The following is a 72,089-nucleotide window of genomic DNA, read 5'->3' as shown; positions in this document are numbered from 1 at the left end:
TGCTCGTCTTCGTCCATGGCTCCAAGGTAGTTGATATGTGCTGATGGCTTCTTTGAATGACAATTTGCTGCGAGATGCCCTGGCTGGTGACACTTGTAGCATACTATTGGCTTGGCTTTGGTTACATTATTTGCAATGGCTGGAAGTCTGGGTACATTTGGATTTGCTTGTGGAATAGGCTTAGGATTTGGATTGACAGTGGATGGTAATGCAGGTGGTTTAGGCCAATTCTTGCGGAAAGATGGTGATGAGAAACGACCTGGATTAAACCTTCTAAAATTGGAATTGAATTGTTTAGATCCATAATTACCATTGGCTTGGAATGGCTGTGGTCGTCGATCTCTTCCGCGTAACTTATCTTCAGTGTCGTGAGCTAAGGAGATGGCGTCTTCAAGGGTAGCAGGCTTGAACATGTTTACTTCAGCGTAGTAATGTCCAAGAAGTCCAGACATATACTTCCGCTTATGTGTCGTCTATGGTACGTCTTCAAGCATACGTAGCTGTAGGAGTGCATTCCAAAAACGCTCTGTATACTGTGGAATAGGTTCACGATCTCGCTGTTGAAGTAAATCCCATTGCTTGATAGCCTTCTCATGAAATTGCAGTGGAAGGAAATTTTGCATGAACTTCTTCTTGAAATCTTCCCAAGTAGCAGGACATTCTATGCTCTTGCGGACTACAGTCCACCAAAGTGATGCTCTGTCTATCAGATGATTAGTAACACACTTGATTTTACCTTTTTCGGGATAAGTTTCCTCATGGAAATAGTCATCAAACTGGCTAATGAAAGATAAAACAGTCTTTCCTTCTCTTATGCCATTGAAAGTGCGAAACTTGAAACTTCGTTTACTTATCTTGGATTCCTTGCGAATGGTTTGTGCTTCAAGAGTGGCGTCGATGGTACGTTGAATCAAATCTTCAGCTTGAGGTTCTTCTTTATTGGTGGACGCTCTTTGTAGCTTTGTCAATTGCGCTTGCAAGGCTTGCCTAGTTCTTCGCTCTTCTTCCAATTGTAGCATGATTAGATCCAGCTTTTGTTCCATGGTAGGCTTAGGTAAGTCGTCTTCAGCCATAGGATCATCCATATGTGGGGTAGTCATCCTGTAAAACTCAATAAACCTTTCTCACTCAAAATCAGGTTAGCGGGATGAGCGTAGCTCAACTTTGGGGTTACAAGGCTATGTATTTTTGGGTATTTCTTTGTATATTTTCAGAAATTCAGCAATATTTCTGTATCCGTTTGCTGAAAGTACTTCAACGAACTTGCGGATAGGTAGAACAGCTTGCTGCGAACAACTTTCCAATTCAGAGTTTTTGCATACGAACAAGTCTTCTAGGAGTTTTAAGCACTAGTCAGTTCTGATTTAGTTTGACTTGCAGAGTTGCAGACTTAGCAGACTTGCAAAGTTGTTGACTTGCTGAACTTAGGCTGACTTGCAGAACTTGCAGAACTTGATTACAATTGACTTGCTGAACTTGACTTTGACAGCGCAAGACCTGGAGTTTGTGGACTTCCTTGTCCTGTGTGATTTGCAGAACTTGGCTTAACTTGACTTGGGTAATTAAGCTTAATAGCTTAATAGTTGATCAGGCGGCGTGAATTTTCGTGGGGGGGGCCGTTTTTTGGCCGCGCGACAATTTCGGGGGGGTCTTCTGATACTTCGAGGTGATTTTTGAGAAGCTTAAGCTTCCTTTAAGCTTTTAAAGCTTTGTAATTAAGCTTTTAGTTGAGAAGATTAAGAATTTTCTCACTGGTTTTCAACGACTTGTTGATGGAAGTGGATGCGTGGTCCTCCGCCTGCAGAGCCTGGTCCTTCGCGATCTGACAGTGGAAACAAGGGTTCTTGATCGCCAGAAGTCTGCCTGTATCGACGGTTCGCGACGAGATTGACTGTAGAGCCCGTTTGTTCCTGGAGCTCCGCCTTCGCCCGAGATTGGTAGCGATTGGAAGCTCTTGATCTCTGCTCCGCTCTGATACCACTGGTGCGCAGATCGGTCGCAGATAGCTCACGTGGTGAATCCCGGAAGGTCCCCAAGAACAAAGTACTCTACCTTTTTGCACAAAAAACCATGTAAAAGCATGCACGACAAGAGGCAAGAGACAAATTGGGTTCAATCTCCCCCATGCCTTGTGTGAGCGCTTCACAAAGCATGTATTTTATGTATATTTCCAATCTTCATGCTCAATAATAGCCCAATTACAAAAATATGACAAGCTTTTAGCTTTTGAGTTTGCTTTCTACAAAAATAGGAAAATAAAGCTAATGGACGGTGCCCATAGAGTCTGGCACGCCCAATCTCAATGTCCAAATAGAAATAACATATCCGGCGCATAGGCGCATACAAAATAATAATAAATAATCGATGTCTCAATCGACATAACAAAATATAGGCGTGGCGCCTATCAAAATATAGTCCAAATGTCGAATACCCGCTAGACTCCAATGCTTTCCTCCGCCACTGCTGCTATCTCTACACATCAACTGAAGCATTCACAATCGTTAGTAAAATAATATAATTAAAACCGACAAAAGTGAATACCTAGCAGTCTTCAGCTACATAAATAAATCAACTGGTTAGAAATAAATCCTAACCTTAATTTATTACGAGTGCGCACTCTAAACTCATAAACGTTTATTAATTTAATATGCATTTTGCGGAATCACCCGCTATGGAATCACCCATGTACACACTAAATTAATGAAACGCCCAAAAAGGACAGGCGTCCCCATCAACTTCTCGCACAAAGAATCCTCTTTGTGTATGAGCCCCGGTCATCTAAGTTTACGGAATCCACCGTAAAACCTCACGGAATCCACCGTGGCACGGAATCCACCGTGGAATATGCCTCCTGGCATCATTTATTGTGTATCTTCAGTACATGGAAAATTCTTCTCCAGATATAGACCAACAGAGAAAGCTAGAGGATATTGCAAGTATGGATAAGGAGGTCGAAGAGAAGGAGGAGATGTTCCAAGAAGATGTTGAGAATCAACTTGTCCAAGGTTTTGATGTAGGTTTATTCAAGAGTGACAATATCACAATGGTGGAAGAAAAGGAGATCGAGCCAAGTGCACAGGTTGATGAAGAAGGTCCTCTTGCCTGTGTTCCAACATTTCCCACTTATCTTATCAACAAGAAGAGATATGTGTTGCTAAATGATATTCAACATCTTTTTGATCTTAGAGAAGATTATTGCTTAGCAATCCTTGCAGGTTGGGGCAAAAATGATATGAATTTTATAGGTTATGAACAAGAACCACTAGCAAGTCTTGATGTTGAGGGAGAGAATTTCCAGGATAGCTCTATAGCCTTACATACATGTATTAATCAGATCATAGAATACGAAAAGTGGGGGCTACCTATAGAAGAAGACTTCTTGAAGGTCCAGAAGAAACTTCATATTGATGATGTAGGGTATGAAGAGAGATTGAAGTCTCCATCAGATGAGAAGCCCAAGAGTTCAATAAATCTTTATGATGATAATCTTCTTGAAGAAGACGAACACCCTAAGGTAAGAAATATAATTTGAAGTTACCCATTGAGTTTATGTTAGACTTTATTATGCATTATAGATAAATATCTTATATCTTGTATTGTTGTGGTTTGTTCTATAGATTGAGATTGAAAATCTGGACAACTTTCTTGGAAGGGCCAAGGGCTCTAGGCCAATGAAGCTTGGAAAAAATCAAAGCCTTGGCCATTATATTGGAAACTTAAACAATCAAATAATTGTAATATATCATAGTAGATTGTCAAGCTCTCCAAGTCTACCAATGATGGCTTTGAGAGCTATCTCAAAGGTAATTGGATCTCAAGTTATTTTGTTCTTGCTTGATAATGTGATTTTTCCATACCTTGGGTTGACCAGATACATAGAGATCCATATTGTTTAATAAAGTATGGAGCATGGTTGTATAGAATATACTGCATAGTCAACAAATAAAGAAAATTATTAAAAAATATTATATGAGTTCGACAATGAAGAAACAAACATATACAAACTTCTTACCATATAGTGAGTAAAGTGTTGATCACCCCAAGTTTCTGTCATCACCTTTTTGAAAAGGTTCAATTGGTTTTTAAAGTCTTTGAGATCATCATCATTCCATTCAGTCTTATCACAATAAAAAAACACTTTGTCTAGTGTTTCCCAAACTTTAGCTTTTCTATTTCGAGCTTCTCCATTATCAGTGTGATCCTTAACTGCATTATGTAGGGATTTCCACTGATTAAATTTAATGGTTGAGCCACCATTTCTCGAGTTTATCTTGCCAAGTCTCCCATGAAAGCCTAGAAACCTTCTAGCCTTCACTCCACCAATAGATGGTTTTTTTGGGACACAATTACCATCCTTAGACTTTTGAAGATCTGGTTCAATAACAACATTGCCACCATGCAAACCAATTACAGAGAGAACTTTTTCAACCTTTGTTATAGCATCTGTTCTAGTTGATAATGGCTTCAACTTCCATGCAAATCCTATATAGAGATGAACAAGCTTTTCAATTATCCTGCAAAGTGCATGAAGTGTACAAATATGGGCATTCGCTAAAGGAATGTCCAAGATTGGTTTAAACTGTGGATCCTTATTGTGCCTAGAGGGAGCTCTATTCCAATTGCTTGAGTTTAACTCTGCAGCTGGTGACATGCAGTATAAGCAAGGAGATCTCGAGTTAGCTTCCTTTGATACATTATACATACATTTGAGTGTCTTTAGGTCACCAGCTATGTGCCACTCAATCCTATAGTTCCCAAATCCTTCAACAAATAGCTCTTCTCCTGCTTGTTGCCTTTGAATAACATTAGGTATTGATGTTTGATAAAAAAAACCCAATATAATAAATAAAAATTCTCAGTATCTACCTCAAATGCTCCTAGCCACCAGATGTTATATTCAGATTGAACACTAAATGATGTTGAGTGATTGCAACGACCTGACGAAAGTGCTCTATTCATCAAGTGATAGAGATTCTCTCCAATTTTTTACATTTCAGAATCTCACTTTCATCAAGTTTAATCACAAATCTAGCCACTCCCTGTGCCTCTGCTACTGACAAGTCATAAAATTTGATCATTAAGCATTGTAGGGTGGGAAAGTCAAGGAAAATATTTTTAAATTCATTGAATATAACCTCCTTTTTCTTGCCCTTGAAGCTAGCCTTGATATGAAAAGGCTCACCTAGAATCTCCATCACTTTGTTATTAACTCTCTGTCTGATAGTCCTAACCACAAATGGTTTCGGAAGTATGCAATTGTGTACCTGTCCTTGCTTCATATTTGATTGTAAAAGATGGAAAAGTTGCATATAAGCATCTCGGCTGATACCAATACTATCCAGTGTCGTCTGTACTAACTCAAAATCCAAAGAATGATCCTTTACAAATGACTCCAAGCATTGTTTCTTTGCCTTTTTAAATTTCTTCTTCTCCAAAATATCCTTTGAAACTACTGAAGGAAGAAGATGATAATAAAACTGAGCTGCTCTTAAAGAATCTCTTTCACTTGCATTTGGTTGTAGAAGAGATCTAAGCAAAATTAACATCACAAATCAATGGAAGTAGTTTAAATAAAGCCATATTTAAGATTTTTCAAGTGAGAAAAAATATACCTTGCTGCTTGGATTCTTTTACCACAGCCTCCTCCTCCTCGTTTGAGATTCTCAATATTTTTAAGAGCTCTTTGCCAATTTCGAAGGCCTAATAAAGTTTGCTTTTGTTGGTAAGCTTTGATACGCTTTTCCAATGAATGAATTTTTTGTTGACAATCCTCTAGCTTCTGCAACAACTCCATATTGTGTTTCATCAAAAGATGATTCTCTAGTCCAAGGATATCCTTTTTTGCAACAAGATTAAGTGTATAACCTAAAAATCCATTGTAGCCATCACCAATAAACCTCATTAATGACGAGCTATTATAGAAAGGAGGAGTGCTATTTCTGCTAGGATCTTTGGGATATAGCTTTCCATCTAACCAAAGATCAATATTCTTCTTTCCTTCAAACCTCAGTATATGTTTCATAGACTCTGTAACCGTGATAGATTTTGTTCTCTTTCTTATTGGTTCATACTCACTGTCCAACTCAATATGAAGATGATAGAGAGGTATTTTATGAGAGCTACAGAGATCATTAGATGATTGATCCATAGCTGAGTTACAGAGATCATTGGGTGATTGATTAGAAGAGACTAATAAGGAGAAAAAAAGAACGAAAACAAAGAAGAGACTAATAAGGAGGAGAAAAAAAGAAGAGAGAAACGATGGAGAAACGATGGAGGGAGGCAATCGAGTATCCACCAAAATTCAAATTGAATATTACTTTTCACTTTAATGAGGAGAGGTAAGATCTTCATTATGACAACCTTGCTAACTTTATGGCGACCTAGATTTCCAGGTTTGATGTGACCACGACAATATCACGACAATGACTTATTAACTAATTTTGATATTTTAACTTACCAAAATATAAACCTTTTAAAAATTCTATAAAATGATTTTATTTCGTAAATTGTTTTCTCTCTCTAGGATCTCTTACAGGGCATTTTCGAGACCTCAAAACTCCCCTAATGGTAGCTTAATACTCCCTAGCCAAGTTCATCATTTTTCCATAGACTATCTCACCAACAAGTGGGTGGAAGCTTGAGTAACTCACAAGAATGATGCTAGGACCATCACGAAGTTCCTTTGGGAGCAAGTAATCTCACAGTTTGCTTGCCCCATAGAGCTGGTTAGTGACCAAGGCACACACTTCATCAATGAAGTGATTGCTTACTTATTATCTACCTTCTTAATAATCCATAGAAAGTTCTCTCCATATTATCCTTTAACCGATGGTCAAGAAAAATCCATGAGCAAGATCTTGGTGGGTATTCTAACAAATTTGATCTCTACCTCACATAGTGACTAGGACAAAAAGCTCAAGGTAGCTTTATTATGGGCATATAAGACAGCCTACAAAACAGCCATAGGAGAGACTCCATTCGCATTGACCTATGGAATGAAATCTGTTTTGCCAATGGAATTCTTTGTTCCAATCTTGAGAATAGTAGCGCAAGAGAGATGGGAGGGCTAAGAAGCATGGATAAATTTGTTAGTAGAGTTAGAACACCTATCTGAGATTCTTGTCATCGCAAATCATGCTCTAATTTACAAAAAGGCACGCCACAAGAGTTGATTTGAAAAATACGTCAAATAACGAGACTTTGGGCAAGGAGACTTGGTCTTGCTATCCTCTATCAAGGGACATAAGCTAAAAATGAAGTTTAGGGGATTGGGACCCTTCAAGGTTTGTAATGTTAGTAGAACAAGGAATGTGAAACCTTGTGTGAAACTTGAAACCCTAGAAGGAGAGAGCATAGGCCTCTTCAACAAAAGCTACATTAAAAAATATTACCCTTTACTACATCCACTTCATGAACCTTTGATGATAGAACCACCGTCAAACATGAGTGTTGCAATCATCATAGAACGCAAGGAGGTGGATGAGGAAGTGGTAGCACCAACCTACCTGCAAATCACTATAACCTCCCAAAAACTATATACTCTTGATCTGCTAATTAATGAGGGGGTCAAAGCAAATGTCTTAACATATAAGCATTGAACCACCATGTGTCAACCCCAATTGCAACCTATCAATAGGAAACTTAGCCTGTTTGGGGGGTAGTCCTATCCACTCTTGGAAAAATTCAAACTAATGGTTTCTATTGAGATTGAGAGCATATCCATCATCTTTTACATGCTACTTAACAAGAAAAGTGTTGGTAAGGAATCACTGCTAGGGTGCATGCTAAAAAAACAAGTTCATTGTAATATTGATTATGACTCATACCACATCCACATTGCCATCAATCATGTTAGAATAGTAACGGCTTCCAACAAGGGCACCATAGTTTTCGGAAAGCTTGTAGTGCCAATGGTAGCTAAACGTAATGTCCACCCTAGCACATCACAATGTGCTCCCATAGTACCTTCACACCCGCATTAGGGAACCACAATGCACTCAATTGGGTCCTTAAGCATAGATAACAAAGTCAAAAACATCAATAAATGGGAATTCATAATTTCCATGCCTCAAACTCTAGGCCTAAATGATCCAGTTGGTGCTCTTATAGTTCACATGTGATTGAGCAGCACTTGGTTCCAAAAGTCATGTTGCATGCCCAAGGCTACCATGAGTATACCACCTTGCAAATAATAAGGGAGAGAAAAGAATATGAGTTTTTTTTGGTTGTTTAAAAGGGTTTAAGGGTTCCCATCAGTGAAACAAGTATGCGGCTTAAGCGACTGTGAAACATGTCACATAAGCCACCATTTGATTTAGAATTGGTTCCGTCCAAGTATGAATCAAGGGATTTTGTCTTGTAAAAAAGGGATTTTTGCTGAAAGGCTCACAAGATGGAGGTTTTGTCCCTGAGCTCCATATCATTGACTACGTTTGTAATTCTCATGTGCACTTTAAGAGGTTGGCTCGTGATTTTTAGTGAGTAAAGAGAGAGTAGATTCACAGCTACACTATCTAAAATACTACAATAACCGTGGGTGTCTAGATAGGCTTTTTAGCACTCTTTGTATGATCCTCAATCTCATGCCCTAAAAACCAAGCTTCCAAAACATCAACGGAAATAGGGGAGGAGAAGAACTAAAAGAAAGGGTGCTCAATCGTTGAGTGCTCGAATGGCCTATCGACCCAAAGCTCAACCAAAAGTCTACAAGAGACTGCTCATGAGTGAGCTCCCATCTAATGACTCCAAGATGATCACCACTAAAAAATCCAACAATAAAGTGTCAATCGGACTTCAAACCTCGCAAACCAATCCTATCACACCCTCTAAGAATCTTCAAGTGGAAGTACCTTGCATCAACTTGTTTTGATTAATTAAACCCAAACCATCAGCAAACCTTAGCCCACTACCATCATGACGAACCATTCTTGAAGTGGCTTCCAATATGGCCATGGACAAAGGGGATGACTTGGAAACATGCATCCAATGACTGGATTCTACTTTCACATTGTTTTCTTGAAGTTACAAATGTTAAGACCTAGGCTTACTTGACGAATCCATAGCAAACAAGGTATGTTCCTTGTTGTGCTCCTAGGAAGAGTACAAATTCATTTTTCTTAATACTTTCAGTATTGCAAATGAGATGATCGGCAATGAGATTTCACAAGAAAAGGCCATAAGCCAAGACTTGATCACATTCTATAGGAAAAGTAAAATTTACGTGCCACCATAGGAACTTTCTGAACTCCAATGACTAGTAGAATTTGAGTCCAATGCCTTACACAAGTGGTATAATTTAAACCTTTCATGGGCTCAAGAGGGTTACCAAATCATGATCAATGTCGAGCAATAATGTACCATCAAGACTTCTCAGTACAACCCAATCTATGTGGTCCCCACCTTATTAAGAGTGTTGGCTATAACTAGGAATCGACCATTAGAAAACAATATAATGCTTCACCCATACTTGGATAGAATTATAACAGAGGAGGAACTCCACATTGTAAGTGGACTCAAATCCGGTGACCTCTTGGCTAATGTATTAACTGATATCAAGCAAGTAGGCATTCGCCCACAAGATATGGATTGTTATGCAACCTGAGAGTGTAATTCCAAGTTTTATGAATGGCTCTTGAGCAATTGAGGCACATCATGGAAGCATTGAGTGCCCATACACCTTGATTTCCACAACCTTAAGGAGGATTATTCATCTTTTCCAAGAAAAAGAGAAGTAATGAATGAAAACTCAAAATAGGAATTGAATTTTAAAGGGGAAGAATGAATGTGTAAAAATCAATGGATTGAATTGTAAGAGAATTCTCATTTTGTGGGTTATATTCCTGATTATTGAAAACTAATCTTTCTAGTCATTTTACTTTCTGTGCAAGAAATGTCCTTTAAGAAAACTAATTGTGGGATATTGTGTGACAATGATAGGAACCAAAATGGTAGGATAATAGGATAAAGGCAATACACTCGGCATACAAGACATGGATTAGCCATGGAGATCCAAGCATTCAATGAATTAAAATACCACATCATCGACAATCTCGAAGGAGTGGTGACATCCAAAGAGGTAGTGGCATAGATGATAGAACAATGCAACCTTGCTAAGTACCTACAAAAGGTGGGACAAGACATCGAACATAACAAATGTATAGAATTCTTGCGAAATTTTGATGCCCAAATGAATAGTGACACGATGACCATCATGTAAGGCAAAATCTCTAGAAGTTGCCCTTAATCCAGAGATTATGGAAAATGCACTAGGATTGGTAGATAAGATGGACAAAATTCTAAAGAGGGATATGTATGGGATATTGGGGATGGATAAAAAGAAGGTATACAAAAATGGTGGACTCAACCTAGTTCACATTCCAGACCCCACCATTCCATTGTAGGCTAAAATGGTCCACACCCTTTTCTCAAGCTAGAGATATAATGCTCTCATGAATAGAATATGTGTACCATTGGTGGAGAGTCTTGCAACCAATGCCCTGGATGAGGTGAATTAGAATGCCTACATCTAGAAGACAATGCAAGCATCAACAAAGGTACTAGCCATAACACTAAGGGTGGCAAGAGAGGAGTCTCTAGCTACCACAATGGAGTCCGAGAGGAAAGGACTGCCTCCAAGGCTTCGACTATCGACTTTGGAGGAGTCTTAATGACCATCATTTAGGAAGCTCTAGGGGAGGTAAAAAGAGAAGTAGTAGAGGCTTGGAAAAGTTACTACATGTATATCCTCTATATCAGGTGTGTTCAAAGCCTATTTATAAATATCCTTATATATAATTTTTTCTAAATAAAACATAACCCTTTTCTATTCAATTTATAAATAACCCTTTTATATTACATCCTTCTACATGTAAAAAATGTATAAAAATGGTATTTTAAAAATACCCTATTTTGAACCCATGTGATGCACACATATATTCATGAGTAACTTAGCCGAGAGTAGAGGAGACCCTAGAGCCATCACCAATTCAAGAGGAGCGTCGCTCAACTACCCCAATAAGCTCAACCATCTCCCTTTCAGTAGGATAATAAGGGGAAGATGAAGTCCACAAGGAACAACATGACAACACAAAGAGAGTTCCTAATGAAAAGAAGAAGGATCAACCATCTCAACAGCAGGAAGCCTCAAGTGAGAGGACAATTAGTGAGTGAGCAACAAGAAAGGGAGAAGGAAAAAGATCACAGAGAGTGGAGTTTTGAGCCCGAGATGTGCCTAAAATTTGTTGAAAAATCTGGCATTTAGGGGAAAAATATTTAACATCGAAGGCGACGGCTACAGCTAGGAGGATTTTAAGCACCAAGTGAAAGACGACTTTTAAAAGGCGCCCGAGCGACACTTGTGGATTTTGGATAAATTTTTAGTCTATCGTACGGGATGCCAGGAGTTGCCAGTCAGTGTGGGATGTCAAGTCGGACGCCCAAGATTTTTCAAAGCTCGAATCGGAACGAGGAAGTGGCCACAAATTGGTCAAGATACGAAGAGGTGGACAACTTTGAGGACCAAAGGGGGGGGGTGCCCTTTGGAGCCTTGGACCGCCCCCCCTAATTTTTTTCATGCAAATTGTGACGAAGAAGATGAAGAAAATGTGGAGAAGCATGGCGTGCAGATGGCGCCGTTTTTTTCACCTCCTTCCATCATGATGAAGCATGGAGATTGCAAGTAACCCATCTGACAGACATTACCCCTCAAATTCTCTCTCTTGGCTGATGCTATCGCCGGTCTTTGCACGAGGAATGGCTGTCCGGATGAAGAGAACAGATTCTAGTCTTTCTCTCTCCTCCCTCTGTCTCTTCTCTATGGGCTGTTCATGTGTACCACCTTGATGAAGGAACCGGGGAAGGAGAATGAAGAAAATGGTGATGGAAATTGATGGAGATGCTGAAGATTGAAGTGCAGCATTGGATTGAGAGCAATGGAGGCTCCATCTGCTAGTTATGCAGTCATTCAAGGCATCTCGGGTTACGTAAAAACACGGTATGACCATTTTTATGAAGAAAATGAAGGATTTTTGCTAGTTTATGATGATAATTATGTTCTTATTGGATGAAAATTTTTGTGTGTGCTGTTTGCATCATGAGTAATTACTGTTTATCAAAACATTTTGGTTTTGCAATGATCTAATGCTCTCTTTAATCCTCATAAACCCGAAATGCGGTTTTTAAGTGGTAAAATGGTAGTTTTTCCGTTTCGGGTGGGTAAAAGGTGTTCCCATGGGGGAAATATGAAAGATAAATTGAATGTTAGTATACTAAAGTGATTGGAACAATAAAAACCAAAAAATAGCATATTTTATTGCAAAATAAATCAAGAAAATGGGAAAAATAAGGGGAAAAACAGAAATACGTTCTTGAAAAAATAAGAAAAAAATATAATGATTGTTTGTGGATGAATGGTAGTGGCAAAGCATGAGGTTTGGACTCAATTTGCTCTATCTCTTTGTCAAAGTTTGTGATGTATTGCTTTTTATACATCAAAACATGGCAAAATGAACCTCTACACCTATGTAACGAAAGCAATACCTAAACGTAGGGAGTTGGGATGTTTGGATGGTGTGATTTGCATGCTGATTGTTTCTGATTTTCTAATGCATATCATATTATAGAGTTGGTGGTATGTTAATTAAGAGGATAGTAGCACGAGTGGTCTCAGTGCTATCCTTGCATCGCTCCAATGGGTTAGTGAAATGAATGGAAAGCCTAGTTGTGCAGCACGTGTTTCTTATTTAAAATGATGTTTGAGCACTTTAGAATCATTCACCTTTGCATGTGCATGAAGATCATGGTATCGAAAAGAAACCTAGATGCATAACACCTATTTTCAATGACAATGACCTACGTTTGAGTGTGGAAAGGCATCCTAAGCTATAGGATAGATGTTCGTTTCTTGGGGGATTATTTGGTAAGGACACATGGTGTATGTCCTGGAGACGTTTAAAATGAAAGAGTGGAGTTTGTTCGTTTGTTTTATATATTGAGCAACGCATCATGGGGCCAATCCCTGCAATGTAGGAGAGCTGCAGTGGGGCCGCGGTGTTTCTACTGAGAGGTTGCCTCCATGTATGTGATCATCGTGGCATTACCAATGTGTATGGGTTCTCCCTTTGAGGAGTTTATAGAAAGGGAAACGTTGGACTACAAAACTATAAAACTATAAACGCATAGATTAGGCTTTAGTCCTTTAGCAGCAGATTGATGCTCCTGGTCCGTGAGGCCATGAGGGTGTGTTTGTCTGTTATGAGTATGAGGTCTGGCTAGTGCCATAGCCAGTGCCGGCCCATTTAAGGTCCCATCAATCACTCTCAAAATCCCTATAACAAGACCTCGATCCACCTTTGAGGAAAGTAAAGAACTGCAAAGGATGGAGGAGGAATTAAAGAGACTAGAAGAACAACACATGAAGAGGCAATAATATGAGAAAGAAGGATTAAGACAACATGAGGAGGAGGAGGAGATTTCCCTAGCCATTCAAAGGTCTGTAGAGCAACCCTCTTGATCTCAAAAATTGGCGATAATGAGCCCAACATGAAGTGATACGCCAAGTACGAGCACAACAACTCAAGAGCTAGCGGTGGAGGAAGAAAAGGGTAAAGTCCCTCTAGACACAATCCCACTAGTCATAGTCACACCAACAATCATTCCACATAAGGAATTCCAAAAGGGGTAGTCAATGAAAGCAACATCATGGCTTGGGTATAGTAGTTAGTTAGCTAAGTCCAAGAAATTGCACCTACACCTAGCAAAGGTGCCCCTGAAATAAGAAAAAATATGCCAGCAATAGAGCCAATGCAAAATCGTACTAAGGGCTAAAGGTACCCCTCTTCAAAGTGTCAGCCACTTTGGTGCCTTCAAGCATGTGTAACAATGAAGATTAGGAAAAATTGTTAAAGGAACTTTAAAGCCAATTAAACAACGCAATAGAAGAGAAAAAGGCCGTACTTTTGCAAAGCTTGAAGAACAAAAGATTGCATTAGCAAATTACAGGGTGGAACAAGAAAGAGTGATGACCATCGTAAACAGAGATGTAATCACACTAAAAGAGGCCTTGAAGGCAAGGGAGGGAGAAGAGAGTCTAAAAGAGTTGTATGATGAAGAAAGAGAGAATTGCAACTCCTTAGAGAATATGTGTGCCTTCAACTCCCAAGAAAACAAATGTGTAGAGCTAGAAAGAAAGAAGTTGAAGAGGCAAAGAGAAGAGGCAAGGGCAGAGCCAAAATTGGTAAGGAGCCAAAGAGATAAGGAGACCATGAAGAAGTTGATAGAGTTGTGCAATCAACTTTAATCAACAAAGAAAGGCACTCCACCTAGCCGCATGTATCCCCAATATAAGTCCAGCGACCTCTCCCTCCTATGGAATGCAGGGTCTCTCTAGGCATCTCGTGCTCCTACTTCCAGTAGAAATACCTCCAATGCCTCTTGCTCCTCTCGAGCCATGCCCTAGTAGTTTTCTGCTCGGCCCTACTCGTCCTCCAAAGCCTCCAGGTTGTTTAAGTCTCCTCCAACAATCCACGAGTCCACCTCTTGGAGTCCATCCGTGATCTCCACCTAGAACCTGTGGCATGCCCTAACCTTTGTATGGGCATAGACATTGAGGAATCCAAGGCACAAGTCCCCAATATCTAGTCTGATCCATAGCACCCTCCCTACCACTATCCTCCCAGGATCTTGAACACAGGCCGTGAGACTCGGGCCGATAGAGGTGCATACACCTCCACTCCTACCGTGGGCACCTAAAGCGTGCTCCCACTAAGTGCAGGAGCTACCCGCGAGTACCTTTCCAACCCGCTGGGCCTGGGTGGGTGTGAGCTTGTGCTCTTGTAGAAGTAGGATGTTGATCTTGTCAAGAATCGCGTGGTGGGGGGAGTTGCTCAAGATGCTGCGTCGAACACACACAAAATGCACAAGGAGAAGCTCACTCAAGAGACAAGAAGAGAGATGGAGGCAAAAATGTTTTCTTGTTGGTTTCTTCTTCTTCTTCCACACACTTTTACAATGTACACAAAGTATAGATAAGATATAACATAAAGGAAAGTGGCCTACTAAGTCAAACAATGCATAATTGACTACACTAGTCGACTGGTGCTATAACTATGCCAGCTATAAATAGGTGTAACAACCTGAATATCAGTGGCCATGTGTAAGTCATAATGACCACTGACGTGCTAAGTGTAGACGTGTGGACCCATCTAACCACGCAGTCCATCATCAATGTCCGTATGTGTTGAGCTTGTCATCTCAACACTCCCCCTCAAGCTCAACTGCATCTCTGCAACTCCAAGTAAGCTTCGAAACTTTTGAAGCTTCTCTGTACCCAATGCCTTTGTGAAGATGTCAGCGATCTGATCCTGTGGGCTGACATACACCAAGTCAATCTCACCTGCTAGTACCTTCTCTCTCACAAAGTGATACTGTACCTCAATATGTTTTGTCCTGGCATGGAACACAGGGTTCCTAGCCAACTGTATACTGCTCATGTTGTCACAATAAATGACAACTGGACCTTCCACCTGCACATCCAAATCAACCAATAACTTTTGCAGCCATACTACCTCACATGCTATAACAACAGCACCTCTATACTCATCCTCTGTACTCGACAAAGCAACTGTAGATTTCTTTTTGCTGCTCCATGCAACTGCTGCACTACCAAGAGAGAACACGTATCCGCTGGTAGATCTTCTATCAGACATACTACCAGCCCAATCTGCATCTCTGTATCCAAACACCTGTATATCTGTACCTGCCTCATAGAAAAGTCCATAATGTAATGTGAACTTCACATAACTCAATATGCGTCTGACTGCATCCAAATGTGGCTTTCTAGGTACTTGCATAAACTGACTCACAAGACCAACATCGTAGCTCAAGTCTTGCCTTGTAATGGTCATGTAGATCAAACTCCCCACTATCCTCCTGAACATAGTAGGATCTTCTATCTCATCCCCAACATTAGCACTCAACTTTACATTCTGCTCTAACGGGACTGAAAGTGGTTTGCATGCTGTCATACCATACTTGGACAACATATCCAACCCATACTGTCTTTGGGACAACTATATACCATCATCACATCTGATCACCTCAATGCCAAGGAAGTACCTTAGCTCACCTAAATCCTTCATCTCAAACTTCTTCTTCAAAAAATTCTTGACTTCAGCAATCCCACTATCACTATCACCTGTAATAATCAAGTCATCCACATAGATGACTATGATGACCAAACCTGCATCTCCCTTTCTCACATAAAGTGAGTGATCAACATCAGAAACATAGAAGCCAATATTGACAAGATACTCTTTGATCTTGTCAGACCATGCTCTAGGTGCTTGCTTGAGCCCATAGAGCGCCTTCTTCAACCTGCACACATATGTGGGATGCTCTAAATCTTCATAACCTGCTGGCTGATCCATATACACTTCTTCCTGCAAATCACCATGCAAGAAGGCATTCTTCACATCCATTTGCTGCAACCTCCAACCTTTGGCTGCTGCCAAAGCAATCACACATCTCACAGTTGCCATCCTAGCAACTAGACTGAAGGTTTCATCATAATCTATGCCATATGTCTCGGCATAGCCTTTTGCAACCAGCCTAGCTTTGTACCTACTAATAGAACCATCTGCATTGTGCTTAATCTTATAAACCCACTTACATCTAATAGCTTTCTTGCCCTTTGGAAATGATACTAGATCCCAAGTCTTATTGGCCTCTAATGCAGCCGTCTCCTCATCCATTGCTGCATCCCAATGAGCATGACCAACAGCCTCCTCAAAACATGTGGGCTCAACATCCTCAACTAGTTTCACCATATAAGCATAATGGTGAGCTGCATAACCTTCAAAACCAAATCTTTTAACAGGGTATCTCACCCTGCTAGACCTGCGTACCACTGGATCACTGAATGGAGCCTTTACATTATTATGAGCTCTTTGTACACCTAGTGTCTTGACAGAAGGAATACCAAGCTCATCATCTAAGCTCTCTGAGCCACTGGAGTCTCCATCAAAAACTGCATCAATGCCATCTGACACTTTATTCTTTCCTTTGTCTTTACCTATAGTGCTAGTAGATGTACCTGGAGATGTAGAGGTACTCCTTAGTCTCCCAGACCAAGGACTACCAGATGATGTCTCTGGTCCACTAAGAGTTCGTGATTCTTGATTTTGAGCCTGCACATGAGTGCCATGATCATCATCATCATCCAATGCATCACCACTAGATGCATACCAACTGCTCATTTCATCAAAGATGACACCCCTGCTCACTCTGAACTTACATGTGACAGGGTTGTAACATCGATACCCTTTATGCTCTAAAGAGTATCCAATAAAGACACACTTTTCAGCCTTTGGATCCAGTTTCTTCCGCAACTCATCTGGCACATGAACATAAGCAATGCAGCCAAACACTTTCAAGTGTGAAAGATCAGGCTTCTTACCTGTAAAACATTCTTCAGGGGTCATACCATGAACTGCAGCTGTGGGAGTTCTGTTCATAATATAAACAACAGTATAAAAAGCCTCAAACAAAAAATGCTTAGGCATATTCTTTTCAGCCATCAAGCATGTGCAACTTCTGCAATATGCCTGTTTTTCCTTTCTGCAACCCCATTTTGCTGTGGGGTATACCTGCATGTGAACTATCTCTTTATCCCATGAGACCTCAGAAAATCACTGAACTCATTTGAGAGGTACTCTCCCCCTCCATCTGACCTCAAGCACTTTACTTTCAAGCCTGTTTCTCTTTCAACTACAGCCTTGAAAGTTCTAAAGTGCTCAAACACTTCACTCTTTTCCTTCATAAAATATACCCACAACTTTCTAGAACAATCATCAATGAATGTGACAAAGTATGAACTGTCTCCAAGAGATACATTTTGTGTAGGCCCCTAAATGTCTGTATGCACAACATCAAGGATATTTCTGCTTATATCTCTATCATGTGAAAAGGGTTGTCTTCCCTGCTTACCAAACTGACATGCTTCGCATACCTTTTGAAATTCTGCAACTCTAAATGTAGGTAAACCTGTAACCAACCCTTTGAACTGCATTAATTTCAGCCTTTGTACATTTGCATGTCCAATGCGTTTGTGCCAAATTTCAATATCTGCTACAACACCTTTTCCTTTAGCATATATACAGCATTTATAGTAGGAATTCCAGCATCCAGAGTAAACAAACGTCCAACTCTAGTTCCCTTTGCAACTAACCTACACTTGTCATTGAAGTCTTCTACAAAGTAGCCCTTTGCATTAAATTTGACTTGCAGTCCTTGCTCTACCATTTGACCCACTGACACCAACTTCTTTGTAATAGATGGCACATGTAATATATCTGAAAGACTCTTTGTCTTACCATCATGCAAGGACAATGGAACTTTTCCAATGTGTGAAATTGGGTGGCATGAATCATCACCCATCTGCACATAACCTGCATTTTGCAAATTCTGCATCTCTCCAAACCATTCTGCATGGCTGGTCATATGATTGGATGCACCTGAATCAACATACCAAACATCTTCATGTGTTCCCTTTCCTGTAACAACATTCTCTTGAGATATCGAGCTCCATGAATAATAGCTACATGATAGCTATCCTTATCTACTCTAGTTCGTGGCTCAGTTAGTATGCCACCTTAGTTAGTTGAGTTTGGTTTGAGACCCATATATAGGGTTCTTCTATTTCTTTGTACGTGAGTTCTTTTTGGCTTACACAACTAAGAAGAGAAAAACTGTTTTCAGCCTCCACCTCTATGTGTATTCCCCCATTGTGCAAGCAAGAAAGCTACAAGTGAGACTCCTTCCTTCTCTCCCACAATCTTGACATGGTATCAGAGCCTTGTTCGTGGTAAGGAGCTCAAGAAAGCAAGCCAAGCTCGCGGTGTTCTGGTAAGAGGAGCAGTGTTGCTTTCATTTTCTGTTTTGGGAGCAGATCTCTGCAGGTAGCACAGCCGGAAAGTGCAGGAGTGCATTGTCTTAGGTTGAGACATTGTTTTTTTTATTTGAGGCCATTTCGGGGCCTGTTTTGGAGGCCGAAGTTTTCTGCACGCACTCAGGAAAAGGCCCAGTTTTATGCTGTGCAGCTACTGTTCTACAGATCGGTGAAAAGTTACTGTAGAAATTGCATCGTATGCTTGTGCGCAGAGACATTGGGAGTTACAGAATCATCCCTGTTGCCTGTTGATGCAAAATCGTCACTGGGAAGTGACTGTGTGGTCAAATACCACTTTCGTGAGTTTTGCAGATTTGCCTTTGTGAGGCTGAAGCTGTGTTCTTTGCAGTGATAGAATTTTTTGCAGTGTTCTGTAATGGCGTCTGATTCTCTCTCACAGATTGTCACTGAAAAGCTTGACAAGAACAACTTCCAAGCATGGAAGTTTAGAATGACGAATTTCCTTATGGGAAAAGGATATTGGGAATTTATTGCAGGAAATGAAGAAGAACCAGTTCTTCCTGATGTTCCCAATCAACAGCAAATGCAGGCATTTAAAGCATGGCATGAGAGAGCTAGGAAAGTTATGTACTGGCTGTCTATCAGCATTTCAGACTGTATGATTGTGCATATTCAAGATGCAAGTACGTCAAAGGAGGCATGGGATACTTTGTCAAAAATGTATGGCACAAATACGCAAGCCAGGAAAATGCAGCTCAAGCAAGAGTTGCACAATGTGCAAAGAGAAAGTATGAGCATCAATGACTACCACATGAAGGTGAAGAAGATTGCAGATGCACTTGCTTCCATTGGGTCGCCAGTGGAAGATGATGATTTAGTCTCAGTGACCTTGAATGGTCTAGGAAAGGATTATGCACAGTTCTGAACATCCATTTCCATCCGTGAAAGATTTCCTGATTTTGAGGAGTTGATTGCTCTTCTAATTTCTGAGGAGCAGAGAAATGGTGGTGCATCTTCTTCAGGAGGAACTTCAAAAGAAGTTGTCTTCTACTCAAATGCTGGAAGAGGTAGAGGCAGAGGTAGAGGAGGCCGATATGGAGGCCGTGGTAGAAATCAGAATATGCAGCAAACTCAAGAAAACCAGTCCTATGGAGGAGGACGTGGTAACTCTAGAGGCAGGGGGAGCCAAAGAGGTCGTGGTGGATGGCAAAGAGGCCAAAATGCAAACAATAATGTTGAATGCTACTACTGTGGTAAAATGGGTCATATGGCTAAAGACTGCTATAAAAAGCAGAATGACATCATGAATGGAAAACTGCAACAAGGGAATTATGCATCTTCTAGTAGACAGGGTGATGACAGAAATGAGCATTTGTTTATGGTGCAGCACATGAACAATTCTGTGACAAGTACAGAAGAAAGCAATGATATATTGTATGTTGACTCAGGTGCATCAAACCACATGACAGGTCATGCAAAATGGATGGAGGATGCAAGGAAAATGGAAAAACCAGGATTTGTGGAGACTGGTGATGATACTGCACATCCTATTGTGCAGATTGGAAAAATTCCTTTGTCTATGCAGGATGGAAAAAAGAAATACCTGTCCGATGTATTTCATGTCCCGAATATCACCAAGAATCTGGTTTCTGTTGGTCAAATGGTTGAGCAGGGCTTGCAGGTCAGATTTAATCCTCATGGATGCTTTGTTGAGGATATGAAAAATAAAGGTCGTTTGATAGCAAAAGGAAAGAAGAAGGGCAGAATGTTTACATTAGATGCAGACATGTCTGAATTGAGTGCAGCAATGTTTGCACATGGGACCGGTGTAGTTGCAGATATTGATATCTGGCATAAACGCATTGGTCATGTTAATGTACAGTGACTTAAATCAATGCAGGCCCAAAATATTGTTGCAGGATTGCCCAAATTCAAGGTTGCAGAAATGCATAAGGTATGTGAAGCCTGTCAGTTTGGAAAACAGGCAAGGAAACCATTTCTTAGACATGTTCAAGAGAGTGAGAAGCCATTGGAATTAATCCACTCTGATGTGTGGACTACTAAAGCTACATCTCTTGGAGGCTGTCATTATTTTGTCACTTTTATTGATGACTATAGCAGAAAAGTTTGGGTGTATTTTATGAAAAAGAAAAGTGAAGTTTTTGGGCATTTCAAAACTCTTCAAGCTATGGTTGAAAAAGAAACAGGCCTGCAGATAAAATGCCTAAGATCAGATGGAGGGGGAGAGTACCTCTCAAATGAGTTTGCAAGGTTCCTGCAGGAGCATGGCATAAAGCAGCAATATTCATGCAGTCATACCCCACAACAAAATGGAATTGCAGAAAGGAAAAACAGGCATATTGGAGAGGTATCTCGTGCCATGCTCAATGAAAAAGACTTGCCAGATTTTTATTGGGCTAAAGCAGTTGCTACAACAGTCTACATAATGAACAGGACTCCCACTGCAGCAATACATGGAATGACTCCAGAGGAGAGGTATACTGGTAGGAAACCAGATATTTCTCATTTGAAAATTTTTGGTTGCATTGCCTATGTACATGTGCCAGATGAGTTGAGATCCAAGTTGGATCCAAAAGCTGAGAAGTGCATCTTTATTGGTTACTCTCTGCAGAAGCAAAAAGGGTATAGATGCTATAACCCTTCTACTCGTAAGTTTATAGTGAGCAGAGATGTTGTTTTTGATGAGATGAGTAGCTGGTATAAACCAGTAAATGTGATTGATGATGTAGATGCACAAAATGGTAATGCTGCACAGAATTCACAGCAGCAGTCACAAAATATTAGTGGACCTGGAGCGTCCTCTAGCAGTGGTTCACATTCTTCGCCATGGACAGGCATATTGAGATCAAGAGAATCTTCTCAAAGCAATGCAGATAGTGGTATGCAGGTATCACGAAAAGGAAAAGAGAAGGTTGATCAGCCCATGTTTGATGTGAATGCAGGTCACTCTTATGTGGATGGTGAATCCAGTGGCTCAGAACAGAGCATTGATGATGAGTTGGGTATTCCTTCTATTGTTACACCTAGAGTAAGAAAGACCAGGGATGTTTTGAGAGCACCTGGGAGTGAACCTACTTTGCGCAGGTCTACGAGAGCTAGGTATCCTGTGGATAGGCTGAAATATGATGGATTTACAGCCATTCACTATGCATATATGGTTAAAGTGATACAGGAACCAGAACCCACTTCTTTTGAGGAAGCCATGGGAAAAGAAAAATGGAAGAAAGCCATGGATGAAGAAATGGATGCCTTGGAAGCAAATGCTACATGGGAATTGGTACCTTTGCCTAAAGCTAAAAATGCAATTGGCTGTCAGTGGGTTTATAAGGTGAAGCACAATGCAGATGGTTCTATGAACAGATACAAGGCAAGATTAGTAGTCAAGGGGTATGCACAAACATATGGCATTGACTATGAAGAAACATTCAGTCCGGTTCCAAGGATGGCAACCGTAAGAGCAGTCATTGCTATGGCTGCATCAAAGGGATGGTCTTTACATCAGATGGATGTAAAGAATGCCTTCTTGCATGGTGATTTGCAAGAAGAGGTCTATATGGAGCAGCCACCAGGTTATGTGCATGCTGCTCATCCTGAGTTTGTTTGCAGGTTGAAGAAATCCTTGTATGGATTGAAGCAAGCACCTAGAGCATGGTCTGACAAGATAGGATAGTATCTTGTCACTATTGGCTTTCAGATTTCCAAGGCAGATTTCTCACTTTATGTGAGAAAAACAGAGAAAGGTATTATGCTACTTGTCATTTATGTTGATGATTTGATTATGACAGGTGACAGTGATGAAGATATCCTTCATGTGAAAATGCTATTGAAGCAGAAGTTTGAGATGAAGGATTTGGGAGAGTTGCGTTATTTCTTGGGCATTGAGGTGATTAGATCACCAAGTGGGATACAGCTCTTGCAGAGGCAGTATGGATTGGACATGCTGTCCAAATATGGGATGACAGGCTGTAAGCCTATTTCAGTTCCTTTGGAGCAGAATGTGAAGTTGAGCACAGATACATGTGAGCTTCTAGAAGACTCTACTATGTACAGACGCATAGTAGGAAGTTTGATTTATATGACTATTACCAGGCCAGATTTGAGCTATGCTGTTGGATTGGTAAGTCAGTTTATGCAGGCTCCAAGGAAACCACATTTGGATGCGGCTAGACGCATACTCAGGTATGTGAAGTCCACGTTGCAGTATGGACTATTTTATGAGACTGGGGTTCAGATATGGTTGCATGGATACACTAATGCTGATTGGGCTGGTAGTATTTCTGATAGACGATCTACCAGTGGATATGTGTTCTCTTTTGGGAGTGCTGCAGTCACTTGGAGCAGCAAGAAACAGCCTATAGTTGCCTTGTCGAGCATAGAGGCTGAGTACAGGGGTGCAGCAATGGCTGCATGTGAGGTAGCTTGGTTGCATAAGCTACTTTATGATATGCATCAGTCTACAGATGGGCCAGTTGTCATTTATTGTGACAACATGAGTAGTATACACTTGGCAAATAACCCCGTCTATCATGCTAGAACAAAGCACATTGAGGTGCATTATCACTATATGCGAGAGAGGGTTTTACTAGGTCTTATTGATCTAGTTTATGTCAGCACAGAGGATTAGGTAGCTGACACATTCACGAAGGCATTGGGCGCAGAGAAGCTGCGCAAGTTCAGAGACCTGCTTAGTGTGCAGGAATTGGGATTGAGCTCGAGGGGGAGTGTTGAGATATCGAGCTCCACTTGTGATACGCCAGGGTGACCGTTGTGTATTTATGTCACCGACTTGTCAGTTGCAGACGCGGTTGGTACACCGCCCATGAATAATAGCTACATGATAGTTATCCTTATCTACTCTAGTTCGTGGCTCTGTTAGTATGCCACCTTAGTTAGTTGAGTTTGGTTTGAGACCCATATATAGGGTTCTTCTATTTCTTTGTACGTGAGTTCTTTTTGGCTTACACAACTAAGAAGAGGAAAACTGTTTTCAGCCTCCACCTCTGTGTGTATTCCCCCATTGTGCAAGCAAGAAAGCTACAAGTGAGACTCCTTCCTTCTCTCCCACAATCTTGACACATTCAGCATATGCTGCATAACAAACAAACGTTCATTTTTGTCTTCATTCTGTCGTGAAGACGATGCATAGTTTCCTTGCTGCAACTTACCATTGCGAATATCATCTTTCTTAGCATAACATTGGGCTGCAATATGACCTGTTTTGCCACAGTAATGACACACAATACCAGAATTGTTAGAGCCTCTGTTCTACCATCCACCTCTTCCTCTAAAGCTCCCCTTGCCTCTAAAGTTACCATGACCTCTTGAAACCTGCATATCGTCAAATTGCTGATTCAATCTGTTTTGCTGGCTGTCACTACCACCTCCTGTACCATGGCCTCTTGAAGAGAACCTGCCACGTCCCCTTCTTGAACTGGACTAGAAAGCCAGGACCTGTTCACCACTTCTTTCAGATGTCTCACTCTGCATATTGATCTCTTCAGTGATCATAAGGGAGACCAACTCATCGAAATCTAGAAATGGCTTTCTAACATATATTGAAGTTACAAAAGACTTCCAAGCCTTTTCATTGTTAAGTCCACCCAAGGTAGACGACACCAAATCATCATCATCGGGCATTGCATCAATCGCTGCCAAGGCATCTGCAATGTTCCTTACCTTCAGTGCATACTCATTGATAGACATCTTCCCTTTCTTCAATGAATTCAACTCTTGCTTGAGTTGAATCTTTTGTGCCTTTGTATTTACAGAAAATATACTTTCAAGTATGGTCCAAGCTGCATATGAATTCTCTGCATTTCTAATATGTCCCAGCATATTATTATCAATTACTGCAGACAACCAATACGTGACCTTTTTATCTTTTGCATTCCATTCCTTCCGTGCCTTTGTCTCTTCTGCAGTTGGAGGATCACTCACCTCCGGCTCCTTTTCTTCACCTGAAACAAACTCGTAGAGGCCTTTTCTAATAAGGAAGTTCATGACACTGAACTTCCATGAAGGGTAGTTGTTCTTGTCGAGCTTCTCAATGATGGGGCTTCCACTGTTCTCTGCCATTATCACAAAACTAATACCAAACAGCAAGCAAATCTTCTGCAACCCTCGACCTGTAGTGCACAGCAATACACCAAACAGCCTTTTTCACTGTCTGCTTAACAATACATGCAATCTATAACCAGTTTGCAGATAAACCTTGTGTTTACTTGTTAGTAAACACCTTTGAACTTACAGATCTGAAATCTGTAACTTGCACACCCACTTTCAATCAATATAGTCGAAGTCACAATGTACCCTGAAACTGCTGTCCGCAACCTTGCGGCTCCAAAACGGGCCCTGAAACAGCCTCAGATGCCCAAAAAAACTGCGGGAAAGCCTTAAAGGGCCACTCTGTAGAATAGACAGCGCTCTTCGCACACACCAGATCTCACTGCAATCTGAGATTTTTTGCTCTGCCCTACTTCCGGTGCCTCCACAGGCACTATCCAAGAGAAAGAGTGGAAGGATGGGAGAGCTTCTTACCCGTGGCTTGCTTACTCGAACCTTGCTTCTTCTCCTTCGCTTCAACCTTCGAAATCAGCCTCTCTCAGTGGCGCAGCTCTGATACCATGTCAAGAATCGCGTGGTGGGGGGAGTTGCTCAAGATGCTGCACCGACACACACATAATGCACAAGGAGAAGCTCAGAGAGATGGAGGCCAAAACGTTTTCTTGCTGGTCTCTTCTTCTTCTTCCACACACTTTTACAATGTACACAAAGTATAGATAAGATATAACATAAAGGAAAGTGGCCTACTAAGTCAAACAATGCATAACCGACTACACTAGTCGACTGGCGCTATAACTATGCCAACTGTAAATAGGTGTAACAACCTAAATATAATAAGTAATGAGTCAATGGCCATGTGTGAGTCATAATGACCACCAACGTGCTAAGTGTAGACGTGTGGACCCATCTAACCAGGCGGTCCATCATCAATGTCCGCATGTGATGAGCTTGTCATCTCAACAGATCTGTCTAGCAAGGGTAGGCTACAACTCTTGCCGAAAAATCAACTTTCTAGAACCGCATGCTCCACTGTAGTGGAGACTCTTCACATTCCAAGATGCAAGGTGTAAGCTCAAGGGGAAACCTATGACTCGCTGAATAGGAATCTATTCGGTGTGGAAGTTGTTGAAGAGGAAGAGAAACTATGGAGCATGCAAGTGTGCTTTGTCGCAAATCGGAATGGTGAACTCCACTCAAGGGTCGTCATCCAAACCCTTGAGTGGGAGGATTGAAAGAAAAAAACGTAGTTTGGTCCATTTGGCGGTGCTAGTAGATGGACCTTGCCCCTCCTTGACTTACAAACCATGAAGATCCCCACCTCTAGAGATAGTGGGAACTCTCCGCGCTCTGCAACTCTCAGATAGAACCATGGACCACTATGAAAAAAATCTTATAGAAATACCTGTGCATGTCTCAAAAAAGTGTGACTGATGACAAGGGCAGATGAGCTGGTGGTAGTGTGGGAGGGGGAGAATTGCTAGTGTGAGGAGGGGGGTGTGTTAAAAGGAATATGGGGGTGAAATACGGGCTCACAAGAAGGGACTTATAACTTTAAGTACGGGGAAGGGATTTTTGGGTTATGAGGCCAAGGGGTGTGGGGGGTTTAACGGCCCCTCGGGAAGGGTTAAGGCCTTAAGACCGGGGCGGGGTGAAAGGATTTCTAAGGGGTAGAACGGGGAGGGGGGAAAAGGGTAAGGAAAGGGTAGAGGAAGGGGGACTTGAGGGTTTTAAAAACCTAGGGGGGGGATGAAAGAGTAGAAGGGATATGAGGGGGTGAAAGGGGGCTTAATTAGCCCCCCCTTAGGAAGCTTCTTCAAGGAAGCTTCCCTCTCCCACGTGGCAGGAGGGGGGAAAAATCTGGCGATGATGGGGGTTGAAAAGTCTGTAGGTGGCAGACGATGGTACGTGGGGAGAGAGGATAGAGGTGACAGGCGGTAGCGGCAGCTCGATAGCACCAGGCGCCTTCTCCTCGTCTTCGTCCTCCCTCGATAGCAGCACCAGCAGCGTCAAGGCTTCGTCCTCTCCTCCCTTGTAGCCTCCCCTGTCTCTGCTGCCCACCCTCGACTTTATAGGGGAGGGGAGGGAATCCCCTCCCCTCGACGTGTCCAACAACATGCTATAGGGAGCCGAGCAAGCTCCAGCGAGGAGCTTGCTGGCTCCTCTATCCACCCTCTACACTTCCAGCACGATGCGCCGCCGCCTGAGGAAGAGAAATTCAGAATATATATATTTGATATATTACATTCTCTCCCCCTTAGAGGAATCGGGATGTCCTCATCTCGAGATAAACTGGGGATATTGATGGTTGAGAGTGCTTTTTTCTATCCAAGTGGCATCCTCCTCAAGATAATCTTTCCACTGGACGAGGCATTCTCTCAAGATTCTGGATCTTAATTGTCTCTCCCTAACATCTAAGATCCTATCAGGCCTTAGTTCAAGGACTCCTTGACTAGGCATTACAATTTGTTGGTCATCAAGTACATGGTTAGGGTTGGGTACATATTTTTTCAATAGGCTGATATGGAATACATTGTGAACCTTTAGGTTCTCAGGGAGTTGCAATCTCTAAGCATTAGGTCCTAGGCATTTGAGGATCTTATACGGCCCACAATACCTTGGACTTAGCTTCCTGCAATTTCCTAAGACTAGAGAACTCTTTTTAGGGTGTACACGAATGAAGACCATGTCTCCTTCTTCGAAGACCCTTTCTTGACGCTTCAAATCTGCGTATGCCTTCTATTTATCCTTGGCCGCTTGTATGTCCTGTCTTATTGACTTTATTTGATCATCCATGTCTTCCAACATCTGTCTTGAAGCTTCAAACCTTAAGGTTGGATCTGAGAAGTTTAGGGGACTTCTGCAATCATGACCATATAATGCTTGAAAAGGGGTCATTTGAATGCTCTGGTGGTAAGAAGCGTTGTAGGCAAATTCAACCAAAGGCAAGTATTGAATCCACCTCTTCGATTCTCGAGAGCAGTATGCCCTAAGCATATCCTCGATAACTTGATTTACTCGCTCTGTTTGGCCATCCGTTTGGGGATGGTAGGCGATGCTAAAACAGAGTTGAGTCCCAATAGGTCAGCATTGCCTGTTGTTCATTTCCTTTGAGAAAAGTTCCTTGTTGTCCATTTCGCTTGAGAAAAGTTCCCGGACAAACGGGACCACCCATCCGTAGGACAGACCCATGGCCACATCCACCACACTTTCCTCAGGGTTGTTTTAGTTGTCTAATTACCTACCACATTTAGTTAGATATGCATAAAACAACTTCCTTAATTAGCCAGTTGGACACTGGTTCCTTCACGTAATCTTAGCACTTGACATAGAAAAATAGTACCAACAAGTTCCTTTACATCAATTGATCTTATTTATCTTTGGAAAACATCCATATAATCCATAATCCGCCCAAAGGAAATCTAGTGATCCACAAGGATTACTAATCCAAGATTTCACCCGTAGACTAGTATGCGGACCTCAAGATCCAATCCTAAGTCACGTTGGCCTCTTGTGCAAGGCTCGAAAGGCAAGGGATTTACGACTAGAACCCCCCTGGCACCCAAGCATCCTCCTGCTCCAAGTAGTTCCCAATGGAGAGACCTCTCACGGGGGGTTCGCTCCACGTTCCTGGTGCGGCTAACAATACCCTTGGTTAGGGTCAAGCAGACAGTCGGCGGTAACTGATGTTGCCTCTCCCTTTAGGCCTTCAAACTGAAGCATTAGTTATCTTTCCATCCTTTGGTTCCTTGAGCAAACAATGCAAACAGTGCTCCTAAACTATTACAAGCTCAATCAATCTAGTGGTCGTTTATTTGGCCAACTACTAAGGAGTGAATCCTTATCTCCGAATGCATCCAACATTCGATCTGGGATCAGTTTCGACCTCGCAAGATCCCCAAGGGTTTGTTTGTTTACCCTTTTGTCCTTGGGTTAGGGTCATACCCTGTTAACCCAACTTAACCAACACCTTAGGTTTCATAAATTAATAGTAAATCTTGGTGACCATGTCACTCTAACTTGATTGATCCTTTTCTTACCAAGCAAATACATATCCTCCCTTAACTTGGCAAATCATCCCAAGAAAGGTGATGTAGCAGGATGACTACTCATCCTCTTGCAACTTAGACTTGCGCTAGAACCTGCCAACCTCATTCCAAGGAATGGAAAATCCATCTTGTGATTAAACCATAAAGCCATGCAATGGTGCAACTTGTTACACAAGTTCACACCTAACTCATGGGATCATTTCACCATTGATCAGCGTTTCTAGGTCAAGGAATTTTGTTTAGAAAATAAGCAGGGTTTAGAGTGTCTTCTTATCCAACCCAACCCTAATTGTACTAGGCTGACAAGGTTTGGTACTAGGATTTCCAAACTCAATCCAAGTTTTAGCATTAGGTTGAATGATCCTTAGGGTAGAAACCCTAGATCTTCGTTTGCATGAGCATCCAATTGACCCAAACATTCCGTGAATGTGGGTAGGACATTTGGGTTTGAGATTTTCGACTTGGCATCCAAGTAACTTACATAGGACCTACTAGGTTTTACATCGAAGAATCATGCCTACAACCCTTTTGTCTAAGCTTTAGAACTTCATGCTTTGATAAGACATGCAATCTTTTCTAAATGCAACTTTATGAAATGAAATTTACGAATATGTAACATGCGACCCTTTTCTAAATACAACATTGTTAATGAAGTTCATGTGACATGAAACCCTTAATCCGTTTGACAAACATCTTTGCAAGCAACGTGCAATGTCCATTGTTTCATTTTCATGTCGTGCAACGGAAATTAACGATTTCCTCATGCTAGTCATAAGGAAGGAAGTTATTGACTAAATGCAAGACTCTCTTTTCCTTAACGGCCAATGCACTTAACAATTCCCTCTTTAAGCCTAGGCAATATGAGTTTTAGACTTCCACTTTGAAAATGCATGACAAGGCAATTTGTGACTAAGTTCATAGGGTGGGTAAGTGATTTACATTTATAACTTTGGAGATGCAAACGATCTAATTGCATGATATGCACCAATCCTTATTCATCGTTTACAGAGATACTTTCACAAATGTACTTTTATCACTACTACATGAATTAATGATAAGCATAAATGCATTCTCCCTATGGAATTAAATGTGCTTAAAACATTTCTTTATGTGGAAATAAATTCGTGGAACCTGGGCTTGTGGATCCGCGGTGATGTCCACATGTAAGTTCGGGGAGGAACCTCTCGAGGGTGCGCCTTGCATCTTCTTGGGATCCATCGTAGAAGTGATTATGGACTCTGTTTTTGTCTTCGCCCTTACGCGGTCTACGAATTCCTTGCAAACCCCAAAATCTGGTCTGCTTATTCCTTATGCGGGAATACCCTCTATAATTGTGGGTTATAAGCCCCCGGGTAAGAACCGTGTGCACAAGGCTTAAGGGAGATTTTGTCTCACTTGGAAGAAAAGGCAATGATTGAAAAGATTATGGCGATGGAGGAAAGGGGGACTATGGTGTTAATGGCAAGGACGGTCATGGCAGCCTGGAAAACTGGCGCAGCAAGGTGGCATTTTTTAGAGGCAGCACGGTGGTAGTGTTTCCTCAATATGGCAGCTTCTCTCCTCCTGTTTGATCCTCTTGAGAAAGCCCCGTGGATAAGCTCCGCTAGGCGCCGAAGCCCAACGAAGGCATTGAGATTCTTTGTGAGAAGCAACAGGGCTTCACGGCAATATGCCAATTGCTCCTGCGACAAGGTGATGTTGCCTCCTTCGTCCTCAATATGGCAGCGTACCCTTCTTCTCTCTAATCTCCCCTCCTTTTTCCACGCTAAGGAGTGTTCTTAAAGTGCAAGGGGGGAAAGTGGTAGCCACCACGTGGCCATGCATGGCTCCCCCCCTCATGCAACCCACACCACTCTACCTAGGCCATTCCTCCCCACACTCCCTCTTCTCTAGCCATGCATTGGCTGGGGGAAGGGATAATTATAAAAAATTTTGACTTAAATTCCATCATTATCCCAATTTCCCCTTCAAAAGGGGTGTTCTTCCGCGGCTATGCGGTCTTGAATCCCTGGCCTCAATTACTCAATGCGGAGGCCTCATTTTTGTGTGTGCGGGGTACGGACTAAGCTGTCGATAATTACGATGTGGGAGATAACCTTGCACAGGTTTTACGCGGTCTTCGAGGAGTCAAGTTCAACAATATTTTTGAGCGGAAATGTTACATTCTCCCCCTCTTGGAGGAATCGAGATGTCCTCATCCCGAGAAGAACTGGGGGTATTGTTGCTTGAGAGTACTTTCATCTATCCAAGTGGCATCCTCCTCGCGATAATCTTTCCACTGGACAAGACATTCTCTCAAGGTTCTTGATCTCAATTGTCTCTCCTCAACATCTAAGATCCTGTCAGGCCGTAGCTCAAGGACTCCTTGGCTAGGCATTACAACTTGTTGATCATTAAGTACATGGCTAGGATTAGATACATACTTCTTCAGAAGGCTGATGTGGAATACATTATGAACCTTTAGGTTCTCAGGGAGTTGAAGTCTATAAGCATTGGGTCCTAGACACTTGAGGATCTTGTAGGGTCCACAATACCTTGGACTTGGCTTCTTGCATGGCTTCTTGCAATCTCCTAAGGATAGGGAACTCTTCTTTGGGCGTACGCAAATGAAGACCATGTCTCCTTCCTCGAAGGTTCTATCTTGACATTTCAAATCCGTGTATGCCTTCTGTCTATCCTTGGCAGATTGGATGTCCTGTCTTATTGACTTCATTTGGTGATCCATATCTTCTAGCATTTGCCTTGAAGCTTCAACTCTTAGGGTAGGATTTGAGAAGTTTAAAGGACTTCGATAGTCATGCCCATACAATGCTTTAAAAGGGGTCATCTGAATGCTTTGTTGATAAGAAGCATTGTAGACAAACTCAACCAGTGGCAAGTATTGAATCCTCCTTTTTGGTTTGCGGCAGCAATGTGCCCTTAGCATATCCTCGATGACTTAGTTGACTTGCTCCATTTGACCATCGGTTTGGGGATGGTAAGCGGTACTAAAATAGACTTGAGTCCCAATGGCTTCGAAGATAGCTCTCCAGAAGTGTGATGTAAAGAGAGAATCATGATCACTAATGATTCTTCTGGGCAACCCATGCAGTTTGAATATCTCCTTGATGAACAACCTTGCAATGTCAGAGGCTTTATAGTCTGTCTTAATAGGAATAAGATGTCAACCTTGGTGAGCATATCCACCACGACCATGATGGAGTTGTATCCTCCTTGAACTTGGGTAGGCCAACAACAAATTCCATACTGATGAATTCCCATTTCATTTGGGGAATGTCAAGTGGTTGCAACTTTCCTGGAATTTTGACATGTTCGGCCTTAATATGTTGGCAAGACAAACACTCAGTGACATATTTGAGAGCATCACCTTTAAACCTCTCCCAATAATAGCGCCTTCTGACTGCATTGAAGATCTTGGCATAGCTAGGATGTCTTGAGAAAGGGGAATCATGAGCTTCCCAAAGTATCTTTTGCTTGAGTGACTGGCTTGCCAGTATACATAATCTCGTTCTATAGTAGACAAGTCCACTATTGATAGAGAATTCTTGATACTTAGCATGTAGTTTCAGGTCCTGATCCTTGATAGGGATCTCCATTAGCATCTTTTGATAGGTTGGATCATGGCATGCTTCTTCTCTAGCTAGCTCAAGTATTGGGTTGTTTGGTATGGATACCTTGGTGGCTGGAGATCTAGCTGTTGATGGATCTTGCAAGATTAGAGAATTAAGGAATGCCTTGCAACTGAGTGCATCGGCAACTACATTCTCTTTTCCAGGTCGGTATTTGATTTCAAAATCATACTCCTCTAGCATTTCAATCCACTGACTTTGCCTCATGTTGAGCTCATTCTCGATAAAGATCCACTTGATACTTTTATGATCCGTCACTAGGGTAAACTTGTTACCTAGCAAGTAGTGTCTCCAAAGCTTGAGAGTATGGATGAGAGCTAACAGCTCTAGATCATGGGTAGCATAATTCTTCTCATGGCTCTTCAGTTTCCTTGAAGAGTATGCTATAGGATGACCTTCTTGCATAAGCACACATCCTAAGGCAAGGGTGCTAGCATCAGTTACTACTTCGAACTCCTTACTCAGGTCCGGAAGTTTTAGGATAGATGCTAATACCGAACTTTGCTTTAGTCTATCAAAGCTAGATTGTTCAGCAGTTGACCATATAGTTGATGTTTGCTTCTTCAGTAGATCTGTCAGAGGTGTTGCAATTAAGGCATAGTTTTCGATAAAGACCCTATACCATCCTGTCAAACCAAGAAAACTGCATATTTCCTTGATAGTTGTTGGTATTGGCCATTCCACAACATCTCTAACTTTGGCCAGATCCTCTGAGATTCCTTCCACTGACATGATGAATCCCAGATATTCAATCTGACGTTTGAAGAATGCACACTTCTTCATCTTGGCATAAAGCTTGTGTGTCCTCATTCTCTCAAGGACAATGTGAAGCTGGGGTTCATGATCTTCTTCCTGTTTGGAGTAGACTAAGGTATCATCGAAGAAGACAAGTATAAAGTCGTCAAGATATGACCTAAAGATATCCTGCATTAACTTGTTGAAGGTGGCAGGTGCATTTGTCAGACTGAATGACATGACTAGGAACTCAAAGTGTCCATATCTTGTGTTGAGTGCCGTCTTTGGGATATCTTCTTCCTTGATCCTTATCTGATAGTATCCAGACCTGAGATCAATCTTGGAGAAGATCTCTACACCTTGAAGACGGTCAAGAAGTTCATTTATTCTTGGAATAGGGTACTTATTCTCAATATTGGAGAAGATCTTCGCACCTGGAAGAAGGTCAAGAAGTTCATCTATTCTTGGAATAGGGTACTTGTTCTTAATGGTTGATTGATTCAACCCTCTGTAATCAATACATAGCCGAAGCATTTCATCTTTCTTCTTCTGGAATAGCACTGGAGCTCCCCATGGTGAACTATTAGGATGGATGTAGCGCTAATCTAAAGTTGCTTGAGTTGCTCCTTCAACTCAATTGCTTCTGGGATGGACATTCTATAAGGCCTCTTTGCAATTGGCGCATCTCTAGGAACTAGCTTGATCTCATGATCAACTTCCCTTTGAGGCGGAAGTTCTGTCAGCTCTTCAGGAAATACATCTGCGTACTCCTTTATCCATGAAGGTCCTTCACTAGATTCCTGATTCTGATCTAGCTTGTTAAGCTTAATCAAGTAGACAGGTAGTCCCTTTCTAACTCTCTTTATAATCTAAGATGCTTTGGCCAATTGAATTTTCGGCTTTCCAGCCTCTCCTTGAGTTGTGACCAATTCCCCTTGAGAGTTTCAAAAGAAAACTTGGCCCTTTCCACAATGAATGTGGGCATCATTAGGTTTAAGCCAGTCCATTCTGAGCAAGCACTCATGGATGCCTAGGTTAATGACCCTGAATCTGACCGAAGTAGACTTTTCTCCCAGAAAGAAAACCACCTTAGTAGTTTTCCTGGTACAAGTGACCTCATGACCATTTGCTAATTCCACAAGCAAGGTAGGTGCTTCTATTGTGGCTATTCCTTATCTTCTTGCACAAGCTGGTGAGATAAAGGAATACGTATTGCCACAATCAATCAAGGTTTTGAAGCCTTTACATTGATAATTCGATGGTGTCTGAATCACCTAGAATTGGCGAGTCGGGCCTTTCTTGTGAAGGGCAGCATGGACTGTTGCCCTCTCAAAGTCTACTTCCATGGTCGGGTCTTCTTCATCGCACACTTCCCTGTTGGCAACACATGCGGTTCTTCCTCTGCCTCGGGTGGTGGCTCCTTGGCCATGGGCGGTTCCTTGGACTAGTCCTTGATGTTGTCCTTCACCAAGTTTGGAACATTGCCTTTTGAAATGACCGGGGTCGTTGCAATGGAAGCAACAGAGGTTGCGGCCATTACTTTGGGTAGGAACAAAGTTATTGACATTTTTGGTCCTCCCTTTCTTCCTTTGTCCCCAGTTTTGACCTTGAACTCTCTTTGCTTGGGACCTATACACTCCTTTGTTCTGATCATTATAAGACCAAGTCTTGTTATTTCTTGGTTTGGTCTGCACCTCTTGAATTATGGGCACAGCTCAAATGAGTACGTCCTAAAGGTCTGTTGGGCGTATTGATTCGAGGCGGGTATTTACAGGTGGGTTTCATCCGACACAAAACTTCGACACCTGTTGTGTCATATCCATTTGTGGCTCATACTTTAAAAGAGAGATGAACTTTGAGTAGTATGCGTCAAGAGTCAGACCAAGCTGTTTTAGCTCATAGAACTCATTCATCTTCTGTGTGCGATATGCAGGTGGTAAGTATCTTCCTTGCATAGCTTTTTTCAACTTTTCCTAGGTAATGGACCCTTTCGAGATCCCTTGGTCTTGTACCATTGCATCCACCAAAGTCTGGCTTCGCCAGTGACCTTCAGCTTGGCGAGCATTACCTGGTTGGTGGGTGCAGTACCGGCCGCTTCAAAGTAATCTTCCATGGACTCGATCCAAATCTCAGCATCAGCTTGGACAATCCTTCATTTCCCATCAAATTTTGGCAGCTTGATCTGCTTGAGAAGAAACTTCTTCTCCTGAATCATGGCGGTACTTGGTGTAGGGGTCGGACTAGGAATCTGTACCTGAGGTTGTACTTGGGTATGAGATTCTTAATGTTAACAACTCGCTAAACGTTACTTACATTACATTTCATGCCCAACTCAGCTTTCAACCAAGAAATCTAATCACTTAACTTTTTATCAATACTCATAGACAAGATAATCATTGATAAAAAGAAGTCTTATTTCATTCATATGGGCATATCCCTTTCGGAGTACAATATTTCTTGGGATGGTAGAGCAAACTAATACATTAATTTGGGGAGAATAAGGTTGTGTTACATTCAGCTGCGGGAATTGGGTAATAGTATGGATTTGGGTCATGGATCTTCAAGAATTGATAAGTCATTGGAAGATTAGGGTATCCTTTCCTTTGGTACCCATTCTTCTCGTAGCATCCCAACACCTTGATCTTGCAGCAGGGATTATGCGGGTCACTTCCTCATACATGTTAGCTATATATAGTTTGTCTATATATAGCGCCCCAGGTCCCCTCTATATATTCCTATCATGTGAGCTCAGTTGACACACTTCTAGGGTTCCACTTTCGGTGTCTCATATCTCTCTTCTCTCCTCTCTTCCTTTCGTCTCTCGTCTTCCTCGTAGTTTTCAACATGGTATTAGAGCGAGGTTCTACAACATCAAAAAGCTTTCAAGCATTAGTGTTTACGCTAGATACATGTTGTTGGCATCATCTTCCAATCCAACAGCAGCTGTAGTGGCAGTGTGGGGCACGGCACTGGTACTTCCTTCTCCGGTCATCGCGGAAGTGCGGCGAGGCATGACAGCCGCGGAGTCTAGTGATGCATGCGTGCTGGATGAGGAGGCGGCCTGGAGCTGCACTAGAGAGGCCTGTGTCGACAATGATGTCTGCATCAAGGCATCCAACGGCATCGCCATTGCTCCAGCCATGGCGCTGGGAAGGCTTGTGCAGAGTGTGGACGGAGAGTGGGGCGCGGCATGTCGTGGTGATAGAAGTAGGCCTGGCACGAGACAGAAGCAATGTCGGAACAAACAAAAAATGTTGCAAAAGAAAGATGCATGCAAGATACACACAGTCAAGAAGAGGCGATTCCTATCAGCTCTTGATTGAATTGAAGCTGCAGATGTCGTCCATCTCCAACCCTCACGTTCTTGTTGCATTGCGTCGTAGGCGTCTCCTTGTGTAGTCCTTCGTCTATGAAGGTTCGTACTATCTCAAGCTTGTGAGAATCTTGCATGCCTTTTCTACCATGGATTAGTTTGCCTGCCTGTCGAAATAATTTGCCAAGAGCAATTGTTAGTGGGGCTAAAATATGCAGGAAGACTACTTTGATGGATTAGAGTCTGAAAATGGCTTGCATGTGACCATCTTTACACAGTCATAGCGATTGTATTTGGATAGATCAGATGACTATCTTTGGCGTTCATTGTAAAACAGTAATAATGGTTATATTTGGACACATCAGATGACTGTCTCTGGCGTTCATTGTAAAACGGTGCCCTTGCTGATTTGTTACCTGCTTCACTTGACGCACTCAACGTATGGGATTGTTGGACTGGTCCAAATTGGACGTATATGGCCTTTGATAATCAAGCCATCTCTTACTTGACATGTGCTGACTTCTAGAGGATAGATTTTCTTATGAATATTAAGATATGTGCTTAGATCACATCCCATATAAATAGTTGAGAAGAAGCTTCGAGAATTGAAAAATCAAGGTGTAATTTGGCATAAATTGAGATAGAGATTCTGAAGAGGCATCTATAGTCTGTGTTAGCTATATATAGTCTGTCTATATATAGCGCCCCAGGTCCCCTCTATATATTCCTATCATGTGTGCTCAGTTTTGACACACTTTTGGGGTTCCACTTCTAGTGTCTCATATGTCTCTTCTCTCCTCTCTTCCTTTTGTCTCTCGTGTTCCTCGTAGTTTTCAACAGTACACATATTGTTCAGCTTGACCTTTCGACCTCCGACATGTAAAGTTGCGTATACGTGAGCCTCAACAAAAATGAATAGCTTCACGATCTTCAGGTCCTCCAACCACTCGATTCTCTTTACGTTGGTTCAAAGGTACGCAAATTGGTGGGCAGCTATGTAATAGATTCCTAAATCACACATCCATCTCCGTTCCAAGTACAGAGGCAATGGATTGTAAATGCGTTCTAGGATGTTTATCATATCGATCCTTCGTCGATAATCCGAGGTATGCATCGCGGTCATAAACATGACATGGAATACCATGAATCTATTCCATGCTTCATGACTCTGCAAGACAGCATAGTAAGGAAATGTTCTTAATAGCAACATTTGCTTTACTTCTTGTTAAGTTTTCTTATAAAGACAGATCCTTTGTTGGTTCACTCTGATACCAACTGTAGCATGTCCGCCTCTTCACTTGCAGGACATGTCTTAGCAACCCATCGGAAAGAGGGTCTAGAAGGCTCCACCCGACACTCCCATGGAATGTTACGGGGTTTGCGATGTAGGTATTTTTGAGTCTGCCATGTAGTAGAAGTATTTCGACCGTTCCCACTTAGGACCGACCTGAATCAGGGTTTCCTCTTGTGGTCAAATTCCTAGAGAGTAACTAGCGTTGACCCCGAGTGAACTACTTCATGCAGAAACGTTAGGGTCGAAGTGGATTCATGCTGCACTTGGTTCAAGGAGAATGGAAAACGAGAGGGATGCAAAGCTCGACCTCTCTACCCATAAGGCATAGTCCCATTTTCGTCCCCTAAAACAACATAAATTGGAATTCTAGCAACCTGAACTCTAGGTCAGCATTGCCTGTTATTCATTCCCTTCAAGAAAAGTTCCTTGGTGTCCATTTCGCTTGAGAAAAATTTCCGGCCAACCGGGACCACCCATCCGTAGGACGGAGCCATGGCCACATCCACCACACTTTCCTCATGGTTATTTTAGTTGTCTTATTACCTACCATATTTAGTTAGACATGCATAAAATAGCTTCCTTAATTAGCCAATTAGACACTAGTTCCTTCACATAATCTTAGCACTTGACATAGAATAACAGTGCCAACAAGTTCCTTTACATCAATTGATCTTATTTATCTTTGGAAAACATCCATATAATCCATAATCCGCCCGAAGGCAATCTAGCAATCCACAGGGATTACTAATCCAAGATTCCGCCCGTAGACTAGTATACGGGTCTCGAGATCAAATCCCGAGTCACGTTGGCCTCTTGCGCAGGGCACGAAAGGCAAGGGATTTATGGCCAGAGCCCCCCCTCGCACCCAAGTGTCCTCCTGCTTCAAGTAGTGCCTAACGGAGAGACCTCTCATGATAGGTTCGGTCCACATTCCCGGCGTGGCTAACAACCCCCTTAGTTAGGGTCAGGCAGACAGTTGGGGGTAACTGATGCTACCTCTCCCTTAAGGCCTTCAACCTGAAGCATTAATTATCTTTCCATCCTTTAGTTCCTTGAGTAAACAATGGAAATAGTGCTCCTAAACTATTACAAGCACAATCAATCCAGTGGTTGTTTATTTGGCCAATTGCTAAGGAGTGAATCCTTATCTCCAAATGCATCTAGCATTCGATCCGGGATCAATTGTGACTTGGCAAGATCCCCAAAGGTTTGTTTGTTCACCCTTTTGTCCTTGGGTTAGGGTCATACCCTGTTAACCCAACTTAACTAACACCTTAGATTTCATGAATTAATAGTAAATCCTAGCGACCATGTTGCTCTAACTTGATTGATCCTTTGCTTACCAAGCAAATACATATCTTCCCTTAACTTGGCAAATCAGCCCAAGAAAGGTGATGTAGCATGATGACTACTCATCCTCTTGCAACTTAGACTTGCGCTAGAATTTTCCAACCTCATTCCAAGGAATGGAAAATCCATCTTGTGATTAAACCACAAAGCCATGCGACGTTGCAACTTGTTGCAAAAATGTCACACCTAACTCATGGGATCATTTCACCCATTTATCAGCATTTCCTGGTCAAGAAATTTTGTTTAGACAAGAAGAAGGGTTTAGGGTGTCTTCTTACCCAACCCAACCCTAATTATACTAGGCCGACAACGTTCGGTCCTAGGGTTTCTAGACTCAATCCAAGTTTTAGCATTAGGTCGAATGATCCTTAGGGTAGAAACCCTAGATCATTGTTTGCATGAGTGTCCAATCGACCTAAACATTCTGTGAATGTGCGTAGGACCTTTGGGTTTGAGATTTTCGACTTGGCGTCCAAGTACGATACTTGGCCGCATTTCTAACGTGCTAAGCCCTAGCTAGTACTTGAGGTGTTTATTGTCTTGACCTATTTGTCTTGCAACCAGAATGATCCTTCCCTAGAAATGCTAAACTAGTTTGCAAGACGTCAAAATACATGTAAACATGCTAATCATTACTTCTACACACAAAAAGGTTTGCAATAACCCTAATTTTTCATACTAAAGTCATTATGCATGATAATTTGGAGAGTAACTTACATAGGACCTACTAGGTTTTACATCAAAGAATCATGCCTACAACCCTTTTGTCTAAGCTTTAGAATTTCATGCTTTGATAAGACATGCAATCTTTTCTAAATGCAACTTTATGAAATGAAATTTACGAATATGTAACATGCGACCCTTTTGTAAATACAACATTGTTAATGAAGTTCATGTGACATGAAACCCTTAATCCGTTTGACAAACATCTTTGCAAGCAACGTGCAATGTCCATTGTTTCATTTTCATGTTGTGCAATGGAAGCTAACGATTTCCTCATGCGAGTCATAATGAAGGAAGTTATTGACTAAATGCAAGATACTCTTTTCCTTAATGGCCAATGCACTTAACAATTTTCTCTTTAAGCCTAGGCAATGTGCGTTTTAGACTTCCACTTTGAAAATGCATGACAAGGCAATTTGCGAGAAAGTTCATAGGGCGAGTAAGTGATACACATTTATAAATTTAGAGATGCAAACGATCCAATTGCATGATATGCACCAATCCTTATTCATCGTTTATAGAGATACTTTCACAAATGTACTTTTATCACTACTACATGAATTAATGATAAGCGTAAAATGCATTCTCCCTATGGAATTAAATGTGCTTAAAACATTTCTTTATGTGGAAATAAATTCGTGGAACCTGGGCTTATGGATCCGCAGTGATGTCCATGTGTAAGTTTAGGGAGGAACCTCCCGCAGGTGCACCTTGCATCTTCTTGGGAGCCATCGTAGAAGTGATTATAGCCTCTAGTTTTGTCTTCACCCTTATGCGGTCTAGAATTCCCTGCAAGCTCCAAAATCTGGTCCGCTTGTTCCTTACACGGGAATACCCTTTATAATTGTGGGTTATAAGCCCCTGGGTAAGGACCGCATGCACAAGGCTTAAGGCCCTTTCCTTTCAAAGCTTTTAAGAAGCTTCTAAAGAGCTTTTGTCTCACATGGAAGAAAAGGCAATGATTGGAAAGATTATGGAGACGGACGAAGGGGGGATTATGGTGTTAATGGTGAGGAAGATCGTGGCGGCCTAGCGGACTGGCGCAGGAAGGCGACATTTTTCAGACACAGCACGGCAGGAGCGTTTCATCAATACGGCATCTTCTCTCCTCCTGTCTAATCCTCCTAAGCAAGCCCCCTGATAAGCTCCACCAGGCACCGATGCCTAACGAAGGCATTGAGCTTCTTTGTGAGAAGCACCAAGGCTTCACGGAAGTATGCCAATTGCTCCTGTGACAAGGTGATGTTGCCTCCTTCGTCCTCAATATGGCAGTGTACCCCTCTCTCTGATCCCCCCTCCTTTGCCCATGCTAAGGAGTGTTCTTATAGTGCAAGGGGGGGAAGTGGTAGCCACCACGTGGCCATGCATGGCTCCCCCCCTCATGTAACCCACACCACTCTGTCTAGGCCATTCCTCCCCACACTTCCTCTCCTCTAGCCATGCATCGGCTGGAGGAAGGGATAATTATAAAAAAATTTGACTCAAATTCCATCATTATCCCAGTTCTTCCATGGCTATGCGGTCTTGAATCCCTGGCCTCAATTGCTCAATATGGAGGCCTCATTTTTGCGCGTGCGGGGTACGGACTAAGCTGCCGATAATTACGATGTGGGAGATAACCTTGCACATGTTTTACGTGGCCTGCGGGGAGTCAAGTTCAACAATATTTTTGAGTGGAAATATTACACCCACGGTAGCCCAGACCACCTATGGCCCTACCATCACCTGACGAACAACTTGCCAATTGCTTGCCCTTCCCCCACAAACAACTTGACATGCCATGGGACTAGCACTGGTCTCAGAGGGGAATAATGTTAACCTCAAATCAGAATGGCGGAAAAATAAAGGAAAAAGTGCAAAAATAACGGAAAAAGAGCAAGGCATAGAGGCAGCCTCTAATACTAAACTGAGGTGAAAAGAGCAAATTTAAAGGAAAGGCACCTCAAAAACTCTAAAATCTCTTATAAAAGAGAGCCAGGTTCCCTTCTATGCCACTTATAAAAGATAGACGGGTATAGGCTTAAGGCATGAAGCAAGAAGAGGGAATTAGAAAAAGGGACCTTGCCACAATGGCCAGTCATGTAACAAGGGATGGGTGCCCATGGGAATTTTACGGTTTGTATATATAAAGTTCAAAAAGTGAATGAAAGCTCATTCTGGTGTGTGGCAAAAAGTGACTCTCCTCTTCTTCTTGTTCTTCTTCTTCTTGCTAGCTTGAGTGTGTGCTTGAGAGAGGGAGAGTCAGGAGTGAGTGTGTGAGGATGAGGGACCGGGGAGGAGAAGCTCTCCATCTTCTCCTCTCTCTGTCTCTTCTCTTGTCTTGCTCACGGAAATGGAGCTTGGAGTGTGGAGCTTGAGGATGGAGCTTGCTTGAATCATGCACTTGGATCGTGGAGCTATTGCAGTGCGCGGGAGAGGAGATAACTCGATCGGCATGGAGGTAAGCTCACTACAACCGTAGATATGAATGGCGGGTCGGCTATGTGAGAGGTAGCCATTACTGCTCGGCTTGGAATGCTTGAAGCAATAAGTGATCCGTGGGTCTTGGCGGTTGAGCGAAAGCTCCCACGTGCTCCTAAAATGAGAGAGAAGGAAAGCGATATGTTTGGAGAGTACCTTGACGCAACCAGAAGCTAAGGGTTGTAAACAAGGTCAAGGAGTGGATAAAAGAAGCACAAGATTGCCTTCAAGATTCCAAACCTATGGTGGAGGATGAAACAAACGAACTCTCAACCTTGAGCCCACCAACCTCTCCCACATATTTGAGAGCAAGACATGCAACACCACTATTTAGGGTAGGAGGAGGGGGCTGTGACAATGTAACTGGCTTAGGAGCATTTGTAGGGAACCCATGAACCCAAGGAAAGAAAGACACACTGCAAATTGCTAACCTCAATAATAACAACTCTTGTGACATTGCCATTGGGAGAATTGCTTAGGCAAAACTCCGCATTTTGGCAAGAATTGAAGCAATGGGAAGAACACAGTAATGACCATGAGCCACTAGACCTTACACACCATGATGTCGTGATACACATACCAAGCCTAACATTGAATCCAATGTCTAAGTCCCCACAAGGAAATATCTATTGGGAGGGTAATGAAATGCACATAGTCTTACTTGTCATTACCTTAGGAGATACCACATGAAAGGGGATAGTGGACATAGGAGTAAGGGTTAGTGTACTTCACATAGCCTTGCAAGCCTAGGAAATCCACTGATAGAGACCATAAGGTTCAATGTCCTTCTAGCAAACAGGATGAAGATTAGACCCTTTGGAGTCCTAAAGGACTAGCCACTAAAGATAGTGGGAATCCAATTCTCACTGAACTTCATAGTTATGAAGGGAGGAGATTATGATATCTTGTTCAATAGACCTTGGATGACTAATGCCAAAGTAATAGAGGACTAGAATACTGGCCTAATATTCTTTAACAATAGATCAGAAGTAGTCACGTAGAGATGGACACATGGAAAAACTCACTAGTGGACTTAGATGCCATCTCTACCTTGCTAAAGGGTGACTTGAAGCCTAGAAGCAATTATGGACCTCTAACAAGGTACATTGCTTGTCCTAAGGATGAGCAAAATTGGATGCACATATTGGCAACCATTGATCTCCTATTCTTGGAGGACGAGGATGGATGCATGCAAGTTATAGACTCAGCTAGCAAACCTAAACTTTCCATCACTTCTAACCTAGACACCGTATCCTTGTGCATGATGGTTGAGAATTCCATATGTCAACTAACACAAATCACCTATTGTGTCCCAACCAAAAAATTAGAGCTTCACAAAATCCTCGAGCATCTATTAAGTCAGGTAGCGGGTAATCTAGGTGTGAATTTAAAGTCTCTCAAGGATCTTATGGAAAGGAAAGAGTGGAAATGAACTAAGGTAGATGACCTAAATTTGTCATATAACTAGAATCTTATGACAGGTGTGGCAGAGCTTGGAATTAGGATCCCTACTTCTAGCAACATGCAATCCTGGTATAAGGATTCTAACGATGAGTAGGAAGATTGTTAGTTTATCAGTGAGGAGACAAAGAGAAGTTAGAGACCATAGAATATGATAGAGAGGGAAGAGTAATTGAGAAAATAAGTGTTGACACTAAACCCCAAGAGGTCAACACATTTTGAGTGAGCAAGAGACTTTCTAAGGTAGATTTCCATCAAGCTTGGTTAGAATGCGTGAAGGTGGTAGATTATGAGTAAGCGAGACTAGCTCATCCTTACACCACACCACAACTTGGAGTAGAATTAGCTTCAGGAGATACCTCCACCACTTGGGATTCAATGCACCAAGGGGAACCTTCAAGTCCACCTGAGGCACAAAAGGCTAAAGAAGAAGAAAAGAAAATAGTGAAAGTCATCAAAAGCTAAATGACAAAAGAAACCCCATCCCTACTCAAGCACTTCAAGAATTACAAGAACAATAATAGAATAGTGGTGTTGGTAGGAGCCAAATGGGAAAGGCAAGCAAATGAATCCATCAAAGGACCAACTAAGGTTATGAAGGTCGACCTAGCAAGAGGGGAGGACAAGACTTAACCCATGTACATAGTGGACAAACTAACCTAAAAGAAAGAGTATAATCACTTAAATATCTTTAGGAAATTTCACAAGTGTTTACATGGTCCTTGGATGAGCTGAAGGAGGAAATAGATCCATATATCTTGACTCACAACATCCCCATGACCTACGGAGAAATACGAGTCAACCAAGGACCATAGTACACACATGCTGTAAAGGAGAAGATTGATAAGCTATTGAGGGCACGATTCATTTACAAGATAGAGCATATGAAGTGGGTGTAACCCATAGTCATATTCATGAAAAAGAGTGGGAATATTTCAGTGTGCATAAACTATAAGAATGTCAACATAGCCACCAAGAGAGAAGTGGGGAATCGAATTCATAGATCCAATCAGCCTTGTAGCTCAGTACTCCATAGCCAAGTACATAATTGTTGACATATATTATCTCACCAAGTGGGTAGAAGCTTGAGCAACTTGCAAGAATGATGCTTAGACCATGGTCAAGTTTCTTTGGGAGCAAGTAATCTCATGGTTTGGTTGCCCCATAGAGTTGGTTAGTGACCAAAGAACACACTTCATCAATGAAGTGATCACTCACTTATTATCCACCTTCTTAATAATCCATAGAAATTCCTCTCTATATTATCCTTAATCCAATGGTTAAGCCAAATCCAAGAACAAGATCTTGGTGGGTATTCTAATAAAAGTGGTCTTTCCTTTGCGCAATGATAGGGACAACAAGCTCATGGCATCTTTATGGACATATATGACAACCTATAAAACAACCATAGGACAGACTCCATTCACATTGGCTCTTGGAATCGAAGCTATTTGGCCTATGGAATTCTTTTTTCCAAGCTTGAGAATAGCAACCCAAGAGAGATGGGAGGTCCAAGAAGCATGGAAAAATTGGTCAGTAGAGCTGGAACGCCTATCTAAGACTCATCTCATCGCAATCCTCACTCTAATCTACAAAAAGACATGTTGCAAGATTTGGTTTGAAAAATATATAAAAGAACATGACTTAGTCTTTGTATACTCTATCAAGGGACACAAGTAGAAAATGAATTTCAGGGGACTAGGACCCTTCAAGGTTCTCAATGTTTGTAGAACAGGGAATGTGAAACTTGAAACCCTAGAAGGAGAGGGCATAGGCCTCCTCAATGGAAGTTGCATTTAAAAATATTACCCTTTGCCACCTCCACTTCATGAACCTATGATGAAAGAACCACTGTCAAACATGAGGGTTGCTACAACCATCATAGAATGCAAGGAGGCAAATGAGGAAGTGGTAGCACCATCCTACCTAGGACTCACTACAACCTCCCCAAAACCATGTGCAGTTGATGGGCTAATTGATGAGAGATTCGATGAAAATATCTTAACGTACAAAATCTTGATAGGCATGGGTCAATCCCAATTGCAACCAACCAATACAAAACTTAGCCCGTTTGGGGGATAGTCCTATCTACTCTTAGAAAAATGCAAGCTGATGGTTTCTATCAAAATTGATAGACTACCCATTGTCTTTTACATGCTACCTAACAAGAAAAGTGTTGGTAAGGAATCATTGCTAGGGCATGTGCTGAACAACTACTAGTAAAGGGCACCATAGTTGTCCGAAATCTTGTAGTGCCATTGGTAGCTAAATGTATGTCCACCCTAGTATATCACAATGTGCTCCCATAGTACCTTCATAGCCACATAAAGGACCCACTCCAAATGGTCAAGTGGGTCCCTAAGCATAGACCATCATTTCACAACTGTCAATATTTGGGAATGCATAGTTTGCAAGCCTCAAACTCTAGGCCTAAACAATCGATTTGGCACTCTTATAGTTCACATGTGATTGAGCAGCACTGGGTTCCAAAATCCTTGTATCACCATGTAGACAATAAGGGAGAGAAAAGAATAGGAGCTTTTTTTAATTGTTTAAAAGGGTTTAAGGGATCCTATTGCTCAAACAAGTATGTAGCTTAAGCAATTGTGGAACACGTCACATAAGGTGCCATTTGGTTTAGAATTGGTTTGTTGGTCAAATTATGAATCAAGGGAATTGGTCTTGCAAAAAAGGGATTCTTACCAAAAGGTTCAAAAGATGGAGGTTATTATTATTGCCAAAATTAACAATGTAACCTTAGTGCCATATAATTGACTACATTTTTAATTCTCATTTTCATTTTAGTAGGTTGGCTTGTGATTTTCAGTGAGTAAAGAGAGAGTAGCTTCATAGCTACACTACCTAAAACACTACAACAACCATAGGTATCCAGATTGGCTCATTACCACTCTATGTATGATCCTCAATCTCATGCCTCAAAAACCAAGCTTTCAAAAAATCAACCAAAATAGGGGAGGAGAAGAACTAAAAGGAAGAGAGCTCAATCCTTGAGTGCTCAAATGGACTATCAATCCAAAGCTCAACCAAAATTCCACGAGTAACTGATCATGAAGGAGCTTCCATCTAATGACTCTAAGATAATCACCATTGCAAAACACAATAACAAAGCATCAATCAAACTTCAAACCTCACAAACCAAGCCTACCACACCCATTGGGAATCTTCAAGTGAAAGAACCCTGCATCAACTTGTCCAAATCGACTAAACTCAACCACCGGCAAACCTTAGCCCACTGCTACCATCATGATCCATTCTTGAAGTGGCTTCCTACATGGCCATGGACGTATGGCATGACTTGGCAATGTGCATCCGATGATTGAATTCAATATTCATAGTATTTTCTAGAAGTTACAGATGTTTAGACCCAGGCCTACCTAACGAATCCATAACAAACAAAATACATTCCTTGTTGTGTTCTTAGGAAGAGTAGGAATTCATTTTTGTTAAGACTTCCAGTATTGCAAATGAGATTATTGGCAATGAAATTTCAAGAGAAAAGACCATTAGCCAACACTTGATCACATCCTATGAGAAAAGCAAAATTTTTATGCCACCATAAGAAGTTTCTAAATTCGAACCACTAGTAGAATTTGAGTCTAATTTCTGACAGAAGTGGTATAATTTGTGCCTTTCATGAGCTCAAGAGGGTTACCAAATCATGACCAATGCAGAGTAGCAACATGCCATCAAGACTTCTGAGTACAATTCAACCTATGTGGCCCCTCCTCATTTAGAGTGTTGGCCATAACTAGGAATCGACAATTAGAAGACAATATAATGCTTCACCCATATTTGGATAATAGAATTCTAATAGAGGAGGAACTCTACATTGCAAGTGGACTCAACTTCAGTGACCTCTTGACTGATGCATTAACTTATATCATGCAAGCGGGCATTCACCCACAGGATATGGACAGTAATGTGACCTTAGAGTGAGGGACACCATGGATGCACTGAATGCCCATACACCTTGATTTCCACAATCCTAAGAAGGATTTTTCATCTTCTCCAAGAAAAAGGGGAGTAAGGAATGAAAACTCAAAATAGGAATTGAATTTTCAAGGGGAAGAATGAATGTGTAAAAATGTGTGGATTGATTGGTATGAGAATTCTCATTTTGTGGGTTGTATTCCTCATTATAAAACAATAATCTTTGTAGTCATTTTACTTTTCGTGCAAGAGATTCCCTTTAAGAAAACTAATTGTGGAATATTGTGTGACAATGACGAGAACCAAAATGGCAGCACAATAGGATAAAAGGAATAGGCTCCCCTTCTCAAAGGAGGAGAGTAGAAGATATGGATTAGCCATGGAGATATGAGCATTTAAAGAAATAAAATACCACAACATCCAAAATCTGGAAGGAGTGGTGACATCCAAAAAGGTAGTGGCACAAATGATATAACAATGCAACCTTACCAAGTACCTGGAAAAGGTGGGACAAGTCATCAACCACACCAAATGTACAAAGCTCCTGTGGACTTTCGATGTTCAAAGAAACAATGGAATGGTGACCATCAAGAAAGGAGAAACCTCTAGAAGGGTGGAAATTTCCCTTAATCGAGAGATTGTGAAGAAGACACTGGTATTAGTAGAGAAGCTAGAGAAGATGTAGAAAAGGTATATGTATGGGATATTGGGGATGGATAAAAAGAAGGTCCACACAAATGATTTTTGAGCCTAGCTGACATTCCATTGCTAGAGATTATTGCAACCAATGCCATGGATGAGATAAATTAGAATTCCTACATCAAGAAGTGCAAGCAACAAAGGTACTAGCCACAACACCAAGGCTGGTAGTAAGGGAGTCGCTGGCTACCATAGTGGAGTCCAAGAGGAAAAGACCTACCTCAAAGGCTTCAACTGTAGGCTTTGGAGGAGTGTTAGTCGGCCATCATTTATGAAGCTTTGGGGAAGGCATAAAGAAAAGTAGTAGAGGAGACCTAAGAACCATCATCAATTCGAGAGGAGTGTCACTCTCCCACCCCAAATCTAACTTGACAATAAAGAGTCTGGCCACCCAATAGTAGTAGTAGCAATACGATGCACCTAGTGAGGGGGTATAATTGACAATCAATGTAGCTAATGTACTCATCTATCTGACCATCATGTAGTAGCTTAGTAAGGCACCAAGGGGGTATTAAAATATTTGTATTTGGTTGTGCATATGAGTGGTGTCTTTTTTGTATGCAAAATAATATCAATCGTATCTTTGAGTGTGGATAGATGGGGATGATGAGTTAAATGGATAAAGTTGTGAGTTAGCAAGTAAAATTGGATTGAATGCAATCCCCTTTAAGAGGAAACTATCAGGCAATAGAGTGTGTGCTTTTCTTTGCTTTCTTGCACTCATGGCCTATCTTTTCTATGATCCTCCTTGAATCTTTATGCTTTCAAGGATCCATAATTTTAGCTTAAAAAGAAAGAATTTTCCTAAAAGAAAAAACTCTAGTGAAGAGGAGGGATTGTGTTGAAGACCTCAAAGAAAATAGACAAAAAAACATGAAAATGGAGGAAGGTACTATTACCACAATGATCTTTTTAGATTCATCTTCACTCTTGGTAAATTACTTGCATTAGAATGTGCAAAGAGAAAAGGCAATGAGTTTCAAATTAAGCAAAGACAACCACACACTCTGGTGGAGCGAGCCAAATGCAATGCCACGAGGTTTGCAACAACAGACGCTAGTACGTGGTAGACTAACGAACCTAGTAAGCATGAACTGCACGTAAAGCAACCACAAACGTCTGGTAAGAACAGAGGTACGAACGAGATGACTCCTACGGGCTATTGATTGCTGAAAATCTATCAACACAGTTACCCCCCTACGGGCTATTGATTGCTGAAAATCTATCAACACAGTTACCCCCACGTGCGCTGAAGAATTCGCTCTATCACCGTCGTAGGCACTAGAAGGCTCACGACCATCAATACAGTACAAGGTTTATACAGCATGTACGTGAGCTACAAAGCAAGGCGGCCATGAAGCGCTGACCCTTTCTCAAGTCCACAGCATCCAAAACAGTCCGTTACGGATGGTATGTGATGGAGCCCAATGGGGATAGCTACGTTTTCCAAATAATCTTCGAGAGAGGAGAACGGGGAGTAGCCCACCTACTTGTTGGTTTTCATTGTCTTCTTATATCGGCTTGTGCAAATCTCAGCTAGACGGTGGATTGTATCGTGTGACTCGTTGGAAATTACATCGGCCGTGCAGACCTTGATCCGACAAACAACACTTTCTTTTTCTTCTTCTGCTATAGCCTATCTGCAGAGCTGGACGACAAAGGAGGATGACAATTACAGCTAATGTTGGGGCGGCCAAGATCGTGTTAGTTCATGTAATAGGGCTAGCCTTTATAATGGCAATGATCATCGGGCAGCCCTGGCCGGCAGCTTCAGCACCAATCATGCCGTAGTAACACGGGTCACGAGCCATACCCTGCTCCCCCGCAGTTCGAGGATTGCCGGCTGCAGTACTACGTGCAGGTGCTGCAGGGCGACAGCAGCCTGAACCAGAACATGCTGCCGGGCCTAAACACCAGCTTCACCGGGCTGTTCAGCCATGGAGAGCTCTTCGCCTTCAACGTAACGTCGGGGCCCGAGCGCACTCCAGCTTGCTAGTCTGAGCGCGGGGTTTCACCATCGACTCCAGCTACAGACAGGACCTGTCCGGCGACAGCATCGACCTCATCGAGGTGGAGTACATCACCTTCGATGTCGGCCACTTCAAGGGCACCTTTGAGATCTTTTCTATTAATGTAGGCCTCAACCTGGCTGCTGCACCTCTTATTTTTTACAATTTGCACAAGAGAGAGCTTTGATAGTTTTTTACAAACTGAATTAGAATGCACCAATGATTTTATTGCTAGAATATTCTATTATTGTGTGCTTCTTTTTACATTGAGGTTTTTCTTGCATTTCTTTTAAGCTTGTCTTTCTCTTCCATTTTTCTCGACTTCGCACTGTCTTCCGTTTCTAACTTTTCGGGGCTTTTCTATATTCAACTTGGGAAGGTGTACCATTACCCTCCTCCTACTGGGTGCTAGTCCCATGATACGGTTTGGTGAGGGCTTCGGTGGTTGAAGGTTTGCCATGTGGATCGATGATGGGGCTTTGGGGAGATTGGTTGTGGAGAAGAAGGATAACAAAATGGATGAGAGATTACCGAGACCGAGGATAGATTTGAGTAGGTAATGCGAGCCTCCGATGTTAGTGGTTAATCGTGGGTTGTTGAATGTACTCGCGCAACGAAAAAGAAAGTGTACTACGTAGGGGTGTGTCTATCACACTGTGTAGTACATGGAATCTGTGCCAATGGAATTGGAAAATGGGTCAAAACCCTAGGCAAGCCCATGGTATACTTATCCCACACTTCAAGACCTAGTTTGTGTACAGGGGAGGTATTGTGGGTTTGACTTAGGGAAATAGGTGACAAGTGGGAGTCCCTTAAGTATGTCCTACCCTTGATGTGCCCTAAGTATGTGAAGTGGAAAAGGAGCTAAGGTGGTCCCTAGGTGCAGTGCTCGTAACACTAGTAGAGTATAGATGCACTAATTTCATTTTGTTTTCTTTTCCTTTTTCTTTTCTCTTACTTTTCTATTTTTTTAAAAAGGGAGCACATTAAGAAGCATCCAATTCATGAGCATGAGTCAAGTTGTATGGCAGCTTGAGGGCTTTACATAGGAATGCCTTGCTCTATAGACACCCCTTTTTAGTGGGCTCTTACATTAAGTAGAATGGATGACAAAAATGGGTGGTTATAGGGAGTGAATCTATTATCACTCATATCTTCTACGAGGTTCATACAAAATGTTGGCAAGAGAGTGGCTTTCATCTTGAGGTGCACCATTGTACAACTATCTATCCCCACATTGAGATAAAAAAAGAGGGGCGGAACCCGCTCTTCCTTGGTAGTAGCTTTTTTTAATAGTAATATTCACAATATGCGAAGTTGGTTACATGTGGTGATAAAATCAGGGTCAGGGTATGAGAAGAGGTCTTTGAGGAATCATGCTATAGATGGATGGAGGTCCCTTTTAGTGAAGATCAAGATTTCTTGAGGAATTGAGACATTTATGTTGTAGTTTAGAGGAAATTTGTATCTACCATGCACCTCTGGGTTGAAATCAACTCCAATCATTCTTGGGTAGGTCATGTAGATAGGATCATCTTGTTCATAGCGTAGGATACTATAGAAAATAATCCAGGCCTCTAAGCTAGAGTCCCGGATATTCCAATGCCACTTAGGCTATGCCTCATATCCCTCCACCTTTTGGGTACCTCCACCACCTTATCTTCCCAATAGCCTACAAGTTCCTACTACCACCTTATGGGGTGCCTCATCCATTTCTCTAGCTATCTCCTTCTTAGCCTTGCTCTACTGAGAGTCTAATGATGTCCTCCACCACCCTAGGAGATATGTCTCTATCCAATGTGTGACAAAGGTGAAGGAAAACTCAAAGGGGTGGCCATGGTTCTCCCATTGCTCCCAGTCTGCAAGTTCTTGGCCTGGATTGAGAGGGTGACACTCCTCGCTTTGAGGGATATCCGCCTGTGAAACTTGCAGTGTCTTGGCTTCAAGCTTCCTACAAGTGTGTTCCACTTGTTCTCTATGTTTATGCCTCATCTCCATCATCCGCTCCAGTGGACTGAGCTTCTTCCCCTTACTCTTCTGGTTGTACTTGTAGTTGTAGAGGGGGCCTTGGTCCTTGCACTCGTTCTTACTCTTGTTCATTTCGTTCAAAGTGAGGTCCTTCCTAGATGAGCTCTAGTGACTCCTCTTGAGGTGATTGCATTTGCTATTTTGGCTCCCCAAGCCCCAGCAAGGTGAGTTTCTATGTGACTAAGCCAACTCAAATTAGGTAGGCACGTTACTCCTCTACTTCCAAGCTAGTGCTAGGCTTGGGTACCTTGGCATGGAGCCCATGTTTCAATGCCCTCCTTTTTAGTTCTAGTTATATTCTTAGTTATTCCAATGTCTCTTCTCCTATTGGCTTTTATGTGACGTCTAATACTATGCTCAAGAATGAGCGTTGTTGCTCTAGCATTCGTGTCTCTCGTGACAACCACGACTTTTCTTTCTGTCAGGAGGTGTACACTCTTGGAATGGGCGAGCTTATAACCTAAGTCTTTGATTCTATCTTCATTCTTGTGGTGCCCATTCATGTGCCTTCTCCTTCACCTTTTGTAGCCCTTGATTTTGGTACTAGGCTAGGGTGGCAATCACCTACTCCTCTCCCTGCCATAGTGTGTGCATTTTCTCTTGCTCCTGGTTTTTATGTTCCACCTGCTCCCTCAATATGGCTTGCTCATGGAGAGTTTATTGAAGTTGATTGCACAACTCTATCAACTTCTTCGCGGTCTCCATATCTCTTTCGTTCCTTACAAATTGTGGCTCTCCCCTTGCCTCTTCTCTTTGCCTCTTCAACTCCTTACCTTCCAGCTCTAGAGGTTTGTTTTCTTGGGAGTTGAAGGCCCACATATTCTCTAAGGAGTTGCAATTCTCTCTTTCTTCATCATACAACTTCTTTAGACTTTCTTCTCCCTCCCTTTCCTTTATGACCTCTTTTAGTGTGATTACCTCCCTATTTACGATGGTTATCACTCTTTCTTGTTCCACCCTATAATTTGCTAATGCAATCTTCTCTTCTTCAAGATTTGCAAATGTATGCCCTTTTTCTCCTCTATTGCATTGTTGAGTTGGCTTTGAAGCTCCTTTACCAAATTTTCATGATCTTCATTTTTGCACAAGCGTGAAGGAATTGAAGTGGTAGACACTTCGAAGAGGGGTACCTTTAGCCCTTGGCATGATTTTATATTGGCTCTATTGCTGGCCTATTTGTTCTTGTTTTAGGGGCACCTTTGCTAGGTGTAGGTGTAAATTATTGGTTGCTAACTAACTACTACACAAGCCATGATGTTGCTTTCATTGACTGCCCCTTTTGGAATTCCTTATGTGGATTGATTTTGGTGTGGCTATGAGTGGTGGGATTGTGTCTAGAGGGACTTTATGCTTTCCTTCCTCCATTGGTCATGGTTCTAGCTCCTGAGTTGTTGTGCTTGTACTTAGCATATCACCTCATGTTGAGCTCATTATTGCCAATTTTTGAGATCAAGATGGTTGCTCTATGGACCTTTGAATGGCTAGGGAAATCTCCTGCTCCTCCTATTGTCTTAGTCCTTCTTTCTCTTCTTCTTACCTCTTCATGTGCTCTTCTTCTAGTCTCTTCAATTCCTCCTCCATCCTTTGAAGTTCTCTACTTTCCTTAGACGTGGATTGAGGTCTTCTTATGGGGATTTTGAGAGCAATCTTTTTCCTTGTCCCTTTGCTCAACAAATTTAAGCCTTGTTGCTCACTCACTAATTATCCTTTTGCTCAAGGCTTCTTACTGTTGAGATGTGTTTTCTTGTTGTTCCTTATGGACTTCAGCTTCCCCTTTTTCTCCTACTGAAAGGGAGATGGTCGAGCTTATTGGGGTAGGAGAGTGACACTCCTCTCAGATTGGTGATGGCTCTGGGGTCTTCTCTACTCTCAGCTAAGTTACTCATTATTATATGTGTGCATCACGTGGGTTAAAAATAAGGTATGTTTAAAATAAAATTTCTATATAATTTTAACATATAGAAGGATATAATATAAAGATATTATTTATAGATTGAATAGAAAAGGGTTATGTTTTATTCAATCAAATTTTATATATAAGGATATTTATAAATAGGCTTTGAACACACGTGATATAGAGGATATACATGTAGTAACATTCCCAAGCTTCTACTACTTCTCTTTCTACCTCCCCTAGAGATTCCTAAATGATGGTCATTAGGACTCCTCCAAAGTCGACAGTGGAAGCCTTGGAGGTAGTCTTTCTCTCTCGGACTCCATTGTGGTAGCTAGATACTCGACTCCTGCCACCCTTGGCATTATGGCTAGTACCTTTGTTGATGCTTGCATTGTCTTCTAGATGTAGGCATTCTAATTCACCTCATCCAGGGCATTGGTTGCAAGACTCTCCACCAATGGTACACATATTCTGTTCATGAGAGCATTATATCTCTAGCTTGAGAAAAGGGTGTGGACTATTTTAGCCTACAATGGAATGGTGGGGTCTAAAATGTCAACTAGGTTGAGTCCACTATTTGTGTAGACCTTCTTTTATCCATCCTCAATATCCCATACATATCCCTCTTTGGCCTCTTGTCCAGCTTCTTTGCCAATCCTAGTGCTTTCTCCATAATCTTTGGATTAAGGGCAACTTCTAGAGGTTTTGTGTTACCTGATAGTCATGATGCCACTATTCCTTTGGCCATCAAAAGTCTGCAAGAATTCTATACATTTTTTATGGTTGATGGCTTGTCTCACATTTTTCAGGTACTTAGCAAGGCTTCATTGTTCTATCATTTGTGACACTACCTCTTTGGATGTCACCACTTCTTTGAGATTGTGGATGATGTGGTATTTTAATTCATTAAATGCTTGGATCTCCATGGCTAATCTATGTCTCCTTCGCTCCTCCTTTGAGAAGGAGGGTCTATTGCCTTTATCCTATTGTCCTACTATTTTGGCTCCTATCATTATCACACAATATCTCACAATTAGTTTTCTTAAAGGACATCTCTTGCATAGAAAGTAAAATTATTAGAAAGATTAGTGTTTGATAATTAGGAAAATTAACCCACAAAATGAAAATTCGCATACAAATCAATCCACTGATTTCTACACGTTCATTCTTCCCCTTTAAATTTCAATTCCTATTTTGAGTTTTCATTCATTACTTCCCTTTTGCTTGGAAAAGATGAAGAATCCTCCTTAAGGTTGTGGAAATCAAGGTGTATGGGCATTCAGTGCATCCATTGTGTGTCTCACTTGCTCAAGAGCCATTTCTAAAACTTGGGGTTACACTCTCACGTTACATAATATTCCATATCCTGTGGGCGAATGCCTACTTGCATGATATCAGTTAATACACTAGCTAAGAGGTCACCAGATTTGAGTCCACTTACAATGTGGAGTTCCTTCTCTATTAGAATTCTATCCATGTATGGGTGAAGCATTATATTGTTTTCTAATGGCCGATTCCTAGTTATGGCCAAGACTCTAAATAAGGTGGGGGCCACATAGGTTAGGTTGTACTCAGAAGTCTTGATGGCACATTATTGCTCCACATTAATCATGATTTGATAACCCTCTTGAGCCCATGAAAGGTGCAAATTATACCACTTCTCTGTTATAATTCTATCCATGTATAGGTGAAGCATTATATTATTTTCTAATGGCTGATTCCTAGTTATGGCCAACACCATAAAAAAGGTGGGGTCCACATAGGTTGGGTTGTACTCAGAAGTCTTGATGGCACATTATTGCTCCACATTGATCATGATTTGGTAACCCTCTTGAGCCCATGAAAGGTGCAAATTATACCACTTGTGTAAGACATTGGACTCAAATTCTACTAGTTGTTCGAGTTCAAAAAGTTCCTATGGTGGCATGTAAATTTTAATTTTCCTATAAAATGCAATCAAGTCTTGGTTTACGGCCTTTTCTCGTATAATTTCATTGCCGATCATCTCATTTGCAATAGTGAAAGTATTAAGAAAAATGAATTTGTACTCTTCCTAGGAACACAACAAGGAAGGTACCTCGTTTGCTATGGATTCGTTAAGTAGGTCTAGGTCTAAACATTTGTAACTTCTAGCAAATACTATGAAAAGGCATTGGATACACATTATCAAGCCATCCCCTTTTTCCATGGCCATATTGGAAGCCACTTCAAGAATGGTTCATCATGGCAGTAGTGAGCTAAGGTTTGTTGGTTGTTTGGGTTTAATCGATCAAGACAAGTTGATGCAAGGTACTTCCACTTGAAGATTCTCAGTGGGTGTGATAGGATTGGTTTGGGAGGTTTGAAGTTCGATTGACACGTTATTTTCAGGTTTTGTAGTGGTGATCATCTTGGAGTCATTAGGTGGGAGCTCACTCATGAGCGGTTTCTTGTAGACTTTTGGTTGAGCTTTGGGTCGATAGGCCATTTGAGAACTCAACAATTGAGCATCCTTTCTTTTAGTTCTTCTCCTTCACTATTTTCATTGATGTTTTGAGAGCTTGTTTTTTAGGGCATGAGATTGAGGATCATACAAAGAGTACTAAAAAGCCAATCTGGACACCCATGGTTGTTGTAGTATTTTAGATAATGTAGCTATGAAGCTACTCTCTCTTTACTCACTGAAAATCATGAGTCAACCTCTTAAACTACACATGAGAATTAAAAACAAAGTCAATTATTTGGAGCTAAGGGATACATCACGAATTTTGGTAATAATAAAACCTCCATCTTTTGAGCCTTTCTGCAAGAATACTTTTCTCACAAGACCAATTCCCTTGATTCATACTTTGAAAAAAGCAATTCTGAATCAAATGGTGGCTTATGGAACATGTTTCATAGTTCATATTCTTTTCTCTTCCTTATTATTTGCAATGTGGTATACTCATAGTAGCCTTGGGCGTGCAACATGGTTTTTGGAACCAGTGTAGCTCAGTCACATGTGAACTATAAGAGCACCAACTCCGTCATTTAGGCCTAGATTTTGAGGCATGGAATTTATGCATTCCCAATTATTGATGTTTGTGACATTGTGGTCTATGCTTAAAAGACCAACTTGAGTGTTGGGAGCACATTGTGATGTACTAGGGTGGTCACTAGGTTTAGCTACCACTGGTCACTACAAGCTTTGCAAAAACTGTGGTGGCCTTGTTGGAAGCCATTACTATTCTAACATGACCGATGGCAACATGGATGTGCTATTAGTCATAATCAATATTACAGTGAACTTTTTTTTTGAGCACGTGCCCTAACAGTGATTCCTTACCAACCCTTTGCTTGTTATGTAGCATGTAAAAGACAATGGATATATTCTCAATCTCAATAGAAACCATTAGTTTGCATTTTTCCAAGAGTGGATAGGACTACCCCCCAAATAGGCTAAGTTTCCCATTGGTTGGTTGCAATTGGGGTTGACCCATGGTAGTTCAATGTTAATATGTTAAGATATTTGCTTCGACTCCCTCATTAATTAGTTGATCAAGAGTATATATCTTTTGGGAGGTTACGGTGATTTGCAGGTAGGTTTGTGCTACCACTTCCTCATCCACCTCCTCGCATTTTGTGATGGTTGCAACGGTCATGTTTAACTGTGGTTCTATCATCATAGGTTCATGAAGTGGATGTGGTAAAGGGTAATATTTTTTAATGTAATTTTTGTTGAAGAGGCCTATGCTCTCTCCTTCTAGGGTTTCAAGTTTCACACGAGGTTTCATATTCCTTGTTCTACTAACATTACAAACCTTGAAGGGTCCCAATCCCCTGAACTTCATTTTTAGCTTATGTCCCTTGATAGAGTATAGCAATACTAAGTCTCCTTGCCCAAAGTCTCATTATTTGATGTATTTTTCAAACCAACTCTTGTGGCTTGCCTTTTTTGTAAACTAGAGCATGATTTGTGATGACAAGAGTCTCAGATAGGTGTTCCAGCTCTACTAATCAATTTGTGCATGCTTCTTAGCCCTCCCATGTCTCTTGGGCTAGTATTCTCAAGCTAGGAACAAAGAGTTCCATTGGCCGAATATGTTTGGTTCCATAGGCCAATGTGAATGAAGTCTCTCCTATGGCTATGTTTTGTAGGCTGTCTTATATGCCCATAATAAAGCTACCATGAGCTTCTTGTCCCAGTCACTATGTGAGGCAAATATCAACTTTGTTAGCATACCCACCAAGATCTTGTTCGTGGATTTGGCTTGACCATTGGCTTGAGAATATATGGAGAGGCCTTTCCATGGATTATTAAGAAGGTAGATAACAAGTGAGTGAACACTTTATTCATGAAGTGTGTGCCTTGGTCACTAACCAACTCTCTCGTTTCCCATCCTCCTTGAACCAAGTGTAGCATGAATCTACTTCGATCTTGACGTTTCTGCGTAAAGTAGTTGGGGTCGATGCTAGTTACTCTCTAGGAATTTGACCACAAGAGGAAATCCTGATTCAGGTCGGTCCTAAAACGGCCAGAATACTTCCACTACGTGGCAGACTCGGAAAGACCTAGATCGCAAACCCTGTAACATTCCATGGGAGTGCCGGGCGGAGCCTTCTAGACCCTCTTTGCAATGGGCTGCTAAGACATGTCCTGCAAGCGAAGAGGCGGACATGTTACAGTGGGAGCATGGGCAATAATGTCAAGTGGGTGATGGGGCCTCTCAAGTTGATGGTTTGGCACATCTTGTAGTATCTGAGAGGAGAAAGTGCGGTGCTCTTACCTAAGGGGAGTGTCTGCCTTACTATGGGGTGCCTTGTGCTCCTATTGGTGGAATAGGGAGCTGGGTCTAACCACAGGTAGGCCTAGGTGATGTCCCACACTTGAGGACCTTGTTCGTGCGGTAGGGAGGTGTGGTGAGTTTAGCGTAGGGTAATAGGTCTAACCATAGGTGCATGTTACCTCCCTAGGTGTGTCCTACCCTTGGTGTACCCTAAGCGTGAAGTGGAGGCAAAAAGTGGCTAGGGGGTTAGGAACGGGGCCAGCCCATCGAGGTCACGGAACGCACCTAACTTAAGGACCCCTAGGTGGAGGGATTGTGAGCCATGTGACACAACCTGCATGCGGATGACTTTTTTTTTGGGTTGGGTTTAGTAGTAGGGAGTTGTTAGTCCTCGTCCTCAAGGGGGTGGTGAAGAGATTTAATGGAATGGCTCAAAAAATCTCCAACTTTGCAAGAAATTCTTAAGGTTCAAGTGAACCTGGAGGGAAGTGGTGGAAAGGAAAGGATGGCTGTAACGAGTGAACCAGTTGTGGCTCATGTCTTCAAGAACCGTGATGCAAAAAAAAGGGACAAGGCTGGCTCGCATCATGAGGCCGGTCATCGCGCAACTATCCATTGCGTTAGGATAAAAAAAGAGCGAGGGAAGGCCACATTCCGCTTGGGTGGGGTCTTGCTTAAGTAGGATTTTTAGGAGCCTAAGATAGTTACAAGTGGTGATGAAGGCGGGATCTAGGCTGGAGGAGAAATCAATGATAAAGCATGTCATGGTGGCATCTAAGTTGTGCGAGGTCAAGGTGAGCGCTTGGGCTAAAGTGGTGGTACACGGGTTGTATATTACAGAGAAGTCGTAACGGCCATGGGCGTTTGCATCGAAGTCTTCTCCTATTTGTCGAGGGTACGCCATGTAGGGAGGGTCGTTCCTCTCCAAAGGGAGAGTGTTACAAAAGGCCATCCATGCGAATAAATTGAGTCGTAGATGTGCCTTCGCCACAATGGTTGGCACTCATATCCGGCCATGGACCGAGACACCTCAAAAACTTTATTCTGCTAGTATTCTGCATCCTCCGTGACCCAAAGGGTGGGATTATTCTCTCTTTTCTTGAGCCATTGTTGGCTTAGGTGGCTTCCAACGTTGATCACCTTGTCCATGATTTTAGTGGAAAGAACTCTACGCAGAGCATTGGGAGTGAGGAAGCTGAAGGTGAAGGGTTGCTTCTCCTATTCCTGTCTCTCCCAGAGTATGAGCTCCGCATGAAAACTGGGGGGCATGTCATTTGGGCATGGCGGGAGGGGTACAGAGGGCTAGGGCATAGGGTTAGCTCTTAATCTTTGTCTAACTTCTTCCACCAGTTTCCTTCTCTTCTCCCTTAGGGTGATTTTCCTCCTCTTCTCCCTCAGGGTGATTCTCCTCTCCGCAGATGCTTCTGTTGGTTGCCCTTGCCCTTCAAGATGGGGTGAAGGGTATTGTGGAACTACTTCTTCAAATCTGCCTAGGTCGATGTGCAATTCTGTCTCACTCCCTGGGTGCTCTTGTTGTTGCATCCCTTCTACGAGCCCTAAGGCATCAATTTCCTGGGGGTTCAGGCTTGCTGATAGTAGATACCTACATTGTTCCCCTAGGCTTAGCCCCACTATAATGGGTTGGAAGGGCATGTGTAGCCCTGCTCGCAAGGCTCTACGTGCTATGATTAGTTTCTTTCTTACTACCTCCAAGGATTCCCCTTCCTCCTCATGAGTGGCATCCACCAAGGTGTTCAAGAAGATTTGTTGTTGAGTGTGGAAGGCTACTTGGGCTTCCTCTGCTCTGCCTTCTGCTAGGATTTTCTCTTTCTCCAATAGAGCCAAGCAATGTGCCAAGGTCTTCACTCTTTGCTCATTCTAGCCTGCCCACTCTTTAGCCCTCTTCTTCATTTCTTCCATGCCGTCTCACTATCTTTGCACCAAGCTATGAGACTCTGCTTGATCTTCCAACTCTCTGCTCATTTGCTCCTATTCTTCTCTTTTGAGGCTCAACCTTTCAGACATTGTTTGCATTTCTCGATGGTGGTGGTCCTCTTCTTGTTTCCTCCCTTTCTCCCTTGTGGTAAAATCCTTCATGCCGTGCTCAATCTGCCCTATCTTCATTGCTAGATCCTCATATTGCATGATCAGCAGGTCATATTCTTTTTGCATCTTCTCAAGCTCTTTATTTTCATCTATGAGTTGTCACCACTAGCTCTTCTCCTTTTTTTCTTTGGTCTTTAGTTCCCTCTTCAGATCGAAAATTTCCTTTTGTTGCATAGCCATTTTCTTTGTTTTTTCAAGTTGGAAGGCCGCTACCACTTCCCATCCTGCCTCCAACTCAGCCACCGCGATCTTCCTTTCATTCCTTGCCCTTTCTAAGTGTGAGAGCAGTTCATTGACGTATTCATCACGATTTGCGTGTGGCGTCATGGTAGTGGGGATTGGGGTGGTTGAGGCTTCCATTTTTTGGTGTTTTGGCTCTTGTTTGGATTCGGCATCTGTAGTTGGTCTTTAATGCCCGGTAGCTATGGCCTCCCCACTCCTTCCTTGGGATAGTTCCTTATTGATAAAGTATTTTATCTATGCCACAAAGCTGTCCATGTCTATGCTGGCTGAGATGCTGGGGGTGGTAGTGGTGGCTTCGCTGGTGGGTACCAAGGGCACCGGAATGGGATGAAGGAGGGCCTTACCCTTGGCCCCGATGACCATGGATGGCATGGCTTTAGGTACTTGTGCGCTTGAGCCAGGTCTACCTTCCCTGGGTAGACTTATGGTCCCTAGGCTATTGAGTTAGCTCTATTGTTCTATAGATTGGTGAATTGCTTCAGCCATGTCTTCCTCCTCTTGTCTTCTCAACTCTGCCTCCTCTTCCATAGCTCTTCTTTCTCTCTCTTCTTCTATTTTCCTTGCTTCCTCGGTCAACCTTTCAGCTTCTTCCTTCTCCTTTTTCCACTCTGTCGCCTCTCTTAGGGATTTCTTTTTTGTTTTTTCCAAATTTTCTTCTTCCTTTTTCCCGCGCACCTTCTGGTTCTGCTTTTGAGTTGCCTTCCCAACGAACTCCTTTATTTTTCTTTGTCCGGATTGAGCCTCCCGCTCCTCCTTCTCTGTCTTAGTTTCTGTTTGGTCACTCGATTACTCCTCTTTTTGATGGGTTAGTGACCTATCTAAGGTCTCATCTGCTCCTTTTCTTTCCTATTGGGCCTCTTTCACAGCCTCCTAGATGATGGCCATCAGTATGCTTCCATACCCAATGAAGGAGGCTTTCCAGGAAGGTTTCTTCCTCACCGTATGCTTGGATGCGGGGGATTCTCCACCTACCTGTTTTTTGCCCAAGGCTAATGCTTTGGCCACTTGGTCTATTGTTTTGCGCACATAGACATTCCAATCCACCTCGTCCAAGGTGTAGACTGCCACATTCTCCAGCACAAGTACACTGATCCGGTGCATGAGAAAATTGTAGCGTTGGCTGGAGAAAAGGGCATGCACCAACTTTTCCTGTAGGTGAATCTCACCATCGGGGATGTCTTGTAAGCCGATGCCATCATTTGTCAAGACTTCTTTCCTATTCATCTTCAGGAGGGCATACACATCCCTCTTATGTTTTTTCTCCACCCTAGGTTCCAATCCCAGTGCTTTCTCCACCAAGGCCAGGGTTAGTGGTACCTGCACTTGCACGGCTTGTCCCCCCTTCCCACCGTCACCGTTTTGAACTCTGGATCAAGGTTGTACATTCTCAAGAGCTCCACACACTTTGTGTGCTTAGGTTCCTATGCAAACTTCTCTAGGTACTTGTGGAGGTGGCACTATTCCACTATCCTCCTTGTGGCCTACTCCTTGGCCACCATCTTCTCAAGGTTGTGAATGCTACGGAATTGTAGCTGATTGTAAGCTTGATTTTTCAAGCTGATGCCGTACTACGCTCTCACTTCCTCCATGAAGGAGAGTGGGTGGGCATGGTCTTGTTGTGACATCTCTTGTTTCTATCATGAACCATACTTCCCATTAGTGTTACAATTAATATACATACAAGAATTTGCTAAAAAGAAAGATTTTATGTTTGTTGAATGAAAGCATTAAGATCCAATACAGATTCTTCCCTTCAGACTTGTTTTGTGACATTCCTCCTATATCACATATTTCTTATGTGTTTATTGCGATTACTTGATCTTGATTGGTTTTAATTTGATTCACCTTCACCCTATTCACCTTCAAGCTACCCTCATACCCTCTCCCCTCCCAGATTGAGAAGAATCCTTTTTAGGATCGAAGTTTAGGAGATCTAGGGCATTCAACATTTGATTATAAGGGTTACTTCTGCATGAGCCAAGTATAGAATTTTGGGTTATATTCCAATTGAGCCTTGGGGTCCAAAGCGAAGGGTCTGATACTTATGTCTATGATGTAAGTGAGGACATCGATTAGGAAATTGCAGAAATTGACGCAGCTAGAGATGTGGAGCTCTTCCCTGGTCAAGAGATGATCAAGATATAGGTGTCCCTTGACATGCTCTTCCATGGGTCGGACACAAAGAGTGGTTAGCACTATATATGAGGTGGGTGTGACATAGGTTGGGTCGTACTCCGATGTCTTGATTGCGCACAACACTGCTCAGCGTTCGTCATGATTTGGCATCCTTTGAGTTCCCACTGCAATCGCAGAGTGTACCAGTTTCATGAAAATGGGGATTCGGTATTAGCTAATGCTTTCAACTCCTCGACTTCTTTGTCATTGATGGAAGAAGTCATACGCTTATCATAAGACGTAATGAGGTGTTTTTTTATGCCTTGTTCTCTTGATATCTCAGTGCGTAGCAACTCGGCAGTTGAGTGGGGTGTTTTGAAAAATGAGAATTCGAATGTTTCCCAGGAACAAGACATCATGCGAACTTCCGTCGCTAAAGGCTCGTGCAGTAAGCCTAAGTCCAAGCAGTCATAACTTAGAGCCACTTACATGAATGTGGCATCTAAGCATCTAAGACAAGCAATAACATCATCTCCTGTGTCTTCGGCTAGGTCCTTGGCTAGAGTTAAGAATGATTTCCGCTCGTAAGGTGGTTTAAGGCCCGCAGGTGTGTGGGGTTTTATGGGGCTAGTAAGCGTGGCTGCAGATGGTGGTGGTTGCTGATGGGACCTAAAATGGGCCGGCACTGGCTACAGCACTAGTCGGACCTCATGCTCATGACACACAAACACCCTCGCGACCTCGCGGACCAGGAATATCAATGTAATGCTAAAGGAAAATCTGCCCTAAAGCTTAATTCATGCATTTATAGTTTATACTCCAACATTTCCCTAAAACTCCTCAAAGGGAGAACCCTTATACATTGGCAATGCCACGATCACACACATATGGAGGCACTCCACCGACTAATAGTCGGAGCCCCACTGCAGCTCTTCTACCCTCAGGGATTGGCCCTTTGATGCGCTGCTAAACATATAACACTGCAGCTCTCCTACATCTCAGGGATTGGCCCTTTGATGCGCTGCTAAACATATAACACAAACGAGCACAAACTCCTCTCAAGATACCAATATTTTACGTTCCAGGATGTACCATTCCTCACTACAATTTCCCCTTAGGACCCAACGGCTAACCTACAGCTTAGAACATCCTCTCACGCTCATCGTTGGTCTCAACCTAAGGAAGACATGTGCCATGCATCCAGGAGGTTTTTCTGATACCTTTTAATTATTATGCTTAATGCAAATCGTGTATAGCTATGTGCTCAGACAAAAGAAAGATTAGCATCGTGCATAGTGCATAAAGCATTCTTTCTATGAATTTCACTAATGCGTGCTGCGTTGAAAGGAGGCACCGAGCCATATGCTCATGCTACCATCCTATATGCCAAGTGCAATGCATAAATCAAATCTTTCTTTATCTTTCAGTGTTTCAGTCCCTCTTCATCCAACTCAGCATTTTGTATCATTGATCGGTTAGATAGGGTTTTGATGCATTTTTCCCTTTTAAAAGAATGATAAATACAAACGAAACATAGAAATGGGGACAAACCAAGGCCAACCTCGTGCTTTGCCATCGTTATACCAAACCAGCTCTTGTATCGTGCCTTCTCGTATATGAGTGCATGAGTGGCTAGAAGGCGTATTTTCGAGAGGTGTTTAAGTTCAACCACGCATTGCATCCATGCCTCCTTCCCTTCCCACCGTTCTTGAAGTGCTATTCTCAGGCTAGGAACAAAGAACGCCACTGGTAGAATTTCCTTTGTCCCATAGGTTAACCTAAATGGAGTCTTGTCGACAACCATTTTATAAGCTATATGGTAAGCCCACAAGACTGCCATCAGCTTGTTATCCCAGTCGATGTGTGAAGCAAAGACTACTTTGGTCAGGACATTTACACGGATGTTATTGGTGGATTCTGTCTATCTATTTGCCTAAGGATAGTATGGAGAGGATATTTGATGGATGATCAGAAAGGTTGATAGAAGATGCGCTATCACTTCATTGATAAAGTGCACGCCCTAGTCACTGACTAGTTTGATGGGGCAGTCAAGGATCCGTGAGATCACCTGTTCCCATAAGAACTTGCCAATCGTTCTAGCGACATTTTTTCATGTCTCTCTCGCTTTCGCCCATTTTGTTAGGTAGTCTATGGCCACAATTATATATTTGGCCTGTGAGTACTATGTCGTAGGACTAATGGGTCCTACAAAGTCGATTCCCCACTTTTCAAAGGGTTTTTGTGTAATGATTGGGGTTAACTTCCATTTGATCCTTGTGAATCAAGACCTTTGTCCTCTAGCACTCGTCACAATGCTTGACAAATCGTGCTGCGTCATGAAAAAGTATGGGCCACCATAGTTGAGACTACAGCACCTTGCAGCCTATCATTTAGTGATGTTTTCCATTCCGTACAACCATAGAGAAGTCAAATTCTAAAAGCAGAAGGAGCCATTGAGCTATACATCCTGTAGTGCAGGGTTTGTTCACTAGATACAACAAGTCTTGATGGTCCACGAAGAAACTAAAAGGCATAGCCAAAAGATAATGCCGAAACTTCTTTATAGAAAATATCATGGCTAAGCCTCCTCTCTCAGCCGTCGAGTAGTTCAATTCGGTCTCAATGAGTTGTCTGCTAGCAAAGCTCACTGGATATTTGAGGTTGTGTTTGCCAGGTTGGCACAGTACTGCCCCAACGATGAATTTGGAAGCATCAATATGTACATGGAAGGTAATGGTCCAATCTGGGGCTCGTAGGATCACTGCAGTAATCAGAGCCTTTTTCAATTCCTCATATGCTCATTGACATGCTTCATTCCATTTGAAAACAATCAACAGATTGTACAAAGGTTTGGCAATCAATGCATAGTTCAGCACAAACCGTCGATAGTACCCCATATGGCCTAAGAAGCATTGAACTCCTTTATAGTTGATTGGGGGAAGAAGATCAACAATAACCGTGACTTTCGAGAAGTCATTGGTAGTGTGGTTCTTTGACACCACATGCCCTAGGATGCATCCATGTTTCACCCAGAACTGGCACTTTAAGGGGTTCAGGGAGAGACGATATAGGTGACACCACTCAAAGACTGCTTGAAGTTTGCCTAAGTGTTCTCTCCAGGTCGAGTGAACACACAAGTCATCCACAAAGACCTCCAATTCCTTGCAAAGCTTGTCTTTAAATACGGTGCACATGAGGCTTGAAAGGTGGCTGGGGCATTCATCAACCTCAAGGGCATGATCATGTAAGGAAAGACATCCCACTCGGTGGCCAAGGCAGTCTTATGCCTATCGGTAGGATGCACTTGCACGTGATTGTATCCAGAGAATCCATCGAGGAAGCTGTAGGCCTCTTTGCCGCCACTCTTTCGAGCATGTGCTTGGTGTACGACAGGCAATGGGTACTTGTCTCTCCTAGTGGCAGCGCTCACCTTCTTGTAATTGACACACACTCTAATCTTTCCGATCTTCTTCATCACTATGACTATGGGCGACACCCAGTCCGTGTGCTCGATTTTGTAAATGAATCCTTCTTTCATGAATTTTTCAATCTTCTCTTTGACTACATGAGCATGTTTTGGATTCATCAGGTATGCTCGCTGCTTGACCGGTGTTGTGTTTGGCATCATGGGTATATTATGAGTCACTACGCTCGGATCCACCCCCTTAAGCTTCTCCAGGGACCAAGCGAACATGTCTATATACTCTTGCAAGAGAGCAACAAGACTTGTCTCCTCTTCCTTAGTCAAGTCATCGGCAATTAAGACCGCTCGGGGTGTCTCCCCTTCTTGTGCTAGGTTCACCTTCTTGATCTTGGCTGGTCCCTCCATGGATTCACTCATTTGCCCTTAGAGTTTGGTACCCAACAGAATAACTACCCTGTCACCCTTCTTGAACTTCATAAATCTTTTGGGAGATCATGTAGCTTCCTTTGGTCTTCCTATCGTGCGTCCCTAGGCTGTTTCGTCCTATCTTCCTTCAACCTTCTGCGCCTCAGGTGTATGGGTAGGTCCCCCTTGGTGCGTATGGTCTTGGATGGTCTAGGTATCTACGGGTTGCTATCTGAGCTCACTTCTAACTCGGTGTTTTCACTAGAAGAGGTGGTTTCTCCTGATGGTCGTAGCTCAAAGGGTGACTCTGTTCTAAGAAGTAGTGTCGTACCTGGTTGGGTTAGGCGTGTTTGTTTGAAATCTATGGCTCCTGCATGTTCCAATCACGCACGGTCACAATCCATGCGCATGACCCCTTGTTCCATCCTTAAGACACTCAATGTAGTAGTGATTCTGTGCCTCCATTTGCATGTAGCTAGGTGGGTTATGCACCAACAACCTCTAGGGTTTGTGTCAACCTATTTGGCTACACTCGTCCACTACCTAGTGTTGAAATTGAAAAAAAATAAAAAAACATGCTTCAACAAAATGCCTTCTCTACATATAAAGGGATCACAAAGATAAATTAAGCTATATACCTATGTGATTAATCAAAGGGTGGATTATTGATCTCCAATATGGCTCAATAGAGTATACCTAATAGCTAGTATATAGATCCTCAAAGCTCATGATCTTAAGGGAAGCTCAATCTCCTAAAAATGCTGAAAACCACAATTTTCCATGTACTTTGATTGCTAGAGATCTTATTGTAGTATGAGCTACCTTCAAATAGTTAACTACCCACATCTTTTACTATAATATTGGGACATGGTAGGTGCAACTGGATGCATGAGTAAGCTCTTTAAGGCTAGCTACTAACTTTTGACAGGGATTAATTTTGCAACTCAATGTACTAAAACACCATTGATTTTGGCCATGATTTCTAAGATTTTCAGAAATGATTAAAGATTATAGATGATGATGAAAAATGATTTGTAGTTGTAGGGTATAGATAGTAAATTCAAAGCTTAGGATGTGGACTTAAGTCTAAGCAAGAAAGCTCAGGAAATGGATAAAATTATTAAAATCTATGACTGAGGAAAAGGAGATAGATCCCACAGTTGGCTATGTAGGCTATGTTTGGGTTATAGTTGGTTATGTAGGCTACGTTTGGGTTATAGTGGAGGAGCAACCAAGGATGACAGGAAGCAAGCGTGACCCAATGGATTATTTACAATTGACATGAGGCAAGGGTTATGCAATGGATCTAATGCATATGATAGGTAGGATCTAATCCACCATCCTAATGGAGAGCTTTCTATGTAACCTACAAAGCTAAAATTTGGAGAAATTTCATAATTTTTTGAAAGTTAATAAGGCTTGGGAGACTTTCAAGAGCTAGTATCCTATGGTGTCAATCCATACATAAAATAAAGAGGGATAGTTTAATGAATGCTAAACAAAATGTAGAAAGGAACAATGTATCCACATTTTACGTGCTTGAACTAGCCATGTAGCTAGGTGTAAGACTAATAAACTTGAAAGCTACCGAAGATTTATGGAAATGAAGTACGTAAGTCTTTATGGTGGAGATTCAAAAAGACTAATCTAATGACATTCATAATAGGGTTCAAAGTAAGCTAACTCTAAAATCAAGTGTTAGAGTGGTTCAATAACTTGGGTCAACTATATCATCAATTATATTATCCAAGGCTGTACATATTATTTGAATCTCATTCCAATCAAATTTGAGGGAGAACAAGCTTTTTAGGTCAATGCAACATTGTTATGTGTGGTCAAATGTAACATTTCAATTTTTTCTTATTTTGCCCAACTACTTGACACTGGTAAAAAGGTGAAAAGGAGCCTCCAAACTTGACCTCATAAACAATTCCAACCAAAGAACTTCTTCTTGATAATGTCATTTATTTACTCCTTTTTCTTACTTCTTGTGCTTGTTGATGTCACCTTTTGAAAAACGATATCCTTTAAAGTAATATCAAAATTAGAAAACTATAATACTATTTATTTTAATCTCTATGAAAAAGTTATTTTATAGATTTTGGATTTGGCACTCTTTTTATGTGCATTTATCTTGTAGTTCTCACTATTTTGGCATAGCCTCAGCTCTATCAAACTTTTTTATCCATTACCTTTATTCTATTCCAACCTCATTTCTTGTCAAGACCTCTCACTTCCTCTAGGTAACCATTAAAATCCATACCTCCATGTATATAACTATATAAGAATGTTTCCCTCTTGTGAAGGTCCTCACAAGATGAATAAATGGAAAATAGAAAATGTTAGCTTTCATTGGAGAAGGGATGAAATCTAGGGTTAAAGTTACAAATACAAAATGGTATACCATCATTCAACACATGTATAATGTAACGGATCTTCAATTACCACCTTCCATGTAATAATACTTCCCATGGTACTATAAGACAATGATGTATATCTTTAAAGCAAGATTAAATTTTTATGTATATTTTTATTCTAGTTTTTATTGCTCCATTCACATTCTAAACTAAGATTGAGTACTTTCTCTATATGTATCTTCATCAACAACTCACACTAGAATCACTCACAAGTGTATTCAATGTCGTGCTTGCTAAATTCAACATCTTTATGATATACTTCAGTCATAGCATCCCAAAGAACAATGTATTCTTTGAGCAAAAGCTTCAAAACCCTTCTACTTCTAGCATAGAACCTTTGCACTCTTTCCCCTAAAGTAAGAGGTAAATAGATATCCAAATCTATTCACAAAATCCCCCTTTTTGTGTACATTCAACATGTAAGACATATAGCATGCAAATCAAGGTAAAATCCTAGGTGTAAGATATGTATAGTAGTGACCACCCCATTGCCATGATATTGTGTGTCCACCACTCCAAAATTGAGGGCGGAGTTTTTTGCCAGAAATTTGATCTCATTAGTGAGCAACATTAGGATTTTTTTAATGTTTTGTGTGTCTTTTTGTTTGCATTCTCCTTGATGCACGAGAATAAGTAGTTAGGCTAGACACAATTTCTTCAGTGCATTCATGTAGTTTGCATTACATGGTTTTAATTTGCAAACTACATGAATGATTGGGCATGAAATTCTCTTCCAAAGCATATATTTTGTTAGGGCATGATGCATGAGAAAATAGGTTCATATGAAGGAATCCATTTTGAAGTCTCAATGACTAAAGGAAAAGGTCGTAATGTTGGTCCTTCGCTTTGGACTTTCATCATGTGACTTGCAATTCGAATGTTGCCTGTGCACATGATATGTCTCTTCATATGCAAAATTGGTTCAACATTTAGCAACCTACGAAAGCTAGTGCATTTATGTAGTTTGCATTACATGGTTTTAATTTGCAAACTACATGAATGATTGGGCATGAAATTCTCTTCCAAAGCATATATTTTGTTAGGGCATGATGCGTGAGAAAATAGGTTCATATGAAGGAATCCATTTTGAAGACTCATTGACTAAAGGAAAAGGTCGTAATGTTGGTCCTTCGCTTTGGACTTTCATCATGCATGCAGTTCCCAAAGATTTTTGGACCACAAGGACTGCATGCAGGAGCATTAATGGCGGCTTGGACCAAGTTTGGAGGAAGAAAGACCGACTTTGGCAGCTCGTTGGTCATTTTTGGCCCATTTTGAAGGTAAATTCTTAGTAACTGTGGTCACATGAGTTAGAAGAAGGTCTAGTTGGGGTTACTTTTCAGGAAGACTCTTCTCTCTCCCCCTTTCTCAAGCTTCTTGCAAGCTCCCATGGAGGTAATCAGCCCCAAACCTTGCTCTCCCTCTTCCATGGAGTTTTCCTTCCTTCCCAGGGGTTCCTTGAGCCTTTGAGCTATAGAACAAGTGGTGGAAGTGCTTTGTGACACCTCCTCCCCCTCCAAGTAGCTCCCCGCATTTCACGGTGCAAAACGCGGGCTGATTCTAGGCTAAAATAACAACACAACAAGCTTCCTCTCCTTCTTGGCTCTCATCTTCTTAATTTGGGCTAAAATAATAGCACAACAAGCTTCTTACAAGTAATTTGGGCAAGATTGAAGCCTCCTCTCTCATCTTCTTGGACTTCTCTTCCATCTCAAAACCCTAATCATATGCAATCCATGGCAGCCATGAAAGCTTGGCATCAAGCTCAAGGATCTTGAAGATTCTGGTCTCTTCTTGGTCCTGAGGGTTCACTCTTCAAGACTAGCTCAAGATTTGTCCATCAAGAAGCATGGGAAGAAGATTAGAAGCAAGATTTGAAGATGTGCATTTGTGGGAAGCAATGGCTATGGAAGTAGAGCTTCAATTTCATCGAGAGCTCTTCATGGGAAGGTCTTGAGCCATCCTATCTTCAAGCTACAGCCACATTGGAGCTCATTCTCAAGATTTGAAGGCTTCTTTGAAGCAATAAGGCATTATGGAGTGCTCAT

This window comes from Lygodium microphyllum, unplaced genomic scaffold (assembly GCF_053477565.2).
Source record: "Lygodium microphyllum isolate KBCC unplaced genomic scaffold, Lygodium_microphyllum_v1.1.10 scaffold_31, whole genome shotgun sequence".
In the NCBI taxonomy this organism is placed as follows: Eukaryota; Viridiplantae; Streptophyta; class Polypodiopsida; order Schizaeales; family Lygodiaceae; genus Lygodium; species Lygodium microphyllum.
The sequence above is the reverse complement of the archived record's forward strand: the minus strand, read 5'-3'. Positions refer to the sequence as shown.